The 60,948-nt window shown below is 40.6% G+C and overlaps 3 protein-coding genes across 6 annotated transcripts in view; 1 reads left to right on the forward strand and 2 right to left on the reverse strand.

The window, feature by feature from the left end:
• tdgf1 (teratocarcinoma-derived growth factor 1) overlaps nt 1–669 on the forward strand; it is a 4,950-nt gene extending 4,281 nt beyond the window's left edge. For both annotated transcript variants that reach the window (XM_037116241.1, XM_037116242.1), the window contains one exon: nt 1–669. This exon is cut by the window's left edge and continues 338 nt beyond it. The gene's annotated coding sequence lies outside the window, so the exon portion shown is untranslated.
• A 12,694-nt stretch (nt 670–13,363) lies between these two features.
• LOC119030535 (leukemia inhibitory factor receptor-like) lies at nt 13,364–37,381 on the reverse strand. 3 transcript variants are annotated; one of them, XM_037118220.1, is made up of 20 exons: nt 36,940–37,381; nt 35,954–36,463; nt 35,184–35,234; nt 34,921–35,081; nt 33,368–33,525; nt 33,114–33,267; nt 32,760–33,020; nt 32,541–32,667; nt 32,086–32,234; nt 31,515–31,660; nt 31,264–31,417; nt 31,114–31,175; nt 27,712–27,934; nt 21,686–21,874; nt 21,493–21,594; nt 21,250–21,414; nt 19,710–19,838; nt 19,480–19,573; nt 19,290–19,350; nt 13,364–16,454 (listed from the first exon to the last, which is right to left on the reverse strand). In XM_037118220.1, exons 4-20 carry the CDS (start codon nt 35,042–35,044, stop codon nt 16,005–16,007), a joined length of 2,748 nt encoding a protein of 915 aa, XP_036974115.1. In that variant the 5' UTR covers nt 35,045–35,081; nt 35,184–35,234; nt 35,954–36,463; nt 36,940–37,381; the 3' UTR covers nt 13,364–16,004. The 3 variants fall into 3 exon arrangements, 2 of the variants coding, with proteins under 2 accessions (XP_036974115.1, XP_036974116.1); XR_005078317.1 differs by lacking the exons at nt 35,954–36,463; nt 36,940–37,381 and adding an exon at nt 18,569–18,760 and having other exon boundaries at nt 16,321–16,454; nt 35,184–35,936; XM_037118221.1 differs by lacking the exons at nt 35,954–36,463; nt 36,940–37,381 and having other exon boundaries at nt 21,686–21,868; nt 35,184–35,936.
• Nucleotides 37,382–40,684: 3,303 nt separating this feature from the next.
• On the reverse strand, nt 40,685–59,856 carry LOC119029598 (carnitine O-acetyltransferase-like). The gene is made up of 14 exons (XM_037116531.1): nt 59,672–59,856; nt 57,792–58,088; nt 57,552–57,670; nt 56,363–56,416; nt 52,772–52,937; nt 52,047–52,218; nt 50,604–50,782; nt 50,004–50,104; nt 49,756–49,875; nt 49,515–49,637; nt 47,889–48,024; nt 47,493–47,555; nt 46,268–46,405; nt 40,685–42,264 (listed from the first exon to the last, which is right to left on the reverse strand). The coding sequence occupies exons 1-14, from the start codon at nt 59,696–59,698 to the stop codon at nt 42,049–42,051; spliced, it is 1,911 nt and encodes a 636-aa protein (XP_036972426.1). The 5' UTR covers nt 59,699–59,856; the 3' UTR covers nt 40,685–42,048.
• Between the last annotated feature and the right edge of the window lie 1,092 nt (nt 59,857–60,948).

The following is a 60,948-nucleotide window of genomic DNA, read 5'->3' on the forward strand; positions in this document are numbered from 1 at the left end:
AGCTGTTCACTGCTGCATTTAAGATAAAGATGTTTTGGCTTGAGCCATACCACTTTACCAACTTCAACATTTAAAGCAACTAATCAGCTTCTTCAATCTAGGAAATCAATTCCACTAGTGTATCTGAACTCATTTTTGTGTTCCCAGTGCAGTTTATCTTGTTTCATGACATTTAATCAGCGACTGAATTCATCTCATCAAAAGTCTGTATGTCTCTGCTTCTTAAAATGTATCCTTCCCGTGGAAGGTGGTCTTCATCTCTATGATATTTTGAAAATGTACTTAAGATTTTTATAAAAAGTATGTTGTTGTCATTTTAGGAGCTGTAGCCCAATGTAATTTTTTTGTCCTTGTAAAAGGAGATGGTTTCTTTTTAACTTTGTCTTCTTTCTGTTTGCACAAACTTTGAGCTTAAGTGACATTTTGTCTTTTTGAATACAAATATGTATTGATTATGTGTCAAGTTTTTCACTTGTTTTTTTCTTTGTTTCTCACTTTATTAAAACAAGTCTGACACTGGATGTTACATAAAAGTAAACTTCTGAGTATGAAAAAATACTGACATCATCAAATAAGTAGTATTCTCAATAAGTATTACTCTCTCTTTTAACTAAAGGTGTTTTCAGTGGGAGCTCTCCTTGTCTCTTATCTCCAAAGTTTATTGATAAGGTTTGAGGTTTGTATTGATTATCAGCCATTTTCTTATCTTAACCAAACACATCAGCTGCTCTGCAGTCTGTCGACCTGCCAGCCTCTACAGCTTACAGCTGGGTCATTCCGAGCCAGCTCACATATGGCCTCCCAGTTCATGTTAGGGACTTTCTTGAGAAAGTCAAAGAGCAATTTGAATGGGGCTACTGTAACCATTCAGCAACAACTATTTCCATGAAAATATGTTGTACATGACCCCTAGGGTATATTTTATGTTCAGGACAAATTTCAGCTCAAACCATTGAAAAATGAACGATTGGTTAGGTTCAGAATACATACACAGTGAATCACTTCAGCTCAGAGAGCAGTCCCAGAAAATAGCAGAAGTTTTAACTTTTTTTTCAAGAAAAGCCATGACATGAAAGGGGGGCCCTAGTTGAGTTGGTATGGAATGACACATCAGAATGAAAATTTTTAAGTAGAAACGGATTGAATCACTAGTCAGCCTTCATTTTATTCCATGCCTGGTGGCAGACAAAACTGTGAAGTGAAAGCAAGGTTTATATGGAGGCAATCAAAATACGGATGGTGTCATTATTTTATAGCCATTCGCACTGAGAAATCAACATTTACTTTGTAATGATATATTAAAGTAAAAATGTATTCTATTTTCTCAGCAATTTTGAGTTAAAATGTTTTGGGTTTTTTTAAAATATCATGTTCAGTTTTTTCCAGTATTTCTATCATGGTGTCACGGGTGGGTAAAGACACACAAGCAGTCAGATGATCACAGGGGGAACATGAGGGACACAACTAGAAAAACTACATCTGAGCTGTTCTGTGTTCAGACCCTACAAACATGAAAGTTATATTGAAATCTTGAGTTTATGTAAGTAGTGAGAGCATATGAATGTGTGTTTATCTTTTTCCATCCTTTCTTTTGAAAACAGTTTCTAATTTCATTGCACTGATAACATGTGTATCTCTGCATTTGACAATAAAGCCTTTGAATAAATGTAATCGACAATTTAAAAAAAAAAGCTTTGTAAATATTGACATAACAGACGGAATATTTGAGTTCAACTCTGTAATTGTATCATAATTGTGTGTGGTGATAAAGAGCCTTATGGTTGTTAATATATTCATCCATCCATGCATCCATCATTCCACTGTCTGTAACAGCCTGTCCTTTACAGGATCACATTGGGGGGACCTAGAGCTGATTGCCGCCATTTTTTTCCGGTCAGTGGGATACTCCCTGGACCCCACAGTAATCAAACTGCAATCTCTCCTTTGTTATCCAGTCAATCCTATACAACAAGTGGTATAAAGAAGGTATTGTGATTGGACAGATAATACAGAATCCATTTTAGTCTCGTGCTGTTTATGAAGAAAAGATTTCAAACTGCGCAGAGTCCGCTGGTTCCTGAACGTTGTGATTGTTATTCACCTTAAGAGGACATTCAAAGGATTGGAGGGGATTTAAAGAGTAGGAGGAGATGGAGGAGCTTCTAGAGTCTCAACAGAGGAGCAGATTCAAAGGGATTAAAGTTGATGTGATTAAGGCAAGAAAGCTGATTTTATCCTATGTTTCTTGTGACTTAAGTGACATTTTCACACACTTCAGTGCTCAACCATTGTCACTACTAATGAACCAATAAAAAAAGCAGACATCAAAACACCAAAACATTCCATTGTCAGACTGAACCCTAGTCATCTGCTGCAGTTCAGCAAAGTGAAACTGATTTTAGTTTTGGTACATTTTATTTATATAGCCCAAAATCACATAACATGTCTAAGTGGGCTTTACAATCTGTACAGTTAGCGACATCCTCTGTCCTTAGACCCTCGATCCGAGTGAGGAAAGACTTGCCATGTTGATGGAGAAAAAAAAGACCTTATTAACAGGGTAAGAAAAGATGGAGGAAACCTCAGGAAGAGCCACAGAGGAGGGATCCCTCTCCCAGGATGGAATATCAGATACCTGAGCCACAAGATCAGATTACCTCTGCCTCTGCTTCTATTCCTGTTGGTGTGATGTCTCCCTCCCTCTCCTTGTGTTTTCACTAGTGTCTACAGTCTCCAGTTTTTGGGTATGTTTTGGATTTTGATTTCTGTTATTCCTTAGTTTGAGCTGTACTTGAGCTGCCTTTTTGCTGGCACTTTTTCTTTCTTTCTTTTTTTTTTTTTTGCTACTTTCTTTCTTTTTGGTCTTTGGACTATTTCTGTTTTTTTCTTTCTGGATTTTGGCTTTTGTTTAATAAAGCTTGCTTTTTGTTTCCCCCTCATCCTGCCTCCTGTCTAATCTGGGATTTGGGTCCATCCCTTAGTTTTCCCCTTTTACCCCCCTCATAGCAGAATGACTGGACCCAATATGGACTCCGCAGATCTTCTCCTACTGATAATTTTGGACACAGGGATTGGGGCTTTTAAACAAGGGGAGATAGATGTGGAGGAATGGATTATTCTGGATTAAAGTCACATCTCGGATGGGTTAAGAAACTGGGGGAGCAGGTAGAAGAAGCTCACAGCAACAGATACCATTTTTCTGGTGGCTGCCTGTCCATTAACATCTCGCCAGTCCTGGAGGCAGCTAGCCTCCTGGAAGCTCCTGGGTCCGACAGGCCTCGGGTATCGAAACCCAGAAAGAGGCATCTTCGGACAGCTCCCAGGAATCCTCCGTCGGCTCCTAGGCCAACATCTCCCGGGCAACCTCTGTCAACTCCCAGGTCAACAACCTCAAGCGACTCTCTGTCAGCTTCTGGGCTGACCCATTTCAGCGAACATCTGCGAATCCTCCGTCGGCTTCCAGGCCACCTGCTCCCAGGAATCCTCCGCTGGCTCTCAGGCCTGCCGGCTCTCAGGAATCCTCCACTGGCACCAGGTTGACCAGGTTCAACTTACCCTTTGGGTTGACAAACCTCTGTCAGCTCCTCGACCTCTAGAGACACTGCATGAAAAGTGGGATTTTTGTCAGTAAGCGGCACTGTAGATTGTTGTGGAAGTTCAGGTTTACGACTGCACCCGGCAATTTGCAGACAATACCGAAAACTGCCGTGAATTGTCGGATATTGACGTGGGCCTTGTTTGGCAGTTGTCCCCCCATAACCCCCCCATCCCCAATTCTAAGGGAGGCTTTAACATGTAAATGAAAATGCTGTAAACTATACAAATGCAAATCAGGGTAGGAGGGGGAGTTTTACCACAGGTGACCTTTTTCTAAAAGGTATTAACTTTATTTTAAGAAAACCTCTGGTATAAATAGATCAGGCTCAGTATAGACTAATTATAGGCCCTGTACACAGGCGAAAACGATCTTTATTTTTCTCTGTCTTCTTCGTCATCGTTTTAAGAATATTTGCATCCACACGGATCCACTGAAAACGACCGAAAATGCTGTAGTTCATATTCCAGGCCTATAGGTGGCGCTTGACATTCACCAAAAATGAAGAAGAAGACATGGAGCCTGCACATTAAGCTTGCGCACTGTAAACAAACAGACAGTAGGAGAAACCCAACACAACAAGAAGAAAATGAAAATGGCTAGTGCAAGGAAACCAGGATCTTTTGTGTGGACCAGTAATGAGGTCGAACTGTTGCTGTGACTAGAAGGCATGTAAGTTGCAAGAAAGGCTCAATATCTTCTGTGGCACGATCACGAACATGTAGGCTGCCTGTTGTTGTTGTTGTTGTTATGAGACGTTGCGGGGTTCAGAGGTCAGAGGCAGGAGGTCGAGGGGTGGGGCGATGGCGTCATTTGGAGTGAGGAATGCGGATTCGCCGTCCACATGAAAACACGAGGGCTGCGTTTTCGGATTTCTCCACCCTGAGAAAAAAATTGCGTTTTCAGGCACTGCGTTTTCAGGATCCGCGTGGACGGTCGGCCAAAACGATGCAATACGTGTGCGTTTTCGCAAAAGAGCGTTTTCGTGTGGACGGCCCCATAGACTCGAATGAATTGAATTGATTTATTTACAGTTTTTCTCGATTGTTTACACACAAAAACTGGTACTTGAGACACAATGACCACAACATGTAACTCATGCACCAACCCCCTGAACCAATTCTGCTAAACTACAAGCACAGTTCCTGCTTTACACTCAAATTGCAGTTCTAAAACACACTTTTTTCAAAACACTACACACAATTCTCTGCATTTGGCACAATTTTCATGGAGAAAATCTCTTGTTTTCACAAGGAACACACTGTCATTCAAAATGTTAAAGTCAATTGCCCTACTATGCACACTGACTCATCACATGGGCAAACACCTGTCACACAGTTTTACAATTAGCAATCAGAGCTTTAGCATAAAAGGCCAGCAGGTGAGCTCTTCTGCTTTGGAGCAATGGATGCCAACATTGGAAACAGAGGCAGAGCCAGAGGAGTGAGAGTAATGAGAATAGGTAAGAAATCTACTCTCACTAGAAAATTGCAGTACTGTATATCAATACAGTACTCAATGAGTACAGTAGTACAGTATTGCCTGTGAACTGTTCTGTTGACTGTAAAAATAAAGTATGTTTCATTTGGGAAATTTATTCCTACTTTGTATTCCTACACAGTATTTACAGTATTTTACTATTTGAATTGCAGAACTGAAAGATTACCAACACAAGGTGGATAAAATATATTTGTTACCGCGTATTTGTGTGTCCTGAGTATAAAAACAATATTCTCAAATATTTTACAACACAGCCATGTATGAGCTGTCTGTAGTAAGTGTAACACTGAACAAAAGTCATTATGATCAATGAAGAAGTGTTGTCCATTCATCATAGTGTTTTACATTGAGCACACCAGTGTTCAACTGGTTCTTCTAAATGTCTATTCATTTGATGGTTTGTGTGTGCCATTTGAAAACAAAATACCATTTTGAAAAGGAATAACATTGTTTTGAATGTAAAGTGTCATTTTGCAGGAGAATTGAAGGGTTTTGCCCATTGTGTGTGTGATTTTTGATTTGTGTGTAGAGTTCTGAGAGTATGAGGCATGCTGTCAGAAAATGTGTGTAAACAATCGAGAAAAACTGTAATATAAGTATGCTAGATTAATTAGTGTGTGTGTCATTAGCAATGGCCAATGTTATGTACAATAGATACACAAAAAGTTTTTTTTTCTCTTAAAGATAAAACGCCAGTTGTTAAGAAGTTAAAATTTGTAAGAAATATTTTGAGATAAGTAAGATATTAAAATGTAATAAAAAAAAAAAAATCAGTTTAAAATGTGTGAATTTCTTGGGTTTTGGATGTTTAAAAGAAGTAATTCTTATTACTTGCGAGAGTTCATGACCTTTAAGAGATTTTACACTTGGGGGTTGACTGGAGCGTGAGGAAGCAGAAGAAGAAGCCGAGAGTCAATGGCGTCAAGCAGCTAACAGAGGACTGTGTGTGTCGTCAGTGTCATGTTTTATCACAAACCGACTGTGAACTCTTGGCTGTGAACGACGTGCTGCGAGTGTGTGACGTAAGTTTCGGTTAAGCTAGCTAGCAGGAGCTAGGCCAGTGGCCCAGTCATTGTCGAGGGGAGGCCTATGCTGACAGGAGGAGCTTTGCTGGGTCGCCATGGAGAGTGTCGCTGATGGAGGTTTATCTCTGCGAGCATTTTGTTTCCACAGACTAACCTCACATCATTATGAGGCTGTTACCTCCTATTTGCTCGGAGCTATGTCTGCAAGTCCAGATTTACATGATGCTGATAACGAAGCCATTGTGTGTAAGTAACTTTTACTGTTTTCTCCTTCCTTGTTTAATTTGACTGTGACTTGTGTTTTATTCATACGCTTCTCATTTAATTGTTTTTTTAAGACATCGTGAGACAGTACGCAGGAGCTTCAGGTACAAACAATCAGATCTTGCATTGCAGGCGGAAACTGTGAAGAGTTCAGCTCGGACTTGATCGAGAAGAAAGAGGGTAAGACTTATTAGATGAGATTCGTTTTTTGGTCGATGTGACTACTTTTCAGGTGCATTGACAGATGTGTTGTGTCCATACGCAGTGCATCTAGCAGTACTTATTGTCTTTATAGGTTGTTTTTACAGCTGTTGGAAGCGAGACAGAGTGTGCTAGCTGACGATGGGGTGGACCTTTGGAAGTGTGTCACCATAGACCTGATGTTTGACGAGGAAAACGGTGGGGTGTCTAGATGGATTGTGCGACCTCCGTCCTTTCGCAGCCAGGAGCTCACCGAGCTCTGTGCCACGCTGCAGTCAGGATTAAAGGCGATACTGAAGTACAGGGCAACGCACCACAGACAAATTTAGACAGAATGCCGCCACTTAGCTACAGCTCCAAGGCGGCAAACAGACACTTCACGGTGCTGTAGGATTTTGGGCTTCTCGTGAGCTTCCTGTTTGTTGTGTCGGCAGATTATGCTTTGTACATGGTTGTGTGTTTGTGTTTGTAATAAAGCTCTTCCTTTGAATAAACATGTTCCTGGCAAATTTTCCTTTCCTCAATAAATAAATTAATGTCTTTGATGAATATATGACCCAGGGTGACCAATGATGACAGATTTGCCAACCAATCACAAGTGATTTTTCTTGTTTAAAAGTAATGGTTTCATCCAATACTGAGTGAGGAAATTCAAGCCAGCCCACACATTCTCTGGCCAGGCGTGGTTTCACTGCTATCCATATGCTAATTAGAGCCTTTCGCACCTCTGCGGCTTCCAGCGGGTCCAAGCCCACGCCTTCTGTTGGGACTCATCTGGGGGTCTAAAATGAAGAAACCTACTGAAGAATTGAAGAAACAACTGGTGAACAGAAGAGGTGAAGGTGTGAATTTTTATATTTTTTAACTTGTGAGACAACAAAACAAAAGTCAGGCCGAATCAGTGGAATGACTGAAAAAGGTGGAACAGTGGAGAAGCTCCAAAAAAATCTTGCCTGGGTCCAACATCATGGCTCATCTTTTTGTGGCCTTTTAAGAAATACACAAAAAACATACTTTGTTGACTCAGTAAAGCAGTACTGTGGTTACTGAAAATGGTGGCAGTGAGGTACAAAAGGCAAAATGTTATCAGGAGACCAAACAAAAAAGGCCCTGTAAAATGATATAAAAGTTAAACAATATTGTGTTGTCTTTCAAAACTTAAATGCATAGTCTGTTTTTAATTACAATTAATCTGAAGCTATAACTGATATTAGGTCTGATCACTGACCCAATATCTGCTTGCGTAACCTCATTCTGTTCAGACAAAAATGAAAGATGGGATTGATAACAAGCAAAGTGAGCTGGAGTAAAGCAGATGCATCAAACACTCACCCTCTGCATACAACTACATCAAAATAACAGCAGGAGAATACAGCAACACTAAAAAATACAGTTCAATTTGAGGAATCTAGCGCACATTTAAGAAGCAGAAAATAGTGGCCAAACGAGTAAGAACCACAATTTTCACTTTTCACTTTGAGAGCGCTGATCCATGTTACCTCAGATTCCATTTTGAGAGCAGGCCAGAGGTCCATGAGCTTGTTCACTGCTGGGCAGGACATCACTATGGTCTGTAGGCGTAGGGAAAATGTGGTCTCCATCATCTTTCTAATGAGGGGGAAATGTACAAATGCAATCAGTATAGACACATGGAAGAGGGTTGATTCTGTAATAGTGGCTGTGCTTCAGCCTGTAGTGTCTAAATAACTGTATTCTGGGAGTGAAAGAAGCTGCACACAATTTACACGTCCAGATCATTTTGGAACCAGCAACCTAAAAGGCAAAGAAAAAGATGACAAAGTTTAGACCACCATCTAAAACTTTTAAAAAAGAATTGCTCACAATTACTACTTAATATAACAAGTTAATTACTATTAGCTTACCAAAATATTATCATGAAATACAGCTATCACTGCTTTAAAATGACATGACAAGTAGAATTAATGATGATATGTGTATGTGGGAGTGCGTATGATTTAGGGTTACCACACTAAAACATTGTCCAAGAAAAAAAATCAAGTTATTGGTATCAGAGAGGGGGAAGTGGTGGTTGATAGAAGAATTCATTCATTAGATTACCTGGTATCTTTATCGTATCTCCAGTTATCTTCCTTAACTCTGTCTTAACTTCTTGAAACTGGAACAGAGAGATGCAATGATGGGAAATACATTCATCACGTATCAAAATATACTGTTTGTGAGCTTGGATCCTCTGAGAGATCAGGTTGTAACCTAGGTTAACTAATGTTAGCTCGCTAGTTCTAGCAGCTAACATTAAACATCACATTCATTGTAATTTGTTCACTAGTTAGCACCGTGGTGGCTAGCGGAGTTTTACCTCTGCTGTAAAATTACTTTATTACAATCCATGGCATTAAATAAGTAAAAGTGAATAAATACTAACATTTCAAATTTACAGTAAGTCATGACTGCTGCCGCATAGGTCAAACTTTTTGCCTCCTGTTGCTTCCGGCTGCCATCTAATGTTGTGTCGGTCGCGAACGTGTCGTTCGAATGAACAAATCTTTTCAGTGAACAAAGTGATTCGTTCCTCTCTCAGTTCAGTTGAGCTCAGCCGCGAGCATGCCGGCCGGGAGTGGAACTGCCGCGACTCGCACAGAGAACTGTGAGTACGTGATTCTCGTTCGCGCTGTGATTCGTTCATGATTCGCGAACCTACTGCACACAGAGAACTGACGCTGAGGACGTGATTCTCGTTCAGGTACTGTGCTGAAAATGGCGCTGTGTCACTCACCCAGGGCAGAGGAGATGATTCACATTCAGTAACCGTCCGACTATGATCGGATCTTTAAGATGCATGTATACACCTCAGTCTGACTAAAATTGGACCGGATCGTATTTCTCATAGTCGAATTAAAGCACCCAGATTATTCGATTGACCATCACTCCTGCATGTATATGCTCCAGCGGATCGGTTTTTTGCGTTCTGCGCAGGCGCGAGATTTTTCCCGGGGCCGTGAGCCGGAAGTAGACGGACGGAGTCTTTCCTCCGAAATCACCACAAGAAAGAGCGCCATTGTGCATCTAGTTTGTGTAATTATCATGTACACCATATCCGAACTGTACAAAGATGTAGCTTCGCCTCGCTCTTCGTACGCCATTTTTCTTGGATTCTGCGGCAGCTGGTGACGTAAAAAGGTCAGCCGGAGGTGTTTCTGTTACCACTAGTTAAAATGGGTACGGCGCCACCTAGCGTACCGGGGTATGACATGATCCAATTTTCTCATCGGCATGTATACTGGGATAATTGCAGTTGTCTGATTGAGTGGCATAGTGGAAATATGGCTGTAATCTGACTAAGCTGTGCATGTAAACGCACTGAGTGACAGCACGTACGTAATTCACGTCCTCAGCAGGGACGCCAGGACGTGAATCATGTTCGCCCTGTGTTTCGTTCATGATTCGCGAACCTACTGCACACAGAGAGCTGACGCCGAGGATGTGATTTTCGTTCACGTACTGTGCTGAAAATGGCGCTGTTTGACTCACCCAGGGCAGAGGAGATGATTCACATTCAGTAACTGTACTGCTAAAATTAGGGCTGTGTTGCTAACATCCGTGTAGCATCATGTTAAGTGATTTTACTGTGCAAAGAGGACACTTTCACCGTGTAATAATTTTAGTGCGTGTATACCACTCAGAGCAGCACTGCATCTCCCGCGAATGATTGTGTACTATAGTCCCTGAACGCACCGTCCCTCAGTAAGTGAACGTGAACCTCCGGGCTAAATTATTAACTGAATGACAGATCGTTTGGCTGCGTATCAGTTCAGGGAGTTGGAGAGCACTGAACAATTCGCTGAACAAATCTTTTGAACGAATCATTTTAATGAACAGATTTCAGAGATTTAGTGCAGTAAAAAGAACTGTCTTTCCCATCACTACTGCCAACCGTCTCTGCAACGTTCTAACTTTTCTTCTTCCATGTTTGTTCAAAGAGCGGTAAGAAATCAATGTAGTATGTGCATTAGCGCCGCTTTCTACTTTGGATAATAAATCAGAAATTAACTCAGAATAAAAAATTATCTCTGCAGCTGCTCAACACTTAAGTAGAAATCAAAAATACATAGTCTACATTAATCTGATGCCAATAAAAATACCAATACCATTTTATCTTCCACTAATATCAAATACATTTCAGAACATTTGCCCCAATCAGATTGTTACAGTTGTAATAGGCTATGATTGCAATTTATTTGTTATGATCGATTTTATTGTATTTTAGCATGTGGTATATAAGTTAAGTTTATTTTTAAATCATCCCTATCTAAAACAATAGAAACAATAGGACTTTGTCATTCTTAGCATGTATTTGTATTTGTATTTGTACTTAAGTGATGTTTTTAAGTTATGCATACTTATACACAAAATAATTACATTTAATCAAAAATGATGTGTTAAAACTACTCAAAAAGGAACAGCATGTTACACCAACTTGACATAATTGAGTTAGTAGAACTTTTTCTAAAACTTCAAGTATACAGTACTTAATATGTTTAATTACTTTGAACGTTCAGGTTTGCAGTGATGCTGTTTGTGAGCTGGAGCTTATTTTTTTATGTGCATTCATGTTGTGCATTTAGTGCACATACTCAAATCAGAGAAAACACTGAAAGACGTTGGACATTACGTTATTGTAAGACTTAACATTTATTTTCTTATGAATGAATTCATTTATTTAACCTTTGTTTATCCAGGTGAGTCAACTGAACTTCTCATTTGCAATGGCGACCTGTAAGATTTAACATCTCAGACAAGGGAAGATTTTATTGATCCCATTATTTCATTAAAAAACAACAAATTCATCAAACTAGGCACATGATTTATACTTAGATATGAGTGATAATATATAAATACATTGCACTAAGAGAAAAAATTAAACTTGACTAGGCCTACTATATGTAATTCTTGCTGGTATTAAAGAGTGTCAGACTTGTCAGACTAATCAGACTCTGTAACGACTTTAAGAATTCACCATCCGCTTGTTGTGTTGTATTATATTTTTTCTCTCAGATATACTATATTTTATGAACAGTGGTGTTTTTCCTTGTATCATGGGTGCAACAGACGGCTCGTCCTGCTCATGGGGATGAAGGGTGTTGTTCATGATAGACATTGGCTTAGCTAAAATTCTCCTCTCACCCACTTCCATAGTGGAAAACAGAAGGCAGTTCAGGCCTAAAAGTCTTCATTTCTCTCACTGCTTCCATAACCAGCTCCTGGCACCTATATATTTACATATTGACATTACCTAACATCAGTATAGCAGCATATATGTGGGCCACTTTAAGCTCACGTCCAGATCATCTGATGTTGACTGTGCCATATTTTGGCCAAAACCGGCCCAAATATGTTTCAACAAAGGTGGGCCACGTGTGCTGAACCACATGTGGACCAGCCTTGGTTCAATGGCAGAATAATTGCCTACTCTGCCACATATTTGCCAAAGATGGGCCATATTTGTTTTGTGATATTTGGGCCAAATATAGCATTAATTACATGGGCCAGTTTAGGTTAACATCTGTTTTGTCTGGGCCAGAAGAATGCCTACAGTGCTGGATCATTGCATGAAGTGGCCCACATCCGTATACTATCTAGGCAGTCCACTACTACAATTTAAAGGTGTATTTATTCATAACTTTAATACAGTTATAAAAAGACAATTGTAGTAGGGGGAGAAGGAAGATAACTGGATGAAATAGAATTATAGAATTAGAAATGTCACAATATGGTTAAGGTGTCCTGCAACAATGTCCTCTGGGAGGTGTACATAGGTGTGTCGGGGCAGGGTGGTGCTCCCATTGGGCCATCTCCCCTGTTAAAAATTGACAAATCACCTACTGCTGGTAGGGAAAGATGTCTGCCAACTCGGCTATAATTAGGGTCCGAGCAGGTCTCCACCTGTGAGGTCCCTATAGTTTTTTCGAACTACCACTTTTTCATCCCAAATGATCACATTTTTCACTGCCTGAACATGCCCCAAAACTCACCAAAATTGCCTGCTGAAAAATGTCATAATCTATTGTTATCCCCAATTTCCACCACTAGGTGGTGCTATAATCAAGGAAAGTGCGTTTTAGCTTGTAATTCACATAAACTTTGTTGCACATTGAAAAACCTTATATCTATGCATGCACTGAATTGTGCTGAATCTAGTCATTTAGGCCACGCCTACCATTTTTTTGCAAATCCGTGAAATGTCGCAAACCTACTTTTTCGAACTCCTCCCAGGCTAACCCTAACCCTAACCCCCTAACCCTAACCCTAACCCGATTTGCACCAAACTTTGCACACAGCATCTGTGGACTCTCCCAACAAAAACGTATTAAAATAATTTTGAGATTCCAAACAACACACAAGTTATAAGTTGCTTGCAGCTTTAATTAAATTTGGTTTTACAACAGGGAGTTTATTTGTAAAAGTAAACGAAAACACTCAGCAGTGTGCATATTTTTAAAAAATGTTTAATTTAACCTTTATCTAAGCAGGACAGTCCCATTTAGATTAAAAACCTCTTTTTCAAGGGAGCCCTGGCCAAGATGCAGCAAAAATTACACAGTAACGCTCACAACATAAATTCTGCAATGCTCTGCTCACCGAAACAGCTGGGACGATGTCAAACTTTTACCAGCATGAAGACAGGTAAGCTAACGGTTACCATACAAAGTTTAACATTAAAGTTATATCAAAAGTCTTGGTAAATTTCAGCTCCCCCATCCTGAGACAATACGCGAAAATAAGCTCAACTCTTTCTGTGGTTATTTTAGGCATTTATTTGCTAACTTTCAAAGCACCAACTATATTAGCCTACAGCTAAGTTAGCTTACATTGTGTTGTTGTCACAAGCAATATAACAGAACAACACAGATGAAATAGGCCATATTTCTTCCCCAAAATGTGTGATACACACACGAGGCTTTGTCAAGTCAAACTGGAGTGCTAGTAACAGCTATCAAGGAATAATGTATGGGTAAACTATAAATCAGGCAAAATTAATGGTTTAAAACACATTGTTTCAAAAGAAAGGTCTTGGTCTTATCCTCTAAAAGTCTTGGTCTTGTCTCGGTCTCGACCTCCAAATGCCTAGTTTCGGTCTCGGTACTCTCTGGTCTCAGTAATGTCTTGGTCTCGGTTGGTGTGGTCTTGACTACAACACTAGTCCTTAGAGTCTCAGCTCAAGTGAAGAAAAACTTCACATACTGAGCAACAAAAAAAAAACTTTAAGCGTGGCATTCGCTGTAATGGAAAGTGCACTGGAAGTGCAAAAGGCTGAATGTGTGGCAATTTGGATTTGTTGTACTAAATCATGCCCACTTTGACCAGTCGTTACCTATATGGCTGGCCTCAGGAGTGACCCCACATCAGTACTGTTTCATTACATTTCTAATATTGCGACATAAAATGAGAGTGACGAGGAAAAATGCATTTATGTTGATTAGTGTGTGGTGACTTAACAAAGGAAAAGTGCAGCAGAAGTGGGCGAGGCCTATGTAAGAAAACCTAGCTGTATTTGGGAAATACGTGAATATGATGTTTATGAATGTGTTCTTTAAAATGTGGAAGTTAAAGGCAAAAACACATTTACATCCGTTATAGTGCCACCTATGGGCCAATTTGCACAAAATTTGGCACAGCCTCTGGATGACATCAGGAACACTTGACTTAAGTTTGATGTTGAAAGCATTTAGTTTTATCAAAATATGAAACAATATGTCATTTTCAGGTAGCAAAAAAGATTGTTTGGATATAACTAGCAAATTTTTTGGAGAGCCAAAATTGTTTTGAAAACTTTTCATCAGACACATCTGAAGATTCTGTTTTTACTTATTTCTGTTCCTCACCAGCTTCTTATTAGTTTCTTAATCACTGCCAATGTTTTGGAACAATTTTCCAGTTTTACACCTGGCAGCAGAGTCAAAGGAATATTACATGAAATCAGCTGATGCTGGCTCCTGAATGGCGATACTGTTACTCAGCTAATTAATCGGCTATTGTTGTTGGTGCTTGCAACTCATCTCTCTAGAACGCTGTACAGGAAATCTATATGATACATATATGAAAAATGAGTGCTGTATGTCATGGAAGTTTTGAGTTCCGATGAATTTTACATGTTCTTTACAAGTGGATAGAAACTGTTGTTTATTTGTGTGCGTGTATATACAGTATATGTTGTTTGTTTGTGTATATATACACACACACACACACACACACACACACACACACACACACATACACACAACGGTCATTCATTACCGCAAGCAGTTCTCTGCAAAAATCGACCTGAAAACGACCTGCAGACAGTCATATGGAAAACATGACAGCATTTCACTGCAGTTTCAGTGTCTGTATGTGTAGAATATGTTATGGACATGAAGAGAATACACAGCAGGTGAGGAGCACTTTCTTTCCTGGGCACTCTCTGTGTTTCACTTTCACAGTCTCTCCCTCTTGCTCTCCCTCCGGCTTTCTGGATCTTTCAGTGGGGTAAAGGAAAATCATGTCATCATATTTATTGACCATTATCAGAGTCAAACTCCATGTAAACAGAAAGGGCTGCAGCAGCTGCCAGGCAGCCTCTGTGAACACAAACACGAGTGAACAGTAGCAGCTAAGCTATGCAGCCACCATGCAGAACACAGGCATCAGGTGTGCCCAACCGGTAACAGCCTGTGAAGATTATTAGTATTTTGGGTCATGATATATCCACAGCCAAGTCAAGGGGCAACTTAACATTTAGATTTAGATTTCTGAAGATGTTCACAGAAGGAGTATAAATGCCCAAAAAAGGCCCTATTCTTGGCCTTCTGTCAAAATAGTTCAGAGATCTTTAAGATCATTACAGTGTGGTCGATACATCCTTGGCAGTTAAACACCAATTCACACCTTGAATCACATTGCTGTAAGAAATCACATGACACCTCAAAAATAAAAAGGTAGTGAGCTGTCTTCGGTAGGGTACTGGCCTCAGAAAGTCGTGATGCTGTTTCGGTGAAACAGATCCAAACCCTGGTATGGATTAGAACTGTGTAATTATGTGAGTAAATCTGTCACATGTAGGGCAGCCTCAAATGCACTGCATCACGCTTTCCCACAGAAGCCACAAGAAGGGTGCCCTAGATGGTACTGCATGATATTTTCTTGCACACTGGGAGACCCTAGTGGGCACTTTAGCTAAGCTATTTATAAAATGGACATTACCATCCCCGAGCCACCATGCTAACAAGCCTTAGAATACAAATAACTAACTAAAATAATTCTAATTTGTTAGTATGTAAACAGAATAAAAATTCTGTCTTTAATTATTTTTTACATTTCTGTTTTCTAGCAGTGTAATTATCATTATATCATATCATGTCATTTTTACCTCTTACATATACTATGCATGCAATGGATAATTGTTAAGTTGACTTTGGTAACAAAACATAATTGGAGACACAGGGCATAAAACTTTCTGGTTCATTTGTTGTGTCAAAAAAATTGAGGGTTTGCGTGTCACTCTGAGGCTGGTATTCACTGGAGCTTCCCTCTAAAGATGTGCCCTCCTGAAGGCAGGGGCCTGGGCTGTACTGTTGTTCTCCAGTCTGCATTAGCAGGTTGTATGACGGGTTAGAAAATACACTTCTGAATGAAGAAGCTGGGGTGTCTGTAGTCAGTGAGGTGAGGAGGGGTGGGGTGCTCTTTTTCAGGGGCTGGTTATAGTAACCCCCTGGAGTTTGTGTAGAGGCATGAGGCTTGCCGTCTTCAATGACATAGCCTTCTACCACTGGTACTGAGTTATAATGCACCTCAGAAACATCCAAGACTTCTGCTTCATGATCCACATGAAGAGGATGACATTTATTTGCATCCTGTAACACAGACAAAACAAAAACATTCAGATAAATGATTGGTGGTGGCTGAGTGTGCAAGAATGCTCCTAGGGGAAAAAAACAAAACTTAATTTTCGCCAAATATTGAAGGGCTAATTCACTTCCATAAAGTTGCTTGTGAGGTTCAGAGGATTAACATGCAACATCAGTCATGTTTTCCCAAGCAGATGCACCACGACCAGGCATGTGCATGCATAGGACCCAAGGAGTGCTTGAGCCCCTGCCCTTTTCTGCCCTCATATTAAAAAGTGGCCTTTTTGTGTGTTTTTTTAATGAATAAATAAATTCCTATTGTGCAAAGGGATGTAAAAAAAAATGGTGGTATAAAAACACTACGGTTATCTACCATACACATTTCTTTGTAATACGGTGTTGTGTATGTTGAGCCTATAAAGTCGCTGCAGCTCCGCCCTGTCTCTCACAGAGGGGGGAGAGAGAGAGAGAGAGAGAGAGAGAGACAAACAGAGAGAGAGAGAGAGAGAAGCCGCTGCCTCATTGAGAACTCCACCATGCTCGACTTTAACCTTTGTGAGTTATAAATACAACATAACTTTCTTGTGGGGGCTAACAAGTCACCTTACACTTATTCAGTGTGCTTAAATATGAGTCAAATTTCAGAAAAGCGCCCATTTGTGCTTCATTAAGCTTAAACTGCTTGTTAATAAGAGTTTAGAATAATGTTAGAATAACCTGACTGCTGTCTGTGTCAGCTGTTTATCTTGCCACAAATCTTAAAATTCCTCCAGATATTGAGTTTATTGTGACTTTGCTGTTGTAAACATTGCAGTTCCTACTAACAGCCACAGTAGCAGTCACACAGTGTGTTTACATGACACTCAAGAAAACTAAATTACTGGGTTAGTCCGACTGTGATTGGATTTTTAAGATGCATGTATACACCTTAGTCTGACTAAAATCGGACCGGATCGGATTTCTTATAGTCAGATTAAAACACCTAGATTATTCGATTGATTGTCGCATTACTCCTACATGTATACGTTCTATCAGATTGGATTCAGATTTTGCGTTCTGCACTGGGTCGAGATTTTTTTCCATAGCATAGCCGACCTATGGCTGTAATCTGACTAACCTGTGCATGTAAACCTACTGACAGTAGTCATTTCTTGATTTTGTCACATTTTTAGATGTGTAGCCTGTATTTCTAGTTTGCACTTGCCCTCAAATAAATAGCCTAATAATAGACCAGTGTTTCATCGCTTTTTAAGAACTGCAGCTGAATTGCATGTCTTCCAAACTCAGTATTATGTGTATATATATATACGCTCACCGGCCACTTTATTAGGCACACCTGTCCAACTGCTCGTTAAACGCAAATTCCTAATCAGCCAATCACATGGCAGCAACTCAATGCATTTAGGCATGTAGACATGGTCAAGACGATCTGCTGCAGTTCAAACCGAGCATCAGAATGGGGAAGAAAGGTGATTTAAGTGACTTTGAGCGTGGCATGGTTGTTGGTGCCAGACGGGCTGGTCTGAGTATTTCAGGAACTGCTGATCTCCTGGGATTTTCACACACAACCATCTCTAGGGTTTACAGAGAATGGTCCGAAAAAGAGAAAATATCCAGTGAGCGGCAGTTCTGTGGGCGAAAAAATGCCTTGTTGATGCCAGAGGTCAGAGGAGAATGGCTAGTCTGGTTCGAGCTGATAGAAAGGCAACAGTAACTCAAATAACCACTCGTTACAACCAAGGTATGCAGAAGAGCATCTCTGAACGCACAATGCACGTCGAACCTTGAGGCAGATGGGCTACAGCAGCAGAAGACCACACCGGGTGCCACTCCTGTCAGCTAAGAACAGGAAACTGAGGCTACAATTCGCACAGGCTCACCGAAATTGAACAATAAAAGATTGGAAAAATGTTGCCTGGTCTGCTAAGTCTCGATTTCTGCTGCGACATTCAGATGGTAGGGTCAGAATTTGGCTTCAACAACATGAAAGCATGGATCCATCCTGCCTTGTATCAACGGTTCAGGCTGGTGGTGGTGGTGTAATGGTGTGGGGGATATTTTCTTGGCACTCTTTGGGCCCCTTAGTACCAAGTGAGCATCGTTGCAGCGCCACAGCCTACCTGAGTATTGTTGCTGACCATGTCCATCCCTTTATGACCACAGTGTACCCATCTTCTGATGGCTACTTCCAGCAGGATAACGTGCCATGTCATAAAGCTCGAATCATCTCAGACTGGTTTCTTGAACATGACAATGAGTTCACTGTACTCAAATGGCCTCAGCAGTCACCAGATCTCAATCCAATAGAGCACCTTTGGGATGTGGTGGAACGGGAGATTCGCATCATGGATGTGCAGCCGACAAATCTGCAGCAATTGCGTAATGCTATCATGTCCATATGGACCAAACTCTCTGAGGAATGTTTCCAGTACGTTGTTGAATCTATGCCACGAAGGATTAAGGCAGTTCTGAAGGCAAAAGGGGGTCCAACCCAGTACTAGCAAGGTGTGCCTAATAAAGTGGACACACTCACCGGCCACCGGCCACTTTATTAGGCACACCTTGCTACTTTTTAGCTGTGTATCCTGTGTAGCTGTGAGTGATATGCAATTGCCACTTCTTTTGTGTCAACAAATTATTGTCCACATGATATATATATATATATATATATATATATATATATATATATATATATATATATATATATATATATATATATATATATATATATATATATATATATATATATATATATATATATAAGCCTCTTTCCACAACACATAAGACAATATACAACTGACGAGTACAGTGATCTTTGTAAATATCAACCTGAGAACCTACCAGTGAGGTTGGCCATTTCAACACTGGTTCTGGGACTGGAGGATAGACTTTCTGTTTGATACTGTTGATGGATGAAAGAATGCAAGAAAATGAATCTAAAAGGTTTGGCAACACCATGCACACATTCAAATGGCCCCAATGAAGGCAACAATTCAGCAAATTTCACAGAAAATTGTGTTGACATGCTTACCATGTCCAGTGTTTGTAGCAAAGGATTGTGATGAGGGAGAGGACACCAAAAACAACAACCAGGGAAATGAGGACAGGCTTGACCATGTTATCTGCTGTTGAGTGAAGACAAAAAGCCCAGATGAAGAAGAGGAGTAAATCAAATTAAATATTGCAAGATTCAATGTTCTTTCCACAAAATGAATTTCCACACAAGCAGAAACAGTTATCTCTAAGGGAAAAGCAACATACTCAGTGGATTCAAGGTGGCAGTAATATATGTAGTGCCACATTCTCCAACTGCTGTCTGTGCCACCACTTTGAACTTGTAGTTACTGATGTGAAGGTTTGTTGCCGTCAAGCTGGTGTCCTCAGGGTTCACTAAATCAAGACAAATACAGTTATACTGTTACTGTTGCTGATAAACATCCTGAATGACCTTCAAGGTCACAGTTGAACACTAGAGTGTGCCCTTAGCAAATACCCTACTTAAGATATAAAATGTTAGCAGTATGTAGCCACGTAAGAGATGCTTTATAAAACTCTCTACTGTAGGTGTGTATAGCCATGGGGCATTCAAAGTGTTTATTATTGTGCAGCATTTGTTCACCATCATAAGTTCCACTATGAAGACATTTAATATTACAACTGTGTTTTATCAAGTTGAATGTTGCCTAAGTGAAGTCAGGACACCAATCTTAAGGTTATTAAATCCTGATATGTAGCAATGTGTTCTTACATCTGTGAATGTGTACTGGGTGCTGTTTGTAACCCTTGTTCTCTGACTGAAATACTGTTCCAGCAATGAAGTTGCCTCCTGTTACAGCAGACTCCCTCTGCTGCGGTAACATTTTAGTGCTAGCTCTTCATCTTAACACAGCAAGTTACAACAGTCAGTTGGAAGGTCTTCTTCCAGCAAGGTATCTAAATTAGAGGACTAAATACATTGTTTGTAATGGCTTTCTCATCTGAAGCCCTTTCAGCATCCCCACATCAAAACTGATAAAAATCCCTGATGACAAGTAAATCCATTTGTGTCAAGTGCATAAGGTAATAAGAAGTGAAACTTGGGCTAACAGCTTCTTCTGCTGGAGGGTAGACTTTAGCAGAAGTAGCTAGTGGTGGAATGTAACCAATTATATTCATTTAAGTTTTGTTCTTGAACATTAATATTTTTATTATCTGCTACTTTATACTTCTAGTCTGCAACATTTCAGAGGGAAACATAATATTTATGACATACATAATATTTACCTTTTATATTTTGATTACATTTTGCTTAAATGACTTATGTAAGAAAAAAATCTTTCTTTTTGCCATTTAGTGACATCACTACAGCTTCCTCTGGAGCCACTGAATAGTTTATACTTCTTTTTTGATATATGCACTAGTACTCACTAACACACTGTAATATGTAAAACTGAGGAAGCTGCCCTTTAAGTAAAGGATCTGAATACATCACTGAAAGTAACATGATAAATGTCTGTAATCCCTGGCCTGCATCAGGACTCCTCAATTTCATTAGAAGCATTTGGACATCTAGATACACATTCACAGATCTCAGTCTCGTGTATTTATCATGTTGCACATCTTCATATTGATTTAACCTGAATGAAAGGCAGTATGTCACTGCTGTCTGTGGTTAAACTCTTCATGTGTGCATCTCTGACTCCACTCAACATCACTGATGGCAGTACAGTCTTGATTTGATTTATGTATGTTGGAAGGTTCAGTAGGTGAGAGAAGAGTAATTGTGGCCTGTTATCAGAAAATTACCTGGGTGTCACAATACCTGTGCTGACAGTGAAGTTTTCATTGCTGTCCTTTTCCGACCAATAAAGAACATAGCCTTGAATGAAAGCAGACTGCTCCCTTTGATTTATATGGTCCCAGTATACCTCAACATCTGAATTCTGCCGTTTCCATTTCAATGACTTAAACAGGCCATCTTTTATCCCTGGTATAGAGAAGAGGGTGAAACAATGTTGGATATTGACTGTCCAATTTAATAAGCAAACAAACACTTCAAACTTACTTGTTTCTCTGACATAGTCCTCTAATCTGTTTAGTAGCACTGGAGCTCCCTGGGTACAGGCATATACAGATATTAAGTATCTCACTCCATCAGTGAAATTTTCTGGGGTGAAGAAATAACAAAAGAGATGTTTCATGAGAGCGTGTAACACTAGATAGGTATGATTGTTTTGTGTGCAAAGAATAAGACTTACTTGAAAATATCCTGGCACTGGTTTGATTGGAAGCAACTTTCAGCCATTCGACCTTGCAGTGCCCTACGGTGGGACACCAGTCAACTATGTAGCCACAGCTGGCTGCAGGACTAGGAGACCAGGACAAGTTGAAGCTACCGCCGCTGCGAACAATCCAGAAACCGTTTGCTCTTTCTGTTCTTTCTGTAACTTAGATTTGACACAAAGCTGCAAGTAATGTATCTGTTAAACACATTGAGGAGAAAACAATATCTTTAAGGCATCCTCTTATTCCATAAATGTGTGTGATACAAATTTCCTTGTATATCACTGTACGCATCATAAGACCACAGCTCTGCCAACCCCATCCTCAGCAAGTTAGTGATGAATGATGAAGAAATGCTGGAATTTTGGCTTTCAAATCCCACTTTGAAGCAAGTCCTCTACAACACATCAGATCTTGTTAGGGTTCTAACCCCAAAGGGGTAGAACTCTTCTAAAATTGTGCCGGTTTATTATCATTAGGGTTTGTTGTCTGCTGCTTGAGCTCAAATTCCCATGAGCTGGAATGGGCCAGAAATTTGAAATTGGAAATGATATGCATCAACTTTTCTTAAAATATAAGCCCAGTCAGCCAGATGGTGGCGCTGTAATTAAGGCTTGGAAATGCGTTTTTGGGAAGGTCACGCCCCTCACACCGCAAGTCTGATTGACTTGAAATTTGGCACACAAGTCCAGCTCCATGTGTTCTACAAAAAAGCCTCTTGGACCACAAAAGTCTGCCAACTAGATTGTTTGCTAATTTGCATAATGTGAAAAACAGTAAAATGAATAGAACTTTTGAAATATTTATGCGATCAACAACAAATTTGGTATAAGGCATCTGGGGGCCGAGCCAGTAATTATTTTATTAATGAGCACAATCAGTCAAAAAACATGGCCGCCGTCAAGCAAAATAATAATAAATAATAAAATAATCCTTACAAAGGGCGGGGCTTAGCAAATATTGGCCCTAAATCATTAACCATTTTTTCCAATTGTCACAAAACTCGGTTGATATCTTCATATCTTCAGAAGAGGACTAGGAATACGTCCCCCAAAACATTTTGAGCTCATCCCTTAGGGGCAGATTAAAAGCACACACTGCTGTGTGCATGAGTGAATGTGAAAAACCTTACACCCCCCTCGCACCCAGAGCATCAGGCGTATACCTGAATTGTAATACATTTCAATCACTTTAATTTCATATGTGGAAGAAGAAGTTTTAAAATCTTGTTTTTGTAATAAATGGAAATGAACGTAGTAGTGGAGTTATTTAAAAAGAAGTGATGCCATGAATTTATCCTGGAACAGCACTGGCTTTTTAATAGATGCTTCCATATTGGGCAGAATCGAATTTTCTTCATCTGTGTTGTGTTCTTTTTTATTTGGATTGTGCTCGGCATCATTTGAGATGCGAAAAGCTGAAAACCCAATTTGGAGAAATCTAGGGCTTATCATGGGTATGTGTTGCACAGATCTTTGAGGAACATGGTGGCCGATGCCATCAAACTGTTCAGGGCTGCCAAGTTTCACAAAAAAGTTTGTAGTGGGGGAAGGTGTCACTAGCTGGCTAAAGAAAAACAGGGGAGTTTGAAGTCAGATTTGGAGTAATACCTCATATGAAATTAACATTAGGATTAGACTGTGTGATGTCATTATTTGGTCTTAACCTTTAATATCTTCTCGCTTGCCTCTATGCCAGCTACTCTCCCTGCCCTGTTGGCCTCTGCATGCTCTCTTCATCTCTGTCTTTACTCTGAATATACCAGTGAACATGCAAGACATATAATCAGTAGCCGCATTCACACTGACGTTTGCATGCAGGGATCCTACACCATTTCTCCGCACCCTCCTCTGTGTCAAAGTTTCAGATGCGGAGAGGGGGGAAATTTTGCTCCGGTGCTGGTCCCCCTCTGGAGGTAGTATCAGGGCCGCATTATTGGTGAGCTGCCCCAGTGTGAACGAATAAGCTGGAGGCACGGAGCGAGGGTGTGTCGGTCTGACAAGTCTGATAACTGCACAGGTCATTTACTCAACTAGAAATGTCCCACAAGGCAACGTTACAGGACCAAACAAAAGTAATGTAGAAACTGTTACTGTCGTTGGCAACTTATGAGGAAAAAAAATACCGCAGCTGCATAGGAGAAGCGTCTGTCCTCCCACCTGTCCTACCGACTCTTCTTCACATTTCTGCCCAAAAAACATCACCATCAGTGGAGGATTGCCGAACCACAGCTGCAGAGATAATACTGAGATTCTGTATAAAAAGGGCTAGTAATGTAATGACTAGAGAGATGTTCATAGACATACGCCACATTACGGTTAGACTCTTTTGATGTCATTATTCAGTCTTATTCTGTCATTATTCAGGCATCCCCTCTCCCCCACCCAACTATTTGACAAATAAAAAAACAGTTTCCTCCTGTTTTAAATATTGTCCATAATGGACCAGCATAAGTACAGATGAAAACAATTACGTAATTTGATAAAGCAAGATTAACTCAGATTATCAGAATCATATCATCAGAAGGAAAGCAGGTCTTTCTACTTCTTCCCTGACATCTATGAAACAGATTTTTTTTTCTTTTTTAAGTCTAGTGTGTACTGTTTGACTCACACAGCCTAAAAAAACTAGCTACTGTCCTGTAAATCCCCATAGCTCATAGTATCAGTGAGTTCACAAGCAAATGAGTGATTTCAGTTTTTAAATCCAGCCTGATGTTTAACACTAAGATGAAAATAACTGACTCTTTACTTCAGCTATTTTCATTTTGTTTGGAAATGTACTTGTTTGTACTGACAAGCTGCAGATGTATGTGGTTTTGAAATCCTCAGTAAATCAGTAAAGCTTTTCACTATTGTCATGCCCATGTCATTAAAGTCAGTGGACGTCTTGTTTTTACATGTATTACCAATAACCATCGTTTCTTTCTCATCCACTGCTGTCAGAAACATAGATCTGGGAGTCCTTCTATAAAATGATCATTACTTTCTTCAGTTGTCACTGGTGGAACAGTTTGGTCCAATACTCACCAGATTTTATAAAAAGCTATTTACCACATCATCCATATAATGATTTTCACTGTCATTATCAATAAAATACTCAGAGGAGGATAACTCATTTGTTTATTCCATATTCCTTTAACATTATCTTTTTATCACCAAATATTTTACTGCAGTAGTCATTCCAACATCACCTTATAATGTAACTTATCATTATTGTTTCTGCCTATATAACTGAATTCATATGCATCTAATTCAAAGTCTCTCCTTTATCAGGATCGATTGTAATGTCAGATATGGCAGTTATGTGGAACGTCTGACCTCAGTTCTCCTTGATGTTGTTGAAGTTTGCATTTAGGCTTCTGCAGTTGGGTTACTGATAATGTATTAACTGTCTTCATGGTTTGATTATACTGATCATCTGTGTAGGAGCAACTATTGTCACTTATGTTACAGAAGAAATTATTGTCAGGACAGGTATCATTTCCCATGGTCTGTTAATTGTGGTGCCTATTTAATGCATTTTATTAATCTAGAACAGGGGTTCTCAACCTTTTGCAAGCTGGGCCCCCCAAAAGCTGGTTCACTGCAGTCACCCTCCCCCTTATCAGGGGCCCATGAAGAAAGAAGAAAAAAAAAAGGGGAAAAAAAAACAGCTGTCCAGAATTGCCACAGGCCCTGTTTTTGTGAATGAAATAGCTGGGGGCGGGTTGGTAAGGTAACGCTGAGTGGCCTTGATGCCTGTCAGTCATGAGTTGAGTCGTGTCTCGTCATTTCTCTGCTGTGTCTGCAGCTGAGCACTGTGATGCGCCTGTCTCCCCGAGCCAGGAGAGTTATCATACAGTACAATACCAAATAATAGCAGATAACAGACCAGGCGGCAATTTGGGAGCAGGCATTTAATTCCTTCCTCTCAGAAATCTGGGATGAAAATGTCACAAACTTCTCCAGCTTCTCTGTGAATTTGATTTATTTGTCTTCTGCAATTTAAGTTGTTGCGGTGGAGGAAACGATTTATCCAACCAGCACTCGCTGCAAACTCCCCATCTCTGCAGTCACTCACGGTGGCGTACATTTGTTTCTCCATCGCTCTGATCATTTTGCGGGACACTCTCTCGTGGCGTGCCCGTTTGCTGATAACTCATCCCTGCATGTTTATCTCAAGCCCCTCGCTAGCCTTCTTCCTCCCTCCACCAGGCAGCCTGGCCCTGTTGCTGTCCTCCTCAGACAGACGCTGAAGCTCCATTTGATTTTTCATCAATCTCACTGTCTTGTGGTCGACAGAGAAACGTCTAGCAGCTGCTTCTCCTGAGTTTTCCTCTGCATATTTTATGACAGAAAGTTTGAATTACTTTTTATTTTTTTGCTGCACCGGAGCCATGGCGATCATCAATGTGATACTGACTGACAGAAAGCAAGAACAGTACGGGAAGAAGGCGAAGAAGGAAAATGTGCAGTGTCAGTGGTCCTATCTTCTTCCATGATTTAAAAAATAAAAACAAATTAGACTCAGCATTTATTTGTAAATGGCTGGCTATTATTTGGTAATAGACGGTACATATTTACACCCCGGTCTGCAAGCCAGGTCGGGAACGGCGGTGGCCATGCACAACCGCGATTCAGTTGCAGCCTGGACGCAGAGTGGTGTGTGTCTCCTCTCTGCTCTGACTGCAGGCTGGGACTGCTGCACGAGGCTACTGACAGACTGACCAAGTGCTTTTGGACAGGGGAGAGACTGACGGCAGCACCCGCTGCTCGTTGAGCACAGTGACTGCAGAGTGATACGTGCTTTCAAGTCTAGAGTCTCCAAACACCACAAAAGTCTCCAATAACACCAGTAAAAGTTGCTACATTTGTCACTAGTCGCTTTTGACCAAAAAAAAGTCGCCAGGATGATGATTTGTTTGTATTTTATAATAGTCCAACCACTTGCATTTCTACATGTTTTTTTCCTCCCATCCTGTAGCCTACTCGCGCCCCCCTTGGAGAGTGTCCACGCTCCCTCAGGGGGGTGGGCCCCACCGGTTGAGAACCACTGATCTAGAAAAATAACGTAATTCATATCAGAATGAGATGGTTACCTACCGTTTGATCTTCAGCTTCAGCTGACAGACGGACATTATTCAGCTCACAATATTTTGTGAATGTTTGCAGCCTGTTGGCTAAAGTTTGTTTTCAGTATGACCTAACCTACTCTGCCTCTGATTGGTTGGTATTCGTTGGCTTTCATTGGGTTGGTTCGATCTAGGCAAGATGACTGATGACTGGTTAGGGTTAATATCTGGGAAAGCCTACTAGGGGCAGAATAGGGCTCAAAGTACAGTAAGTAGCAAGTCAGGAAATATATTAAAAGGGGAAAAAAATTAAAAAGGATCAATTTGACATGTGACGTATGAGGATAAGGTTGTGACCATGTGGAGATGCTCAATTGTGTCAGGCTGTTGAAACGCAGTCTCAGATAGCAGTCACTAGCTTGGCAGCCTTATCGCCTGTGAATAATTCCCATCCACCTCTGGATAATAAAGTCAGGTCCTAAAAATTTTATGTGAACGTGATAAAATACATTATGCGACATGTACTAAGGTGAACGTTTTAAGTGGTTTCCAAAATTCACCGACAGTGGATTTCCTGTCAGCTTCTTTATTTTTTCCCCACTCGCATTCCACAAAAAACCCATCATTGGCTTGTGTTTGGTGCATTAATGTTTAGCCAATCAGAGGTAGTGAGAGAAAAAAATATAGCTTTTTTTCTTAATTTTTAACCTCCTTGAGTTTACTGTGTTGACTCACTCTTATCAACCTTGTGGCTGCAGCAGGAAACTGTTTTTTATTCTACCTGTATTTTACCATGAATATTCACGGACATTCAGAATCTCTTTTGCATGGAGCCCTGGTCAAGACAGCAACATAAAAGGTTTCACATAACGGAACAAACAAGTGACTTACTTAAAACAGTCAGCAAATTACATAACAATAACATGCACAACTGTGTTAGCTTCATACCTGGACTGCAGCTGGGGATGGTTATGGTTGATGGGGATGAAGTGCCATTTTCATTTCTAGCTGTGACTGTGACAATATACTCTTCATTCCTGTCCAGACTCAGAGTGAGGCTGTCATTGTTGTAAACAGTTGTATGTTGTGGTTCTTTCCCTCGCGACCCAGACTTTTCACAGGTCACTCTATAGTCTTTGATGATTCCATGACTTTGGTTGGCCAGTGGCATCTGCAGAGAGATAACAGCAGGATCTTAGTCTACCTGGCAAAGTAAATGCATGGAGATCATGCGCTCATCAACATCTAAAGGCACTCTTTTACTCTTATAATAATAATTCCCTCATGGTTTACAGAATAGTTTTAAGCCATTTAAATGTCCCATATTACACTGTTTTTCATCAGTTTCACACAGCTGTCAGAGGTCCAACAGCTCTGTATTTGATATACATTGTCCAAAACCCATCCATGGTCCTGAATTTCACCTGTCAAAAAGTTGCTCTACTGAGCTCTCCTGACAGCAATCTGTTTCTGTGCCCACACCCTTAAATGCTCATGAGCTCCTTCTGTCAACACCTACTTGGAGAGCCCTTCCTGCTACGTCACTCTCAGGGAAGGGAAGCCATAGACATATATACATGGATGCCTCATTGATCTGGTTGGCCGCTGCTGCGATGTCAACATTGCCACCTTATTGGAGGAGGCAGCCCCGCCCCGTGAACTAATACGAGTCAATGGAGTGAACTTTACAAAGCTCCTTCTAAGTGCCATAAATTTATGCCTCTCATTTACACATTCACACATGTACAAATATATTCAGGAAACAGAGAGGAACCAAAAACAACATCTGTAACACTCTTTAATGATTATAAACGTTAACTTAACTTAACTTAACTTATATACAGGTCGGCACCAAACCACAGGATGGATTTTGTAATGTTTTTATGAGTGTTTACAGCTGCCAATATATGTAACAATGTTACTGTGATGATACATGACAGTAAAATATTGAATCCCTCCATAATAACCAGATCCTGACATGTAATTGTGACATCTGTGTAAATAAAAAGCGCCAATGTCGTTTTTATAAATACAGTGATTTTTGATGATCTAAGTACTAATAATAACAATCATGGCGACAAAAAATTAACAAAGTCTGCAAATCAAGATAAGAAACTGCAGCAGCAGTGAGCTGCTTTCTTTTTTTCAGCAGTATAGAGATATACACCCTGACAGAACATTAGTTCTGTTAGTAGTAGTAGTAGTAGTACTATTTTTCTGCACATTCTTGACTTTGAATGGGAGCCTCAGTAATGCTGCTATTTCTCGTCGGGCATTAATAAAGTATTGTACTGATTCTGATTCATATTTTATGAAGTCAGTTGTCCATATTTAAACTTAAATGTAATGAAACAAGTTGACAGTATGGTAGACAGATGTTACGTTTACATGTCAGGATATGGTTATTAAGGACACAGATAAAATATTTAACTGTCATGTGCCATCACAGTAACAGCGTTACATACATAAGCAGCTGTAAACACAGGAGTAGTTCATGTTTATAATCATCCGAGAACATACAAACATTGTTTTTGGTTCCTCTCTATTTCCTGAATATATTCGTATGTGTGTGAATGTGAAAATGAGAGGCATTAACTTATGGCACTTTGTAGAAGCTTTATAAAGTTCACTCCATTGACTTGTCTTAGTTCACAGAGCGGAGCTGCCTCCTCCAATATGGTGACTACGTCGATGTAGGGCAATGAGGCGTCTATGTATATGTATATGGGGGAAGCCCCTTGCGCTACTGGTAGCATGTGTTAATGTAATGTAATGCTTGATTGCACAGTAGTACCACCTGTTAATTGGTTGGGCTTTGGAGCGGGTTGCACACTATTGCCTGGCGTTCAGCAGGAGAGGGCTCGTTCTGGCGTGTTATGGTGGTTTGCACCGAGATTGGATTTGTACGGTCGGCATGAGTGTTACTATTCCTTCTACTCTATTGATTTGGTCATAGCGCATCATGGGGTTACAGCTGTGTCGATTTTTGTGACTTTACAGTGGTGTTGGCTGTACTGTCGGGTGTCTTTGTGAGAAGGTTGAGGAATGCGGGGTCGGCGCTCTGCCCTCACCGCGAGACGGTGACAGTGTTTTGGGCTGGATGCTAAGCCCTCTTCGCTCAGCTGCTGAGGCCACAGCTCATCTTTCCTCCTCCGCTGCGCTCTGTGTGGAGCTGTGTTGCACGGCTCTGACGTGGGCTGCCAGCTGGGCATTGTAAAGGACGGCTGTCCATGGGCTCAAATTGAAGCAGTTGGTTCGCCGCTGCCCTACTTCTTCTCTGCTTGATGTACATGGAGAGGCCATTAGATAGGAGAGGGAGGAGTCCCCAAGGGCTGCTAAAGAACATAGCCACTCTCTTTCTTCGGCCTACGGCCTACAGTATGGTGTACAGGGTAGTTCTTGCCCTGCCCCTCTTGTCTCACCCCATGATTCAGAGTTGAGTGAGGTGAAGGGACTCTTGAAGCGTCAACAGGAACAGCTTGACCAGCTTGCCCAGACCATGGCTTCTTTGCAGGCCCATCCTTTTCTACCTTGGCCTCCTCGCAACAGGCCTTTGATTTGCTGACGGTGTCAACAGCCAGGCAACTATGCCAGCGAATGTGATGGGGAGCGAGTTCGGTCTCATCCCTGTGCTGGCTCTGCCACTGGACCTTCTAATGTGGCTGGGTTTTCCCACTCCACATCCCAGCCGGAAAACTGAAGCCTGCTGAGCTGAGGAGCCAAAGCTCAGATGGGGAGGTTGGAGGCTCACAACCAGATCTCATCGATCGAATAATGGCACTCTGTCCACATACTGATGTTTTAATGGGGGGGGTCATTGTCCCGTTCTTTTTGGACAGCAGGTCCATGGTGTCCACGATCCCTGAGAGCTTCTTTGTAGAGCATTTCGCACCATGGGGCCAAGAGCCCCCTTGGTCTTGTAATTGGCTGCAGCTGTGGGCAGCCAATGGTCTTTGTATTCCACACATTGGCTATTTGGAGCTGGCCATGACCTTGTGTGGGAAGGTGGTCCCCGGTTGTGGCATCTTGGTGGTGAGAGACCCTCCTGATGCAGAACCTCTAGCACCTCTCTGTCCTGCTTCCTGCTCCAGTGGCTCAACTGAGATCCCTCCACGCTGCCACCAGACAACCCTAAAATATATTTCTTTAAATGTGATTTCCAGCATCTTGTCTCTTCATTTTGGGTCTAGACAATATCCCACCATAATACTTTTGTTCTTATGAAATTCTTTCTCCTAGTAAGCAATAGTGGATGATTACCGACACTTAAAGAAAGCCATTTAATAGCAACTCCCAAAGGCTTTAGAAAGAGCAGCCTATTAGAAAGAGGTTCCCACTCATCTGACTTACTTTCCAGAGGATTATAATTTTGTCACCCACCGCCTGCCACCACACATCAAGAGCATCTGGAACTGTGGGATAAATCAGGGAACAGAAAATATAAACAGTATGTATGAAATTATTGGATTAAGTTTGTTGTTTCCTTTTTTCAATACTTGCCGTCACCCCTTGTGTGGAAGTTAACAGTTGTGCTCCAGTCACTCCATTTCCACAAATGATGTGTTGTTGCACATCGTACTGTCAGATTATAGTTCCAATATGGTATCAGATTATTCAGAATGGTAAATTTAAGGCCAACTCCAAAGTATTCTCTCTGGGAACAAAATATGGACAAGACTGATGTTAATGTAGGTTACTAAGGAATGCTAATGGTACCAAGTCACTTTACCTCCCTCCTTTGGTCTACTCACTATGGTATGTGTTTCACCGTGGCTAATGTTTACTTGGCATCTTATGTTGAGAGTACTGTAGTGTTGCACCGTCCACTCCCACTCCAGGGTGACATTTCTGGCATTAATAGTTGAAGCCATCATTGCCTTTGGAGCGAACATGTGCACTGAAACAAAAGAAACAGTCAGCTGAATGTAATGATACCTGACATTTAAGAGACATTTTTAAATTCCTGTGCATTAAAGTTATTTGAACCTGCTTGAATTCCAAGCTGCACAAATAATGTATACAGCAAGAAACAAACTACTACCAGGCAACATTCAGAGACCTTTTGGATAGAGAGTGAGGTTATTATTTGAGGGAGAAGTTGAATTTCCAGATGCTAGATGTAAGTGCTTCCAATCAGCAGCGTGGAGCTAAATCAATATCCAAGAATCATCCAGTAGAAATAAGTAACTGTATACATTAAGATGGGAGCGTACAAAGGTACACAGGTTCAGCAATAAGTGTTCACATCTCCCTGCTGCTTTTGATATCAATAGCCAAATAAACATTTTACCACATAATATGCTAATTCTTTAAAAGATGTACCTCTTTTAATCAGGTCTGCTCTGTCTAGGAGTTCCACCTTCCCAAGCTTGTTTTCTGCTGTTAGTGTCCAGTTTCTTTCACCACTGTGCTTTTCCACTTCTATCTTACATCTCCTTATCTCCGATCTATCCCCTCTATCCCGACATTGTCTGAAATACAAATGCCAAGAGAATGTTAATTTAGTTTTATACATTTCCAAATGTCAGTTTGATCAATCATTTCTGAACTTAGTACACAGTCCAAAAGCACTCCTGATATTTCTCCTTCCCAGACCAAGTAATTGGATTGGTCAGTCAGGTGGAGCTTCTGTACATACACCTAGAAATATATATATATATATATATATATATATATATATATATATATATATATATATATATATATATATATAGAGAGAGAGAGAGAGAGAGAGAGAGAGAGAGAGTTTGATAGTATTATGGTTGGTTTTATGATACCGTCCAAGTAGATGGTAAACTGTTGGGCTCTTGAAGGATACAGCTGAGTGTCTTCCGACTGTCCAGTAACATTCAACTGACTGCAGATCCTGGGTTTCACACTGAAGGTCCTTGTCTTGAGGTGGGTCTGAGTCATGGTGAGCATAAAGCAGCAGCATTTAGTAAGATGTATTTTAAGACTCCAAAATCACAGTCAACAAATTATTAAGCCATACTCACAGCCAATATAAGCACAAGCCCCATGATTTAGTGTACAGTACACATTGGTGCAAGTGTTTTTTGACACTTCTGTCAAGTGGACAGTCAAGGCATATGTTTGATTGGAGATCTGTCTTGATTCACTGGACCCTAACCCCTTGATTGAAGGTGTACTGTTGAAACTTTCCCCTGCTTGCAAAATGCAGCAGAAGGTGAAATTACTGCCAACTTCAAACAATCCATCCTTTGGATAAACCCCAGGCTTTTTTAAGTTTTCCATTCCTGGAAAAACAAAAATAAGACATAATAAGCATCCGAAAAGATTGATTGTTTGTCAAGATAAAAGAAATTAAGCAAAGTAAGCTGTATATCAACCAGGATGAATATGTTCTTGTTTCCATGGGCTCGTCTGCTTGTTGTATCGTGACCTGATCCTGACTGAATGGGAAAAACACTCCAGTGCAAATGGGGACATCCAGCTCCAGGAGTGAGAAGATCCTATCTGGTCAGGCATCACAGAAACTTCCCCCTAAAAACATTTTCAAAACCAAATTAGGGGAATTTTGTTTGGCTATTCCAGGGACTGATGTTATTGTTAAAGTCAGCAATGCTGGTTCACAAACTCTTACAGTAAGTGGTATGGGAAAATCTGGTTTGAGAACCACCAGCTCATACACGAGCACATCGTGTACTGCAGAGCATGAAGGGTCGTTCTCTGTCCACGTTAACATAATCATCTGGCCAGAGCTAGAAAGTGTCAGATTCTCAGGTTCACATTGGAGGACACCTGAGGAAAAGAAAAATACATTTTAAAGGATCTAAATCTATATGCTGGTCTGCAAAGAGACAGACAATTATGACATCAGCAGCTATGGGACACAGTGAGAGCAGCCCTGAAGGCTGTACTGGGATGTTTTATTGCCTTATTTTACATTTGAAAATTCAAATCACATACCTGGTCAAGGCATGAGTTAACCAATAATATATAAAAAAAAAAAAACAACCAAATATTATTAACATACACACATTTTTGAAATGTTATATCATAGTTATTAGCTGTATTGTTCTCTTGTTGTCCGGTGTTGTTCTAGTTCACATGTGATGGCTGTATCCTTTCCATGAACAGTATATTTTGGCCATCCCTTATTCAGCATTTTAAGCATATAAATAGAAAATAGATGGTTAAAACAGACTGTAATGCATTTTTAAACAGATACAGGGACACAAAAGAGTTTACTGCTGCAACTTTCTTTTTTGTTGTTGTTGCTGACTAAAGATTAACGTGGTTTGTTTCCACTACCGTGGGTCTAAAGAACTGGATCTGGCTGTGTGTGTGTGTGTGTGTGTGTGTTTGAAATGAGTTATGCTAGCGAGATTCAAAGTCAGTAACGCTGCATCCTGTTACCAGTCCCAAATCAGCATCAAGATTTTCATGAACAATTTATAGTCCATGTTGTCTGCCCAGGCTGAAGCAGCCAGTGGAAAGAGGAATGTGATGTGAATAATCACTGTGTTCAGAGGGACAGTGGAGGCTCCTGCTTTCAGCTTGTGTGTCACGGGCGCCATCCTGTGGTGTTCAGAGGGTGATGCATTAAAGCGCTACATCAGTGTTGTAAATAATACTCAGATTGTTTCGTTGAATTCATTTCAAGCAGGGAGTTGTCTGCAGTCAGCTGATGACAGTGCCTCTGATTTTAGATACAGCATGTAACACTTTAATTTAGAATGGACAATTTCACTGGAACTACTTGAGGACTACTTGCTTATTCAGCTAGACCATGGTATGATAAAGGTTGCAGACTTTTTTTTAAAAAAATCATGTTACTTTGATCAATTGGAATTCAGTATATTAATCACACAGAACTAATTCTGTTAATTCTGGGTTTTAGTATGTGCATCCAATGTTTTTCTCATGTTAACCAAAAAGAAATTTTGTTTGATTCATTTTCGGGTCAGTACCAGTTATAAAACAGTTCAAAGAAGAGACAAAAGAATTCTGCTTAACATTCTAATGAAACTGTTAAGAGGCTGAATATATAGACGCACAGCAGTAAATGCTAACAGAACTACAAACCATTGTCTTCTTTCTAATACAATGTTATTTGCATTATAAATTAACTGTATACAGTAAAGTATAGGAGAAGAATATATTTGACACTAAGAAAGAGGATTACATACTCACCGTTCTCTTGACCATTTCCATCTTGTGTGCTCTTACAGACCAATGAGACCAGTAACAACCATGTGATCATCATATGGTCAGTTTTTCCTTCAAAGGTAAGGTGAACTGGCCAGCAAGTCTTCATGGATTTACCACTTTAAAACAGTAATGAGACTTGACACCTGTGTCAATAAACGTCACTTTGTTTAGTGCAATAATGTGCGTTGACTGAATAGCATATTCCTGGCATATTTTATAAAAATTCATAAAATGAAAACACTTACATGAGGAGGTCCGTCTGGTTGTTAGGGCTCTTGCATGTTTTCACTTGACTGCTAAAAGAGGGGAGAATCAAACAGAAAGAGAAAACACAGAGTCGAGTTATTCCCTGAAGCAACACTCCCTTCCAAAGAAACCACTGATACTTGCTTGAGCATGCATGATTGTGAAATCCATGTGGACTGCGAGGCAGGAAATGGAGAGGCTGCTTTCTGGTAATCATGAGTCACAGTGGTTAGGTCAGACATGCCCTCCACTATATTGCATGATAGTTTGTTACTTGGAAATGATGCATGAAAGTGTTCACAAAAAAATAAATAGTTTTAATATGGCAATATCGGGGTCTTCATCACAACAGCAAAGACATTCTCTCCCCTTCTTCAGGTCAGTCCTCAGTGGTCACAGTGCCAGTCCACAGTGGCATCAAAAAGCCCATAATGTTTTATCTGGGCGCCCACCGAGCAGGCAACGTATGTCCACATACAAAACAGGTTGATATCACGTCCAGCCAGCCGGGCCATGATTAAAACGTTCATTGACGACCACAATTTGATGGGCCATTTGCTCTTCTCTTTATCTATTTGACCTCTCATTTGGAGTTATGGAATACATTTCCACTGCTGTGCAGATGACATTCAACCGTATCAATAATAATCGATATCGACTGATATGAAACACTTATCGTGATACATTTTTCAGCCATATCGCCCAGCCCTACTCTCATTACATCTGAAGCATCATTAGCCTGTCCCTGTATCAGACACTGTTTTTTTACCTCTGATCATGTCAGCCTGGCAATCGTAGCGAAGCTCAGTGATAAATTGTCTGAGGTCCTGGCTCCTTTTGCAACTGTGACAAAACCTGTGGATAGTTTCACAAGCAAAGTGGTACTTTGTTACTTGTTTCTCTTCTCGATTCTGTGGCACCGGTCTCTACCAAGACAAGACGACCAAAGAAATCTAATCCCTGGTTTACTGATGAAACCCGAGATTTCAAGCAGGCCTGCAGGAAAATGTGGACTTGTACTTAATTAATTATAGTGTAGTTAATTATAAGCATGTTCTAAGTACTGCTAGAACAGCATATTTCGCCAGCCTAATAATAATAATAAACACAATCCTAGATTTCCCTTGAACACCGTGGCTAAACTTATCTGCACTCTCCATGTCTGGTAAGAACAGGGATGATGTTGAAGGGTTAATGGATCCAATTCACACACTCTCTCATCGAGATGCCCGTCATTTATTGCAGAGTAAATTCTTTGTTGATATTGTCTGTGTGGTTACTACAATAAAGACATAAACAGAAATGTGCATATTAATCATTATGCAATCTTAATAATACACAGAAACAGACTGACATAAATTAAACAATGCAAACTGAAGCTACGCAGTGAAAAACAGTAAAAGGAATGAATAAATGAGAAGATTTGAGGGTTTTTAAATTTAAGGGACTGTCAACAAAAAGCAACCTCTCAGCTCGGAAAGGCCCATTTCTATTTCACCGGCATAGTGTGCACAGAGGGTGAGACAAATAAGTGTGCAACAATCCCTTAACGGGCGCATCAGCACTCTCACTACACTGCCATGACATAACTAATAAACCCCTGAGGCCCCAGCAATACACCATTAATCAACATAACAGTATTATCAGGCACCGTTTAACAAATGCACAAACACAGTGCAGTGCTATAATTTAAATTGCTGAATAACACCCAGGATATAGTTAAGAACAGTAACAGAATGATAACTTGTTACTCACACTCTCATGGATGCACAAGACGGAGCAATCAACAAAAAAGGGAGAAGCAAGAGTCCAGAAAACACAGCGGCAGGTTAAATAAAGTCCAAACTGCTGGGATGAGCGAATAAACTCTCTTCATTGACTCGCGCCAGACACTTCGCACAGTGCAGCAGAGGTCTCTGATTGGTTCAGCGCATCCTGCCATTAACTGCTCATGTGCACTCCACGCACATTGACGTTAACACCATGCTCAAGGTAACAGGCTCCAGGACTGTGCGTGTGAACTGTGAATGAGCTGATGAGGGATGTTATGTGAGAAGTGCTAATGAAGGGCTAACCTTCTGAACAGAATCTAAATTAACTCTTCATCTCTGGCTTCCTTGTCAGAGTTTATTATAAAACATCCCTCTGCCTATTCTCAGTTAGTCTCAGCTCTAAACACTTTTGAAAATATCTCCTTCGAGATATTTTCTAAAATTGTCTCATCCTCTAAACCAACTACCTGCGTCCTGGACCCCTTTCCAGCAAAACTGTTTAAAGAACTATGGCAAGCACTGGGACCTACAATGTTAAATATTGTTAAGTTATCACTCATGACTGCTGTTGTTCCTGCTAGGGTTAGGGTTTTAAGCCTCCTGTGGTTAAGCCTCTACTTAGAAACCACACCTCGACCCAGGATCTCTAAATAACTATCGACCAGTATCCAACCTTCCCTTCTTCTCTAAAGTCGAAAGAGTCGTGTCCCAACAACTTTCAGGCTACATGCTCAATAATAATCTCCTGGAACCTTTTTAGTCAGCTTTCAGAGCCTGTCACTCCACAGAAACCGCGCTTACCTTGGTGGTAAATGACATTTTACTTTTTAGACTCTAACTCTACCTCAGTGCTTCTGTTACTGGATACTATAGATCATGGCATATTGTTAGACCGAATTGAAAGTCAATTTGGCATCTCTGTCCTGGCTAAAATTGTACCAGTCCGAAAGAATACAAGGTGTTTCTTACAATAGTACTTCATTAGTGTTTACTGATGTGAAGTATGGAGTTCCCTAGGGCTCTGTTCTGAGCCATTTGCTCTTGTCTTTATATATTTCACCTCTAATTTGGAGTTATGGAATACATTTCCACTGCTGTGCAGATGACACTCAACTGTATGTGCCCATAAAAGCTGATGATGAATCCCAAATCACAAAATTAGAGACCTGCGTCTACGTGGTGAAGAAATGGATGTCAGAAAACTTCCTGCTCCTAAATTCGGATAAAACTGAGATGCTGGTCATCGCCCCCGCAAGACAGAGACACCATGTTGAAAGGGTGAATGTGAGTCTCGACAACTCTGTTATTTCTCAAATTTCAATTGTCAAGAATCCATGTACATGTCAGATCTCATTACGCCATATATTCCAACTCGGGCAATACGCTCTCAAAATTCAGGGCTCCTGATGGTTCCCAGGATGAAGAAGAAGTCAGCTGGCTGCAGGGCTTTTTCCTATCGGGCTGCTTTCCTCTGGAATAACCTCCCAGCTGACATCAGACAATCTGGCTCTGTTGACGCCTTTAAATCGAAACTCAAAACTCACTTCTTTGATGTAGCCTTTAATTAGCCCTTGATATCAATTGTTATCTTCTTCAGTGGGTCGGTGTCAGTCTGAATTAGTTCCTACTGCAAGCTGTGTCACTCTCTCCATACTCTCTATAGCTTCCTCCTCCTCCTCCTCTCTTTCATTCAGGCTCCCTTCTGATGGACTATGGAGCCTTGGGACCATCTACCATTTCCGGGCTCCTGCTGCCTTGAAATACTGCCGGATCTGGATTGTCACACCCTGGGCTCCACTGCATGATTGCTCTCCTCTGTTTCACTATCTCCTCATATCTATATTTCTGTAAATCTTGATGCCTCTTCACTCTGATCTCACTGTCTATTACTAATTATCTTGTGTGGCCTGCCCTCTTCCAGGTCACCAGGTTGGACAGGAGGTCACTTTACATATATTATAATTTGTATCCAATAATCTGTCAATGTAACTTGCAATTTTGGCTATGCTGTTTTACACTTGTTTTGATACGCCCTATGCAAATTTAAAGACCAACAGGTGCCTGTCTTGGTGGGAACCTGGCAAAATATGGAGGGAAATAATATATAATCTATTATAAATTTTGTAAAAGCATCCTAAGCACCCTAACCCCAACACTCAGCGTGTCTACATGCACATCTTAGTCAGATTACAGCCAAAGTTCGACTATGCTGCTCAATCAGACAACTGCAATTGTCCGAGTATACATGCAGGTGAGAAAATCAAATTACTGGCTGAGGCATGTATGCTACCGGTACACTAGGTGGCGCTGTACCTATTTCAACTAGTGGTAATAGAGCCACCTCCTGCTGACGTCTTTACGTCACCAGCTGCCTCAGCATTCGGGAAAGAAGCCGTACGAAGAGTGAGTCGAAGCTACATCTTTGTACATTTCATATATGGTGCACATGATAATTACACAAACTAGATGCACAATGGCGCTCTTGCTTGCAGTTATTTTGGAGGAAAGCCGCCACCGTCCTTCTACTTCTGCTCACGGCCTCGGGAAAAAATCTCGAGCCTGTGCAGAACGCAAATGGAGTGTATACATGCAGGAGTAATGCAACTATCAATCAAATAATCTAGGTGTATTAATCCGACTATGAGATATCAGATTTGGTAAGGTATATACATGCATTTTAAAAATCTGATCACAGTCGGACTAACCCAGTAATTCAGTTTTCTTGAGTGTCATGTAAACACACTGACTGTTCACAGTGGAGGTGGGGAGCTGTTGACTTCGACTGGGGACATGGGCGGTGGAAGGAATACTTTGAGGATCTCCTCAATTCCACTGACACACCTTCCATAGAGGAAGCAGAGGCTGGGGACTCAGAGGTTAATTCATTCATCACTCAAGCTGAAGTGATGAAGGTAGTGCTGAAGCTCCCCAGTGGCAAGACCCCGGGGCTGGATGAGATCCGCCCTGAGTACCTCAAGTCTCTGGATGTTGTGGGGCTGTCTTGGTTGACACGTCTCTGCAGCATTGCGTGGCATTCAGGGACAGTCCTCTGGACTGGCAGACTGGGGTGGTGGTCCCTCTATTCAAAAAGGGGGACCGGAGGGTGTGTTCCAACTATTGGCGGATCACACTCCTCAGCCTCCCTGGAAAAGTCTATTCCAGGGTACTGGAGAGGAGAATTCAGCCAAGAGTCGAACCTGGGATTCAGGAGGAACAAAAACAGAGGAGGAACAGAAAATTCACAGTGCTTGTCAAGTTTTGTTTTTATTGAAAGTAAACCTCTTGTCCAGCAACGGAGCCTCGCACTGTATTTCGCCGCTAGGTTCTACGGAAAAAACACGAACTATCCCCTTAATATGTAAAAACTTTAATTCAGTGCTTGTGTTTGTTTGTTAAACACAGTTGATTTAAGATATCTGAATCTGAATTAGTAAAGACACATTCAAATGAAATCGAAAATGTTAATGAAATCTACAAGGCTCTACCTTACTGATAATACTTTTCACTAACTTTGGCTTTGAATTCCAGACTGCACATTATGAACCGAATAGGCGAAATCCCACTACAGACATAATAATCTGGAAGTCTTCATAATAAATCAGCTCTTTTTATTAATTTGTTAGCTCTGATTATTACTCTCTGGAGAACAGAGCACCTGTATATTTCTATCATGTAACCATACGTGAGCTGCTGTTGTGAATAATGGCAGAAAGAAAGCAAACTGGCCGTTTGACATTCAAAATGTAACCTGATGTACTGATTTTAATCACTTTTTGACAACAGTGGAGGTCTCAGGCACACTGACAAAAATTACCAACAAATCTGATTTCTTTTTACATTTTCTCAATTTAAAAAAGAGCCAGTTTTTCATCCTCACAGCTGCTCCTGTTTGAGCTGCTTTTTAACAGCGGTAAAAAGATGATTTTCAGTATTTAAAGCTGCTCCCATGGAACATTTCAAAAGTGTCAGGAGATAGAAACTTGCTTCATTACCAATATTCATCTTCATTATTGCAAAAACAAACAACTACGACTAATAATAAACTGTTAAAGACCCGCTCATTTCCACCATATACAGTGGGGTCCAAAAGTCTGAGGCCACATTAAAGATCTCTAAAATTGTCGCCCTCTGGTTTGATCTTTGTGGAGAAGGATTCATCCTGCGGCAGGATAAAATGCCTAACACCTCAAAGCTTTCACCCAACTACCAAAGAAGACCAAGGAGTCCTGACCCTAACCCTAATGTGACAGTGTTGTGGAACACTGTCACATCATGATGGGACAAACATGAGTCAGCAGGTTAGAGACAGAGATAGTCTTACATTCTCTGATATTTTTTAATACATTCAGCTTTTCACTCAAGCTGTTAAACTAATATTATTCTTTGGGATCAAACAACTAGAATTACATCTGAAACAAATGCAAAACAGAAGTATCTTGATGAGTTGTCTCAGACCTTTGGACCCTTCTGTATCTTTTCTTCAAACTATGAGACAGAAGGGTCCCAGGAGAGTTTCAGCTCTCAAACAATGCATGCTGGGAAGTCAGCTAATGTGATATGATGATCATGTTTCCTTCATGTACAGTCATCTAACCAGTCAGTTCAAATCAAAAGACTTTGAGTTTACAAATTAGTTTATTAATTGGTTTAGTAAAACAATTTAAGTTTAATTAACTTGAGTAAATAAAACTTGTGTATTTACGTTAAGTCACTGAGGAAAGATTTGTTGTATTGTTGTATTCCTGTAGGATTTCTTTGAGCTACCAGGGCACCACAACAAGGTCACTTCAGTTGATATTTCAGTGTTACAATCTGACAATGAAGTGGTTGAGTTTTTGCATCATTATTAATTCAACGTGCATTGTAACACTAGAGCACCAGCATTGCCCTGTCTTTAAACAGCATCATTGAAGTGCATGATAATGATCAACAACACGGTGAGTGAATAAAAAGCTGCTTCATACTATCAACAGGAGCTCGCACCAGCTGTGGGATCCACTACTATTATGTGTGATGGGTGACGAGTTGAGTCGTCAGTGACACTAGCCCTGTAGCACTCACTTCATCATGAGTATTAAAGTCTAGAAGAGCTTCACAGTTTGGCTCTTGGGGTTTGTTCCAGCACTGTTCTCATGTCCAGCAGTGCCTCCATCACGGCCTGAGCCAGATGTGCTGCATTTGTTTCTTCACAGCTGTTGAAAGACGACACTGCAAAGTTGATGTGATCTTCCATAGGATTGTAGCACACACCGTATCCATTAGGTACGACCGGGCCGAAACACATGACACAGTCAGTCTTGGATGGTACCTTGTGAAGAAATGAGAATGTGATGTTAGTTAGCAAACTGGTCTATCTGCTGCCATATACTGATGTGCATTTACAGAATATTCATGTTTCGGCATTTAGCAACACATTTCATTAAAACTATGATTCTGTCATTAGAAGAAAATATATGCTCCTTCTTTGTCGGGCTTTAGTCTGACAAAGGAGGAGGTGTCATGGCGGAGGCTGCAGGTAAAGGTGCCACTGCTCTGAGAAAAAGTAGAATAAAACCATTTTCATTTTAACCACAAGAAAGTTCAGCAGTTCATCTTCCACCACAGTTTAACCACCAGCTGTGGTGGAAGATGAACTGCTGAACTTTCTTGTGGTTAAAATGAAAACCCTCAGTCAGGATGATGTTGTTTTGCTGATTGTGAATCACTTCAGGTCAGAATAGATAAAGAATTCAAGGAAAGTTTTGTTTGAACTATGTCCACATACCACCCAATGCTTTGCTGTGCGTAAAGGGCATCAAAAGGACGTAAAAAACATTAAAAGTTGTTTGAAAGTGCTTAACAAGCATCCAAAAACATTCCTCATTTTGTGTCTCATCACTTGGATGAACTTCCACCTGTGACTTTCAACAGCCTTGATGTCTCCTGTTTACAAGGGCTTAGGTATGGATATATCAACCATGAAACAGGTTATGTCTTCGCAAAACAGACGTATGTGGGGACCTCCGTACGGTTGTCGCAGGATTAAATAAACGACCATGACTAAGAGAAAAGGTGAGGAAGTCCCAAAAAGCCCAGCCCCAAGATCACAGAGGAGGAGGACGCAGGCCAGGTTTTGGATAACACGGGGCAGGTGCCTGGAACCACCACGGTGCTGACTACCAACACAGCGGAGGAAGGCTTGGGTGACAGTGGCGCCGAAACAGCTTCACAGAAGCCGCAACTTTGGCCAGAGGGTGTCATCGTGCGGCGCTTTTATGAAGCCCGCAAACCAGTGGATATAAAAACTTGCTCTGCGACAAAGAATGACTGTGTGTCTGACGCAAGGGCAACTATTGCTGGGAAGTCTGGACTGTTATCATCATGAAAGTTGTGTCGTATAACACGCGTGGCTTACGCCTTAGACATGCGGCGGGGGAAAAGCGTGACACGCTGTTGTTGACAAACTATCTAAACACGATCTAGATAAACTTAGTTCTGTGCATGATGACTTCTATGAGGCAGGGGAGTCCACAACAGATTTAAGTATGGGAATAATATGTGGTGGAATACTCGAGGGGGCGGCCATATTCTGGCAGAAGAAATATGAGCCGCTGATTAGTATTATTCGATTAGAGGATGACTGGGCCATAGCAATCAAGGTTGCACACAAGAGAAAGAGCACCTTCATTATTTTAAATGTTTACAATCCTTATAAAAGCTATCAAAATGAAAATTAATACCTCAGTAGGCTGGCCTTTATTAGCTCTTTTATTAAATAAAGTGAATGTACATGCATATTTGTATGCTGATATTTCAGATGATGGGTCCTTATTAGGGAGACACCTGAATCAGTTCTGTGTAAAAAACAAGCTAGTCCTAACAAGCAAAGTGATGTTAACAGCTAATAGTTATATTAGTGAAGCATGGCATACAACATCCTGGCTGGGTCATTGTATTTGTACAGCCGATGCTCATGATTGCATTATGGAAACTGAGATCTTGTATAGTCTGGCCACAACAAATCACATACCATCCATGATATTAGACCTTGATGGTTTGCCTGAGCAGTCCCACTATGAGGCTCATGAACACAGGAAAGTTGATTGGGCAAGGCTCACAGAATGTGATCTCTGGAAGTATAACTCCCTGACTGATCGAAGTCTCAGTAATATTGATATGCCAACTGATGCTATCTTGTGTAACTGCTTAAATAATGACTGTAAGTACTTTATAAAAGGAAAAAGGAAACAAACCATTAGGCCAGGGTGGAATGAATATGTACATGAGCTTCATACAGGGGCTAAAGAGGCCCTGCAGTGCTGGGTATTAGCTGGAAAAATAAGGCATGGCCCAGAGTTTGAACAAGTTTAAATATGTTGTACGTTTTATCAAAAGAAATGACCAGATGTTGAGGGCAAATTCCATTGGTAAAAAAATGCTGCAGAATGTCTATGAGTTCTGGAAAGAAATTAAAGTTTAAACAGTAAGATACCTCTGCCATCTAGTATTGATGGGATCTCTGGGGATGAAAATATTTCTGAGCTGAATTTAAGGTTGGTGATGTGGTTAATAATGATGTGTTAATAATGAGGTGTTGTTATTAGGCCAAATAAAGTGTATTGTGCAATTGGGAAACTGGCTGCGTACAAAGCATGTGGTCCGGACAAAATAACAGCCGATGACAGCTATTGAGAAAAAAAAAAAAAATCATAATTTCTGCATATCAATATTCCTATAAAATAGAGGAAGCACTAAAATAGAATAAAAAGAGCAGTGTCTCATTCATCCAGTTTACTAATACAATGTGCTGCTGGAGTCACTGGATCACATGACATGGAAGATATTGAAAAAACTGCAATTATTTTGTATTAATATATTTATGCTAAGTAACGGTCCCTAAATCAGTTTCCAGCGATTCAGCGCCAGGCTCTGGGAGGTGATCTAACTGTTCTCCTGCTGCTGACACTGGGAGAACATCAGTAAAGTTGCGGCTTGACCCAAGTGAATATCTGCCGAATATCCAACCTGAAGCTAACTTCACCCCGGTTTGATGAGCCGCCTGTTGCAGCCTTTGAATAGGATGATGAGGATTTCAGTCACTCAGCTTAAACGGTGATTTGTGAAAATTATACAAATATCAGTAATGACAATAATAATCAATTTCAAGACAACATAGGGTGTAGCGCTTTCACTGTGTGCAACTTAAATTCACCATTTGCCCGTGATATTAAAAACTTAAAAAAATGCATCATGTCTTTTTTTTTTTTTTTGTGGCAGCGCTGAAAATCCAGCAGCAGAATGCATATAGGGGAAACACTGACACATCAGATAACCTTCCGCAACGACTGCAGGCTCTTTGGTGGAGCTCTGCTTTGAATGAACTTCTGTCGTGCCAAATGAATGGAGTACTTGCAGAGTGACATGAAGACGTGAATCAGAGGCACAAAAAAACGTTGACAGCGGTGGCTGGTCATTATGTTTACCAGTACCTGACCCTTGCCCGTTTTAATCGCACATTACATCATTTTATTTACATTTACGCATCCTAAATATTATCCATGCAATATTTCCATGACTTTTCCAAAACTTTACAGGAAATGTTATTTTTCATTAACTTTTCAAGGACATAGAGTGTTATCATGAGAGCTAGAACTAAGGAGGATCAGAAGCTGAAGTTTCCCTCCTTTCACTTGTCTGGGCAAGACCTAGATATTGTAACCAAAGTAAAATACTTGGAGCATATCATCAGGAATGACCTTAATGATGATGATGATATTCAGCACCAGTGATATAAATTATATGCTCAGGCAAATATGCTGGCACTTAAATTTCATATGTGCACTGATGAAGTTAAAACAGCTCTTTTTAGAGCATACTGCACTCTGCTTTACACAGCACACCTATGGTGTAGCCACAGTGAAGCAAAGATGAATAAAGATTAAGGTGGCATATAATGATGCTCTTAGAATCTTGTTAAAATACCCAAGGTGGGGAAATGCTAGCAAGATGTTTGTGAACTGTAATGTTCCCACTTTTCAGGCATTACTTAGGAGTTTTATGTTTAAATGTATGCATCAGCTGATTGAGTCAAGGAATAGGACTATGTCTTTGACTGACCCTACCCAAAGTGAGACAAGATATTCCTCCAGCTTTTGGAAATACTAGAACCAACATGTGTATGTTTTAACCTTTGAGTACACATGTCTATCTATGTGTTATCTTATGTTTGTCTGTTTATTGTGTGTGTCTTTTATATCTGGACCTCGAGTCTGTCAATAAAGATAATAATATAAGCCATTATGAATTTCCCAGTGGTTTTGTCCAGCCCATACCTGACTCGTAGACAGCTGGTAGCATAAAGCTGTGGTGTAGGCTGTGTCCGTGAAGATATCAGGCATCGAGAGTTTTTTCTCAACAGCCACCATCTTAAGGCCCAGGAGGTGTCTGTCTATGGCTTGGCCACTGACTGCCTGTGGGGACAGACAGAATTCATTTGGTTATGATGGCAGTCATCAGATCCAAACTAGTCAACAATAAGGTCAAATGTTCTAGATTTTTTTATTGCAACTGCAGTAAACGCTAAACACATTATTCGCTAAACCAGCTTTTATCAAACATTCCTCAAACATGAAGGGACAGTCCATTGATGAGGACTATTTTCAGCAGTAATCTTGCTGCTCTAGACAGTGTTTGTGGCAGCAGGACGGTGTGTGTGGGACTAAGTCAAAGTAAACTAGCCTAGGTGTGTGTGTGTGTTCATGGTAATGAAGGAACATGTGGCACACTGATGTGTTTTCCTAGTTTCTGGAGGACATTGGCGCTCTGTGGAGGAAGACACATCAGGCTGTGATAAACACATATGATACCTGTAGGTAGAAACTTATAAAAGCAGGCATGAAAACAGGTCAGGGGTGAAAAAGGTGAGAATGATATGACCCCTGTGGGGGGGTCCAGGGGCATACTCCCCCACAAGAAAAATTTTAATATTTCATATTTAAAAGCATCAATCTGATGCATTTTGAGAGAAAAATCAAGCAGAATTACAAGACCGTATGAATGTATAATACAGTATCTATCTATACATGGTCACATTGTTATATAAGAAATGAGACTGACAACTTCTCTCATGAAATGTGCAACAGCACATCTTTAATAGCGCAATCTGCCGCAGAGTGTGTTCTGACAAGATGAATATGGGTTTTGAAGAAGTTGCTGTCTCTCTGCTTGAAAGAAAGGTGCTGGCTACAGTGTGTTGCTGCTGAGATCCAGGAGATGCTAGCATCTCCTCGGTCTCTGTGGCTGTCTTCGTTGTCTGCTTGTTGTTGTAGCTGCAACCTACGAATGATCGCTACTTTCATATTAGAACCCCCCGCTAAGAACCCAGTTCTAAACTCCATTGGGGTGCAATGTAAAGCTCTTATTTTGAAGACAAATTTGTTGTCTTTCTGACAGAGAATGCAATGGGCTTACTGACCTTCCTGAACACAAATTGAAAATGAGTTTTAGAGATTTTGGAAAAGTTGTTTTTATACCCCCCCCCCCCCCATGAACACTTACCATGTTAGTGTATGACCTGTGTGCTCTTACAGCTTTCACCATCAGATCAACCTTCTCTGTGTTCTGTGAAAAAACAGGAAGAAGACAGTTAAGACATATTTTTTGGTTTAACAGTGTTCAAATATATCTGAGTCTAAATGACTTTCATCTGAATGTGTAACACTGAAATTCATCAACATTAAAATAAATGTTCCTCAATATCCATCTCCACTTTGGCTCCATCTGCAGTTTCATCTTTTTCTGAAATGTACAAGTTGTTTTTTAACCTGACTGTTGTATCACAAGCATTGAGCCCAGTAATACATAGCACAGTGTTTGCGTTGTAACCTTAGTTACTGTCAAAATGGGGGCTGTAACTACAAATAGAGTCTGTCAAAATCTCCCCTCTATTCACACCTGTTTGCTTGAATTGTCGAAGGCCTTGACAAAGGCAGCAGAGGCACTTGAGGCAGATCGTATTGTATCTGTGCGGCCCAGCCTGAACATACGCAGGGAGGCACTTTCATATGTGGCGCAGCAGCGCTGGTACATCCTGTGGGTAAGAGGAAAGATGGTGTGAGAGAACTCCAACACACTTGCTGTTGCTGAGTCATCATGACCTTCATGTCTAAAGCGACTCAGACTCACAGCACAAAAGACACACACTTTGAACAATGACAAGAGACTTGGTGTGATGATGCAGTAACACAACATGACAGGTCCCTTTTTTACTCCACACATTCTTCTTTCTCATCAAAACATCGCACCTACCTTACCGACACTGCCATCAGCATTTCTGTCAGAGATCTGGCTGTGTTAAGCTAGCTGTGGTTAACCTGGAGCCTGTAGCCTGGAGCAGACAAGGAGCTCACTAAGCTATACCCTACACCAAGGCTGCTCATTTTGGGGTGCCAGACTTGGCCCGCAACCGATTATATTTGGCCCGCGCCTTACCCATTGTATTGTTGAAAATGTTTTTTTGCGCCATCAGTGCTCGGATTCTCTCATTGAATATTATTTATTTGTGCACTTCCTCTCCTGACCGAAGAATAACATTGTGATACATTGATGGTAGGGTGGCGCTGTTGAGCTGCTGCCAGCTCCAATACGGTGAGGTCCAAGACCAGCGAGTGATTGAAAGGAGTACAACATTCATCGTCACTACGAAACCAAGCGTTCCCGCAAGTTTGTAAAGTACACAGGAGAGGATCGCAAGGTGAAGGTAGCGGACTTGCTACGCAGGGTAGCAGGGTGCTAGGGTGCTAGGGTGAGGAGCTCTGTCACCCGGGAGGAGCTCGGAGTAGAGCCGCTGCTCCTCCACATTGAGAGGAGCCAGCTGAGGTGGCTTGGGCATCTGTATCTGATGCCCTGTGGACGCCTTCCTCGGGAGGTGTTCCTTGCATGCCCTGCCAAGAGTAGACCCTGAGGAAGACCCAGGACAGGCTGAAGTGACTATGTCACTCGTCTGGCCTGGGAATGCCTTGGGATCCTCCCGGAAGACCTAGAGGAAGTGTCCGAGGTGAGTGAAGTCTGGATGTCCCTGCTCAGACAGCTGCCCCCACAACCCAGCCTTGGATAAGCGGAAGAAGATGGATTGATGGATGGATGGATGGATTTTTTGCTATTGTTATTGTTTATTATTTTGTTATTGTTTGTTATTGTTGTTATTAGTTTTTTTGTGTTTGTCCTTTGGCTGCTGTAGCAAACAAATTTCCCCATTTGTGGGGCAATAAAGGAACACTGATTCTGATTGGTGAATTTAGCCTGTGATAGAAAGTGATAGGCAGATGTTTACTCGAATCATCTGCCAAGCATCTTTTTTTGACTGTCCTTTTCCAAACAGTTTCTTACTGCTCCTTCTCACTGTAACAAACCATCTGGTGCGTCGGGTTACATGTTATTACAAGTAGGATGGGCAGATCCTCCATAAAGGGAGACAAGAGTCTCTGTTGCAACTGAACTTTGTGATTGTGTATTATTATTTACAATAAGCTCTGAAGTGAGCCTTTTTGTTCACCTCAACACCACCTTTCCACAGCTCACCTGTAGTAAGCCAGTTGTAGTGCTATTTGTATGAAAGCATCAGGACTCATCTTGTGGGCCTTTGGGACATTTTTCCCAAAGTGTCCAAAAACAATGACCCTCATGTCCAAGTCCTGGGCCAGTCTGTGGTGGGAGAAATGTCAGGACAGTGAGACTAAATAAATCTGTATGCCTAATAATATTAAGTATAAATATGGATATATTTATTATACTGATGTCATGAAATAAAATCTGGCCTCACGTGTTCATGTTGTGCTTGGCTTCCTCGATGTCCTTCTTCAGCTCAGGCGTGATGGTAAAGTGCAGTTTCTGGGGCATGGGCAAAGGCACCATGGGAGAGCGCACCATCTCTGGCTTCCTCCTGAGTACAAACACCAAATTGTGATTTTCTAGCAGATTATTGAGTCCGTCTGTCCTGCAGCTAGCTAACCATTTAAAGATACTATAATAAAAGACCCACAAAACCAAATTAATCTTTGACTCACTTACGTGTATTCTACAACATGGTCGATCAAGGCCACTATGGGTGGGCCCTCAGCTGGTGCATGCTCATAGTTCGCACCACATGTCCCATCCTCTCCAACAATAAACTAAAAGAAAGGTCAGAAATCTTCAGAGAGCAAATCATAAAACATCAGACTGCATTACAGAATGAGGAATGTGTACAGAGGTGGAAAAATAGATTAGGTTAAATTATATAGCTATCATCTATGCAGTCTATCCCAATTACTGTAATGACGGCTTTAGCTACTTATTTCACGTACAAGTGCGTCATGAAGAGGAAAAAACATATATAAGTCGCACTGGCTATAAGTTGCATTTATTTAGAAATTTATTTCATAAAATCCAAGTCCCAGAACAGAAATTTTATCTGGAAAGGCAAGTTATTCAACTACACAATAGCACACAGAACAACAGGCTGAATAGGTGTCCAGCAGTGTTGGGAAAGTTCACTTTCTACATGAACTAGTTCAAAGTTCATCGGTGGGAAACATCACTTTAAGTATTACTACTAACCAATAACTGCACTAAGCCTAGGAAACGTATATATACGTGTGTGTGTGCGTGTGTGTTTATAATAATCCACACCTGCAGTGTCTTGTCAAACCAGCGGTTTCCACTGTTCCACTGGCTGCCTCCTCCATGCAGCATCTGGACGGCAGCACAGCTGCGGTACGTCTCCTCTGACACTCGGGGCATCGCTCCGTCCAAACACAGGGTGAAGATGCTCCTCTGGATCGCTGACACCGACTCTTTGTTAGTCTTATCTGCTCAAATCAGGTACACAAACATGTTTTTATTGTAATCAGTAGGTTTAACTAATAGAGAATTCTAGACAGTACACAATAGAATTTGCAAAATAAAGTAAAATAAAATGATGGTTTATGATTCATTGATGTGTTTTTATAATAAAACTATTTATTCAGCTTTTTAAAAACACTCAAAATTTTGTTCATCTGATTACCCTCCCTGGTGCACTGGACATGTGGAAGACTTAAACATCCAAAATCAAAAAGACATAAAGAAATAAACATATAGATCAATAAAGAAATAAAATAAATATATATCACTGAATATGTCAAAAATATACAAGACAATTTAGGCATTCAATAATTTATCATGGGTGACATAAACTGATGTTTCAATTTGCTTCTAGTTATGTCCCTTAAAATTAATTCACCTATTTTCCCATTTCATTTTCCATTTATGTATGTATTCATTTCCCTTCACATTTTTCCCAATTTAGTACAGTGGAACCCCGGCTGACGAAGACCCTATTTAACAAAAAATTCAAGTTATGAAGGCACTTAACGGCAATATTTCTGCCCGTGGTACGGCAAAATGCCCGCGTAACAAAATCCCACAAATGCAGGAAAATTCACGTTAATTTCAAATTTGCCGCGACTGAAATTAAAAATAATAGAAAATTTAAAAAAAATTATAACTTTAAAAAAATGTTTTAAAAAATATCATTGCACAGTGTACATTAATTAACGTAAATGTAAGTTTTAGTTTTAATGTTTAGAATTAAATTCCATAATGTTATGTACATGTACACGTACACGTACGTATGTATGCATGCATACGTATGCTTTCTTCAGCCTCCACCAAGAACTTTGTCTTCAGCCAGCATCGCCTCACTCAAAAGGTACAAACATAATTTGTTTTATTGATATTTATTAATACATTTATCATTTATAAATTATTTTCTTCATTTCAGATTGTATTTTGGAATATTCTTAGTGTTTTTTTTCAAATATTAAGTCATATTTGTAGAAGAAATACACGACTGGTAGGGAGCCTGGAACGAATTAGGCTATTTATAGGGAAAAAGGTGCTTCGACTTACGAAAATTTTGACTTACGAAAGACCCTCTGGAACGAATTCACTTCGTAGGTCGGGGTTCCACTGCATTTCCACATATGTTTTATTTCTGTATTATCTTTCTACATTTCTGCTTCATTATACAAGCACACTGCTTTTCAAGAATCCATCGCTCTTCAGCTCAGTGCCAGTGGTCTCTGCGCTTACCCTTGATGAGGCTGACATAGGACTTGCCCCAGGAGTCGCGATGCTGGGTGGTGAGGATGCCGACAGGCTCGATGTTAGTTTGTGAGGAGCTGCAGATCCTCTCCAGCTGAATGCAGAGCTGATCAGCTGTAAGTGGAGTTCCATCACTGTTGTACACGTCCAACACAAAGAACTGATTTCAAGAGGAGGAAAGACAAGAAAGCCTCAGTCACGCTACTCACTTTTTGTGGACAACTACCGGTGTGCCCCACGTAATTACTGTAACTGGCAATTGTTATTAGCTGCAGCTGAAGAAGTATAAGGTCAGAGAAAAATAAAGACACAGTTGGTTATTGTCAGGTCTCTGTGATCTCTGCAAGCCCATGCCTATCTTAACTAGACTCAACTAAAGAAGGCATATTAGAGACACAAATACTTAATGGAAGTTGATTACAGCTTTGACCTGATGCAGCAACTGTTTTTCATCAATACTTTTAGCTGTTTTCCTCTCTGCTCTTGCAGCAGAATCGTTGAACTGTTATTTGAGTTAATCACTTGTTCTTTATCAGACATCAATCTAGATTACTGAATGTGTTGAAAATGTCATGCTCTAGAAAACCCAGAGTTTGCTGTTGATAGCAGTCAGCACTAATGTCTGGCCCAGTGAAACCTGGTAACCAACAGAGAGCCAAACCATACTGAACAGAAGTTCTTGATCCCAGAGGAGCACAGACACAACTCCTCACCTCAAAGTTGTGTACAACAGTAATGTGTTTGGGTGGCCTGGAGCTCTTGGCGTGGTTCACTACCGAGTCCTTCTTCAGACCCGGAATCCGGCAGGAGGACAGCACTTCATAGTACTGATTCATACACAGAGGCTTCCCTCCCAGGTATTCAACTGGTAGTGTCTCACTGCAAAACATACAGGCACTTACTTAGCCACAACATCATTTAATATATTCCACTTCACTCAGCATTTCTGAGACTACCACCTTCATGAAACGCTGCCAGTGTCTTTTGAGTAATGTAGTGCCGCCTCCATCTTTAACTTTCTTCTAAAGCAGTCTGACAAACATCCACCTCTATTTACATAGTGAAGAAAATTTCATCAGATCTCCCGACAACGCTTGGATCAGCAGATCATTTTACTGTTGTAATACGTCACAGTGAAGACTCATCTGATTAGTCACATGATTGCATACAGTCCAGTTTTCTGTGACCTTAATAATGTGTAATTGCTCCAAATGATCAATAAAACATACAGGGGTATGCAAAAGTTTGGGTACCTCTCTGAGATTTCATGATAATTTGCTCTAACTTTATAAGAGAAGATCACAGGAACAACATCCAGAGACATTTGAGTATTTACAGACTGAAATTCTAGTAGTAGTAGCAGCATTACATAGTTTTATTATAATAAAATAAAATGTAAAAAAAAAATGGGATGTGCAAAAGTTTGGGCACCCTTTTAATCGCACTCATTTCAAGACCTGTAGGGATTGAAAGCTGACAGGTTGCAGCACAAAATTGCTCTGATTAGCTCGTAAGACCTTCAATAACAAAGACATGTGGAGCCAATCATGAAAAGGGCTGTTTAACATAGGTATTTGCTGGCTGTGCTTGTCCTAGGTTCTTTCTTAGAGTGTGGCAACATGGGGGCCTCTAAACAACTCTCCACTTACCTAAAAACTAAGATAATTCATTATTATGAATTAGGAGAGGGGTACAAGAAATAATCTGGAAGGTTTGGACTGTCTGTCTCCACAGTCAGAAAGGTTGTGCAGAAATGGAAGGCCACAAGAACAGTCCTTGTGAAGGAAAGATGTGGTAGGCCAAAAAAAATACAGGAAGCCACAGACCACCTCCAGTGAACTACAGGAACATCTGGCTGCTGATGGTGTAGTTGTTCATCGTTTGCTTTGCACCAGAAAAAGCTCATTGGAAGGGTGATGCACAAAAAGCCTTTCCTGAGTGTTCGTCACAAGTAGAGTCACAAGCCAGAAGCATTCTGGAAAAAACACTGTGGTCAGATGAGACTAAGATAGAGTTATTTGGTCAGAACAAGAGGAGGTATCCATGGCGAAAAAACACACTAAATTCCATGAAAAGAGCTTAATGCCTACTGTGAAATTTGGTGGAGGGTCCATCATGTTATGGGGCTGCATGGCTAGCACAGGTACTGGAAACCTTGTAAAAGTTGAGGGCCACATGTATTCCTCTCAGTATCAGCAGATTTTTGACAAGAATGTTCAAGAGTCAGTCACAAAGTTGAAGCTACACAGGGGTTAGATTTTTCAGCAGGACAATGATCCTAAGCACTGTTCAAAATCCACCAAGGAATTCATGGAGAGGCACAAGTACAATGTTGTGGAATGGCCATCCCAGTCTCCAGACCCTAAAATGAAACTCTCGCCAAAATGCAACCTAGGCTTTTTTTGTGAATGTATGCAAGTCAAACCTTTGTGTAAAAGCATAATTACAACGAAAGAGGCACTTTCAAGATTGACCGTATTTTGTTTTTGGCTCAAATTCATTTTCAATGGGAGTGCATATGCTAGCATCAAAATCACTATTTTTAAAACACTAAGAAGGCTCGACACAACATGAAACCTTGCTTGCAGTATTACCAGGGTCTCTACACATAGCTTAACTGAACCACATACACTCTACCCACATGTGTCGATCCCCGAGTACATCTGGGCTGCCATGACTACTGCTAACGTGAGTTGATCATAAACTTTCTTTTTAGCAAACTCTGTGTACACAAACAATGCTCTCAATGCTCGTGTTCATGTGTAGAGACCCTGGTGATACTATGAGCAAAGTTTCATGTTGTGTCGAGTCTTCTTAGTGTTATAAAAATAGCAATTTTAATGCTAGCGTAAAAGTGCCTCATGCACTCCCACTGAAAACTGAGTGTGAGTCGAAAACAAAAACACGGTCAATCTTAAAAGTGCTTCTTTCGTCGCAATTATGATTTTACACAAAGGTTTGACTTGGGTACATTCACAAAAAAAGCCTAGGTTGCATTTTGGCGAGAGTTTCACTTTAACATCATTGAAAATGTATGAATTGATTTGAAGCAGGCTGTCTATGCACGGAAGCCAAGAAACCTGACTGAACTGGAGGCATTTGTATGGAAGAATGGGCCAAAATACCACCTGCCAGACTTTAGGGACTTGTCTGTGGCTATAGGAGGCGTCTACAGGCTGTTATTACAGCAAAAGGAGGCTCTACTAAATATTAATGGAATTATTTCTTTGGGGTGCCCAAATTTGTGCACATGCCTATTTTTGTTTAAATGCACATAAAAAATGTTTCTGTTGGACCAAGAAAAATGATTTCACTACTGAGATGTTTCTGTTTCCATGAGGTAAAATATTTGTTAAAATGAAGTTGCTGCTTCAAAAGCTCAGCAAATCACAAACTGATGCAGTGATTTTCCTAAGGGGTGCCCAAACTTTTGCATACCACTGTATATGAAATATTACATGGTCGACCCTTTAATTCATATAGATGAATCAGATTCAGCAAGTTTGGTTGCTAAGGAACAGGGGAAGTTGTGTGAGGGATGCCAGTGGTGATGCAGACAGCGACAGAGATGGCGAATTTTGAGAGTTGAGAGATTTGTGACATATAGCGTGTTTGAAGTGTATAGTTAGTAGGTTATATAGTGTTTAGTGTAGTGTGTTTAGTGTGTAGTGTAGTCGTTTTTTGTCTTATGAGTCAAAACAAGGAGGAGACTGCTGAATGTGGAACAGGCAGGAATGAGCTGAGGAGCCCTGAGCCTGAGGCATTGCCTGCATTTAAATGTAAATAGTTACATATAACTTTGTAAATTTCAAAAACTTATGCACAAATTTAGCAAACAACAATTTATGTTTGCATCATAACTAATGCAATTGGTTCATTAAACATGTACAGTCACACAGTCACACATGTGAGGTTGTGCTGAAAATAATGACACCAAACAAGGCAAGGTAAACAGTTTTTAAGGTGAAATATAATGGTATAATCAAAAGTAGTCAAAAACAGCGAATTATATCCCTGATGACCCACCTTCAAACACAGCCTCATTTGGCCATCCATGAAAAAGCTATTTAACCTCCCACTTTTCTATAGGAATACATGCCTCCTATGGGCAATGCCAGTAAGCTAGTTAAGCTTTTATGAATGTTAGCTTTGTGGCTAACACTCAGCCAAAGATATGTAATGTCAGGTCTTATGTCCACCTTCACAAATGTGGATGTTGTTGATTTTAAGCAACCTAAGGCTAAGAGAAAAAACTGATAATGGTATCTGGTCAATAAGGAGAATGTTTTCAGCTCAGTACTCACTTGTCAATCATTGTCTTAAAGTCCAGCACACCTGCTATCAGTTTGGCAGCAAATCTAAACAGAGAGAACATGATTTACATTCATTTGTTCACAGTCAAACTTTATCTTCCAAGAGATCGCATCAGCCATCTTGGAGCTCTTAGCTGCTGTGGTATGATGATGTTTGTTGATTAAAAACTGTTATTGATTATGAAACAATTTATTCAGATTAATAAATTCTATTATATCGTACAGAGCAGTTTTCTGTCATTATTCACGCATGTGCTTTGTGGTAACTGCTGATTGTGATGGTCAGCGCTTAGATTCATCTCCTTCACTGTTCTGTTAATTCTACATATTTTACAAATATTTACATTTAAAGTGAACTCTTCTTTTGACACTGTTTTAAGCATGGTTATTGGTCCCAGGGTGGTCAACCATTTTATTGATTTAATTAATAATAATTAATATTAATTTTAATAATTGCTATTTCTTATTATCAATTGCTAATAACCACACCTGTCCTACCTTTGTTCCATATTTAAATGTTCAATTGTACAAATCTTTCCCTCTGTTGGTTAAATAAAGGAAAATCAGTTAGTGCCTAAACTTTAAACCGAGTTTAAAAAAAAGAACTGATCACAGCACAGTCAAGCTGCACAACATGGACAAAAATCCAAACATAAATGAAACAGAATGTAATTGCTAATCTTGTTTGACGTACACGCAACTGAAAAGAGCAGAAAGACAATATCTGTAATGTTTTAGCAAACAAGTTGGGACAGGAGCAACAAAAGACTGAGAAAGTTGTGTTGGGCTCCAGAAACACCTATTTAGAATATTCTATAGGTGAACAGGATCACTGGTAACAGGTGATAGGATCATCAGTGTGTTGTATATGCATCAAGGTCCAGTGAAAGGTGTGCAACCACATCTGGTCAGATCAGCACATGACCTGACACTCTGTGTTTAAATGCTTTCATTTGTCAAAATTAACACACACAAACGCTCACAGGAGTTATGTCCACTGAGACCTACAAATATAATATAAACATGAATAAAAATCAGACTGTGACACAATTTAAAAGTGACTGGAAGTCTGAAAATCCTCCTAAGGTTTTCAGAATTTTTTTTCAAACACCTGATCTGTGTGTGTGTGTGTGTGTGTGTGTGTGTGTGTGTGTGTGTGTGTGTGTGTGTTTGACATCACCTTATTTGTCCTTGCTTATCCCGGAAGTTCATGCGGGGCAAGACCAACCCTGGACTTGAATGAACAACCACAGGCAAGCGGTACTCGAGGTAAGCAACCTGTACCCACCACTCTGACAACTACACAGACAGAGCCACACACAGTTAATAAAATCAACAGAACGACACTTGGGACAACTTCTGATCCTTTCAGGGTCGTCGTGGGCTGGACTCCAATCCCCAGCCCAGCTGTTGAGCTCACCCAGTTCTCAGAGTTGGATGCTCTCTTCTCCAGGCCCCTCTGAAGTCTCTCTCCAACCCCACCTGCTTTCTGGAACTCATCCACCAGCTCTTTGGTGTGCTTCAGCTCCTCCGCCTCTATGATGGGTTCCAGGGCACTGATGTAGCGCTCACAGGTCTGCTGCAGAGGGGGAACAGGCAAACTGGGCAGTCCATTCTGATGGGTTAGGTATCTGCCAGAGACCCGGGTTGCTGATACAGGCTTCACCAGATGACAGGGTTTCATTAAGCCACAGGGTTTTGTCATCCCCAGCTTCACCTGAGAGACAAGACAGTGTCACTTAATACATTTTTGTAGTGGACAGTGTTATTAAACTAACTCTGAAACACTAACTGACTTACTGTAGGAGTCTGCTTTTAAACAGCATTATTTTTAAAAGCCAGTAATTTTGTTGCTAGTCATTATTTCAATCCTTGTCATTAACGTGATTCCTGGGTACAAAACAAGTCTTTTGTACTCTGTTCAGTGATGTTGTCGTTTTCACCAGCAGCAGCACGGCAGCTAGTCCATACAACTACATTCTATTCAATCAATTTTATGAACATCACATTTGTGATACATGTCGTGGCTTCTTCCTCCAAGGTTAATGACATGTTCAGAACTCACACGCTCTCAGCAGCCATTGTGTCTGTTATATTTTTACTCTACTTAAGAAGTTCAATGCAACATTATTTTTGCAAAAAAGCAGTTTGCATGAAAATTTGAATCTTTGAAAAATGTATATCAATTTCAGAATGTGTGCCATTTGTTTTAATGACAGCATGCACTGGAGCTGGCATGTACTCCGCATAGACTCCACAAGGCTGGTGTTAAAGGTGCTGATTCATGTCATCCCAGCGGAAGCCTCCTCCACTGACTCCCACATGACTCCATCACTGGTGTTAAGATAAGATAAGATGATCCTTTATTGATCCACCTTGGGTGAAATTTGCAGGTAACACAGCAGTACAGAGGGAAATAAGTAGCAGCACAGGAATAAGTCTAAAAAACTAGAGACAATAATAAAGAGATATTAGAAAGGATAAGAATACAATAAAAACTATTCGAATAAAGATAAACATACTATATACAGTAACTGTCCTTGTGACAGTTGCCAGTGGTGCGTGCTGCCAAAGTTAATTTGGGTTAAAAGCTACAGTGACCCTGTCTACAAGCAGCTGAGGGGTGACCTCCATCATAGCGACATGTTTCGCCGGTAGGCGGCAGTCTGACTCACTTTCACCTGACAGCAGGAGAGACAGCAAGCTCACGCAGCAGGGAGTGAGTCAACAGGCGTTCTGAGAAGTAAATGATACTGCTGAAAACAAATAGATTTAAAATATTCAACTATCTATTTTCAAAAGGTACCAAATGTTTGAAAAGATCAGGTCAATGAAGGTGAATTATTCAGTCTCCTGCAGCAGGTTGCAGTTATCGAATGAGCCCGAGACACTCCACGGTGTCTACAGGCTAGCTTCTGTCCGGACAGATACAGCAGGTGGCTTTGTCTTCAAAATCACAAAGAATGTTAGCTGAACGCTGTGATGTTACGCGTCCGTCTGGTGACTCGTTCACCGGGGCGTCACAGGCTAGCTCCCCTGGAAGGAGGTGCAGAACTGCAGAACCACCTTTGACCCACTGAGGTTAGCTTGGTTACTATTGGCAGCCGCTCAGCTTACTTCAGTCCATTACCAGCAAAGTTAGCTAACTTTGCTAACACCTTGCATTCCTTCATTACTTTAAGCTAACTTTTGTTGACTGATGAGTCATTATAATCATGAAAGCTGTCTGAGCTACGTCTGTTTATGTCAGTGGGTTAAGCTAAACTTGGCTTTTGGCAAGTGTAAAGGTGCGTTACTTACCATAGTTCTGCTGCAAATGGCCCACATTCTGCTTTCAGGGAACCACCCACAGACTGTGGTCCGTCAGTGATCTAGGTCCAGAATGAATTGGAAACTTTCGGTGAGTATTTTATCGGCGTTTTGTCAACACCGACGCCGCTGGAGGCAGGCTGAAAACGTCCTGACGTCACAGCTGCACGGACACTGCTACATGAATACACTGCGTCGGTCATGTCTTTCTGTTAAACCTTTTTATATTATTTGGACAATTTTATGTACACAAATGCAAATGCTGACCCAATATACACCAATTTAAAAAATGAAATGAGGATATATTTTGACACAGGACTAACGAACAGGAGGACTATAGCTCTCTACAGAGCCTTGAGATCCTCATTGTGATTTTTATTTATCCACTTATATTTTTTTATTTAGTCATTTTCTCCACAAAGCCTTTGGGTCCTCTAATTGAGTGGAATGTACGTACCCCATGTTCAGTCTTGTTTGTTTGTCATTGGTGATGAATTTAAATAAAGTTTGGGGAAGAAAAAAAAGGAGACAATGCGTCGGGTCACATCGGACCGTACGTCGACGTCGCCGTCATATTGTATGCTGCAGCTCCGCCCCCTGAACTGATTTAAGTCAAGAGAGTGAACTTTATAAAGCGCGCTTCTACAAAGTGCTATAAGTTAATGTCTCTCATTTACACATCCACCAAAATACTAGTACCTTTGGGAAACAGATAGGAACCAAAAACAACTTCTGTAACGTTCTCTGATGATTATAACTCCTTATATGTTCAGTATGCAGGTCAGCACCAAACCGCAGGATGTATTTTTACAATGTTTTTTTATGAGCGTTTACAGCTGCCAATGTATGTAACTCTGTTACTGTGATGATAAATTACAGTTGAATATTGAATATGTGTCTATAATGACCAGATCCTGACATGACTATTATTTTTTGTTGCCCATAGCTCTCTTTCTTTGGTAATTAATCAGATTGTCTCAACCTAATTATTTCTCAAAGCTCTGAATGCATGGTTCTTTTATTTTACAGCTTTTTTTGCATTGAGCGGTCCACCATGAAACCATTTTCTTTTCCCCACTGAATGTGCTCTTAGGAATACATGTTGATGCAGCAGTAATAAGAAGAACAATAAGTTACAGCTGCTGCACAGATGTCACCCTCCATTGAAATTCCTTCATTAGCCGCAAATGCAGCAGGCTCTAAATTCTCCCTGGTCAGTTTTAGGAAAACACTATCTTTCTACTGTGTATCCTTCCTGTGCATGCATA

Source organism: Acanthopagrus latus, chromosome 12 (assembly GCF_904848185.1).
Source record: "Acanthopagrus latus isolate v.2019 chromosome 12, fAcaLat1.1, whole genome shotgun sequence".
In the NCBI taxonomy this organism is placed as follows: domain Eukaryota; kingdom Metazoa; phylum Chordata; class Actinopteri; order Spariformes; family Sparidae; genus Acanthopagrus; species Acanthopagrus latus.

Bases quoted from the DNA above. Each gene is read 5' to 3' on its own strand.
- LOC119030535 (XM_037118220.1), bottom strand. From the start codon at position 35,044: ATGAAGACTTGCTGGCCAGTTCACCTTACCTTTGAAGGAAAAACTGAC. The intron at 31,418-31,514 runs GTGAGTAGACCA...TTTTGTTCCCAG, and splicing joins ACGGTGAAACACATACCATA to AGAGAATACTTTGGAGTTGG. The intron at 21,595-21,685 runs GTAAGTCTTATT...TCTTCACCCCAG, and splicing joins CAGTGCCAGGATATTTTCAA to AAAATTTCACTGATGGAGTG.
- LOC119029598 (XM_037116531.1), bottom strand. From the start codon at position 59,698: ATGTGGGCCATTTGCAGCAGAACTATG. The intron at 50,783-52,046 runs GTAAGCGCAGAG...TGATTTGAGCAG, and splicing joins CTATGTCAGCCTCATCAAGG to ATAAGACTAACAAAGAGTCG. The intron at 49,876-50,003 runs GTAAGTGAGTCA...GTTTGTACTCAG, and splicing joins GACCATGTTGTAGAATACAC to GAGGAAGCCAGAGATGGTGC.